This window comes from Triticum urartu, chromosome 3 (genome assembly GCF_003073215.2).
Source record: "Triticum urartu cultivar G1812 chromosome 3, Tu2.1, whole genome shotgun sequence".
In the NCBI taxonomy this organism is placed as follows: Eukaryota; Viridiplantae; Streptophyta; class Magnoliopsida; order Poales; family Poaceae; genus Triticum; species Triticum urartu.
In genome coordinates, this window is record NC_053024.1 from 616,988,175 (window position 1) to 617,060,263 (window position 72,089).

Genomic DNA, 72,089 nt, shown 5'->3' on the forward strand with positions numbered 1-72,089 from the left:
GCGCGTACATAACTACGCTCTAGAAATACCATGGGCACAGGGGGAGGGGCACCATCACGGCATGCCTGAAACGCGGCTTAAACCGCACTAGGGGCTGCCGGTTTCTTAATTTTCTCTTATTTTTAGGACTCCATTCTTCGGAAGGCTTGTCCGGCAGTACAATTGTCGCACAAACGATACAACCAGGGAAGCAGAAAGCTACGCCGCACTACGGAACTCTAAGGTGGTCTCTATAATGAGCAGTATACCTGTTTCGCATAATATTCCGCAGCTCGCCCCTGGAAAGGACATATTTGATAGTCCCATCTTTTGCTTATCGCACTATTTGTATCGTTCTGCTTTGATTGCAGCTTTTTTAAATAAACAATGCATAGCTTCCGTCTATTATTGCATTACCTCTTTTTTACGAATATATGTTCATTAATGACATGTTGCACCCGTACACTTTGGTACGGCCAATACGCCAGGGGCTTAAGTACCCCACAACATGGTGTGAGAAGTCCGAACACTTTCACAAGTGCGGCACCCCGAACTTATAGCATTATATGCATCGGCTCCGAATCATGTCTTGGGTCAATAGTTGGGTTTGCCCGGCTCCTATGTTTTGGTACCTTACGTTCCGTCATATCGGCTAAGGTAGCACTAGGAGAACTACTGCGATTGTGCCCCAGTTGAGCTGGGCTAAGCACCTCAGTAGCGAAAGCTAAAACTGACCATCATGATGAGGCGAGAGCTGGTCGCTGTTCCAGAGATTTTCAAGTCCCTAAAGACTTATGCCACTTAGAGCGAGGAGTCGACTTTGTCCGGCCTAGGCGTGGATAGCGCCCCGAACTCGGTCTTCCGAACACTAGGGGCTTCACCGAAATTTAAAATTAAAGAATTCTATGGCTAAGTGAGAGTGTTCAAGCACTATAGTCCGATTGCCTTGTTCGTTGTGTTGAGCTCCTCCCTCAAAGGACCCAAGAATGGGAAAAAGAGCGCTCATGTTTATCCCGAACACCCCAGCACTCGTGCCATGGGGGCAGAAGACGACGACTCGCCATCTCTCAAAATTGATAAACGGCTGCACAGAAGGTAATATTTTAAATTCAAAAAGCATTGCTTAGCGCACATGAACAGGTTTTCAGCGCACAGGACAAAACGAGCGAGTTCACTGAAAAATTACATTCATGGAACATTCATCCGCCACAAGGCGGGCACCCTTCAGAACGCCCTCATAATAAATCTCGGGCTTGCGATGCTCCTTGCCCGGTGGTGGCCCGTCCTTCACAAGCTTCTCAGCATCCAGCTTGCCCCAGTGCACCTTCGCACGGGCAAGCGCCGTACGGGCACCCTCGATGCATACGGAGCGCTTGATGACTTCGAGCCTTGGATAGGCCTCCACCAGCCGCCTCACCAGCCTGAAGTAGCTCCCAGGCATGGCCTCTCCAGGCCACAGCCGGACTATGAGGCCCTTCATGGCCTGTTCGGCCACCTTATGGAGCTCGACCAGCTGTTTCAGCTGGTCGCTTAAGGGCACCGGGTGTTCGGCCTCAGCATACTGAGACCAGAACACCTTCTCCGTCGAGCTTCCCTCCTCGGCGCGGTAGAAGGCGGCGGCATCCGACACGCTATGGGGCAAGTCTGCGAATGCTCCTGGAGAGCTCCGGATTCAGGTAAGTGACAAGTAATTCACTTTTACGTGCTTGCTTTGCATAAAGAATGCCTTACCCGCTGCTATATTTTTTATTTCCTCAACCTCCTGGAGGGCCTTCTGGGCTTCGGCCTTGGCAGACTTGGCATCTTCAATGGCCGTCGCGAGCTCAGACTCTCGCGTTTTCGAGTCAAGCTCCAAACTCTCATGTTTTTTCATGAGAGCCTGGAGCTCTTGCCGCACCTCGCCAACCTGCGTCTCATGCTTCTCCCGCTCGGTGCGCTCCGTGGCCGCCCTCTTTTCGGCCTCGGATAGCGCTTGCTTAAGGGTCGCCACCTCAGTTGTGGCCCCTATAATAGCCACGTTAATCGTGTCACTTTTTGCAATTGCACCTTTCACATATTTCAATAAGGTATTTCTTACCTTCCTTCTCCTCGAGCTGTTGCTTGGCTAGGCCGAGCTCTTGCTCGGACCGCTCGAGGTTCTGCTTCAGCATATCCACCTCCGCAATCAGTGCGGCGGAGGCCAGCAGCGAAGCCTGCATACGCATATTGACTTGATTATGTTAGACTCCTACGATTATTAGATCCTCTATTTGGCTTTTCTTTCCGAACGCCGAACAGAGCATCAGGGGCTACTGTCTATGCGGTAATATTTTTACATATTCTTTACTTACCTCAAAGCCTGTTAGAAGGCTGGCACAGGCTTCAGTCAGTCCGCTCTTGGCGGACCGAACCTTCTGGATCACCACACTCATAACAGTACGGTGCTCCTCGTCGATGGAGGCGCCGTTAAGCATCTCCAGCAAATTGTCCGGTGCCTCCGGTTGGATGGAGGTCACCGGCTCGGTAGGCTTGCTCCTCTTGAAAGGAGGCTGCCTACCGGAGTCCAGAACAGTTGAAGGTTCTGGCGCGGTGTCCGGCTCAAGGCCGGACTTGGAGCCCTTGGGGGTTCTATCCCCTTTACGCCTGGAGTCCGAGAGGTTGCCTTGCGGTGCCTCCAGGACCACCTCCTCCTGGCTTGGAACCTATTGGGACACCACCTCGGCGCCGTCCGTAGGGTGGGGGGAGGAATCCGTCGGAAGCGAATTCACATCCGACGAGTCCAGGGAGCCGCTCGACGACTCGTCGAGCCCGGCCTTGGGTGGACTGCACAATCATGTTCGACGTAAGGAAAAGCTGTGCAATGGGGGAATACTATGAATCACTCTGGTATCCGGATACTTACGATTTCGCCAGGGGCTTGGCCCTGTGCGGCCACTCCTCTTCGCCGTCGTCGGCGTTGGTGGAGTAGTCCGGAGGAGGGGTCTTCCCCATCTTGGACCCTTCGGCCTCCCCGGTTGGGGCGGCCTTCCTTTTCTTCCCTCCCCCCCCGTTGGGGGGAGAGAGGTCTCTTCTTCCTCCTCTTTGTCTTCATGGGAGGAACACACGTTGGAGTCGTCAGATGGTGAATCCGACACCTCCTGGCGCCGGGCACTCTTTCGAGTCCCCGTGGCCTTCTTCTTGGCCTTCTTCTCCGGCACCACGTAAGGTGCCGGAACCAGCAGCTTCGCCAAGCGAGCGTCCGCTGGGCCTTCGGGCAAAGGAGCCGGACAGTTGATCTGTCCGAACGTCTCCTGCCAATCATGTCAAAGGTAAGGGAACTTAGATCCCGCATGGAGTCAAACTATGAAAAACTAATACCCTGTAAAAGGTGAAAACAGCTTACCGCATGAGCGTGACGCTGCGTGCTGAATCTGCGATCCTCGGTAGCGGATGCGGGGGCCTCGGCGCCCTTGAAAAGCACCTTCCAGGCATCTTCGTACGTCGTGTCGAAGAGCCTTCTTAGAGTTTAGTGCCGCGCTGGGTCGAACTCTCACAGGTTGAAAGCCCGTTGTTGACACGGGAGGATCCGACGGATGAGCATAACCTGGACTATGTTGACAAGTTTGAGATTCCTATCCACCAGGGTTTGGACGCATGTTTGAATCCGGTCAGCTCTCCTTTTTTACCCCACGTCAGGCCCATCTCTTTCCAGGAGGCGAGCCGCATAGGGGGTTCGGATCGAAACTCGGGGGCTGCGACCCATTCAGGGTCGCGCGGCTCGGTGATGTAAAACCACCCCGACTGCCACCCCTTTAGGGACTCCACGAAGGAGCCCTCGAACCATAGGACATTGGGCATCTTGCCCACCATGGCGCCTCCGCACTCCGCTTGGGTGTCGCGCACCACCTTCGGCTTGACATTGAAAGTCTTGAGCCATAGGCCGAAATGGGGGCGGATGCGGAAAAAAGCCTCGCACACGATGATAAACGCCGAGATGTTGAGGACAAAATTTGGGGCCAGATCATGGAAATCCAGGCCATAGTAGAACATGAGCCCCCGGACAAATGGGTGGAGAGGGAAGCCCAGTCCACGGAGGAAATGGGGGAGGAACACCACCCTCTCATGGGGCCTAGGGGTGGGGATGAGTTGCCCCTCTTCAGGAAGCCGGTGCGCAATGTCATTAGACAAGTGTCCGGCCTTCCTCAGTCTTTTGATGTGTCCCTCTGTGACGGAGGAGACCATCCACTTGCCTCCCGCTCCGGACATGGCTGGAGAAGGTTGAGGTGGGGTGTGCGGACTTGGGCGCTGGAGCTCGAGTGCGCGGAAATGGATAGGCAAAGGAGGAAGAAGGCGTGGATGAAAAGGTGGATCCTTATCCCCTTATATGGGCGGGCGCGACTATGCGCCCCCACCAGCCTGGTAAAACTCGCTCATCTCCCAAGCGCCGTAGTCAATGGCGCGGTTGGGTTACCCACACCCGTATTGATGATAATCCCGGAATAAGGGGACACGATCTCTGCTTTAACAAGAGGTGCCAAGGAAACCGCCTCGCTAAACGCGCTGAGGTGGGACGATAAAACGATTCGAATAAAGACTTGGTCGTGGTGTGATGTCACGCTACGGAATACGCCAGCAGATTAGATTTGTGTAAATATTATTCTCTCTATGGCAATATGTGGAAACTTATTTTGCAGAGCCGGACACTACCTTTGTGTTCAAAATCTTCTGTGAAGTACTTGAGGAGGAACCCGCCTTGCAATGCCGAAGACAATCTACGCGTCGGACCCGTCGTCATTGAAGCCTGGTTCAGGGGCTACTGAGGGAGTCCTGGATTAGGGGGTGTCCGGATGGCCGGACTATACCTTCGGTCGGACTCCTGGACTATGAAGATACAAGATTGAAGACTTTGTCCCGTGTCCGGAAGGGACTTTCCTTGGCGTGGAAGGCAAGCTTGGCGATACGGATATGTAGATCTCCTACCATTGTAACCGACTCTGTGTAACCCTAGCCCTCTCCGGTGTCTATATAAACCGGAGAGTTTTAGTCCGTAGGACGAACAACAATCATACCATAGGCTAGCTTCTAGGGTTTAGCCTCTTTGATCTCGTGGTAGATCTACTCTTGTACTACCCATATCATCAATATTAATCAAGCAGGACGTAGGGTTTTATCTCCATCAAGAGGGCCCGAACCTGGGTAAAACATCGTGTCCCCTGCCTCCTGTTACCATCCGGCCTAGACGCATAGTTCGGGACCCCCTACCCGAGATTCACCGGTTTTGACACCGACACCACCAGAGAAGGAACCTGGACCTTCTTGAATTTCTTCGGTGGAGGTGCAGACCAGTCAAAATTTTCTTTGAGACCCATGTTCTTCAGATCTTCTTCACCATACAGATGTGACAGGATTGCCCAGGTGCGACCGAAGACTTGATGGAGGTAGTAGTGGTTTTTCTTCACTTCATTGTGTGTGGCAGTCATGTTGTGAAGAAGTGAACCAAACTGACGCTTAACCCATTTGTGATTTCAATCCACCTTCCGGTGAAGACTAAGTAGAAGTTCATGGTCAGTCATCACGCGTGGAGCAGTGGCTTGAGGAGTGGACTTGGGTGCATTGCTAGAGTCATGTGTGGCAGAGTCATCATTGGTGGAATAAGATGCAGCTTTGCGAAACTGACCATCCAATGGATGAATGCCTTCATCTATTACAGCTGGTGCTTTGCCCTTTCCATCAACTGAGGAATATGTCTGCTTGAGGACTTCAATTGGGGGCAAGTAGCTGAGGTGATTCTAGAAATCATCTTTATAGTTGAGTGAAGACCTTGTCCTGAGGAATCTCATAATCCAAGGTGCATAAGGCTTCAGCTCAAACAGAGACAGTGCAACATTTGCCGTAGTCCTCATGAAGAAATTGTGATAATTGACAGGAATGCCATGAACGATGTTGAATACCAGATTCTTCATGATGCCAACAATTTCCTCATCAGATGAGTCGTGGCCTTTGATGGGACTGATTGTCCTCGGAAGAATACGATAGACAGTTCTGGGCACGTACAGCAATTCCTTCACGAGGAATTTGGTTCTTGGTGCTTGACCTGCCTTCAAAGGTTTCATCAGCACCTGCATGTAATGATGTGTGAGCTCAGGTTCACTGTAGATGCAGCGAGCTTCTTCAAGGGGAGGACTGAGTGGTAGAGCACGAAGCAATTCAGAGGCTGGTGCAGTGTAGTGAGTGTTTTCAGACATCCAGTCCAGCACCCATGAATTCACATCTTCAGCATCTCCGGTGATGTGCAGCGTTGCATAAAATTGAAGAATTAGTTCTTCATTCCAATCGCAGATGTCAGAGCAAAAGTTGAGCAGTCCAGCATCGTGAAGAACACTGAGGACTGGTGCGAAGCACGGCAGAGATTCCATATCCACGTGAGGAATATGCTCATGGTAGAAGATCTTCTCCTTGTTGAACAGCACTGAGGAATAGAAATTGGCTTGACTAGCAGTCCAGAAACGCCTCTTCCTAATGTGGGCAGAGTCATATGGGTTGTAATCTTCGAAGAATACGTGCTCACCGGAGAAATTATCAGCCTTGAACTTTTGCTTGCGTGAGAATGGATCCTTTGGCTTCGGCAGAGGAGTGTCAGTGAGTTGCATCACGACCTCAGGAATCTCAATCGCAGGTTCTTCAGGCTGAGGAATTTCTGGTTCCTCCTCAGTGGCAGTCTGCGTCGTTGGTTGTTCAGCAGCAGCAGTTTCTTCAGCGCTAGTGGCTGGAATTTCCTCATGGACAGATGCAGTGGGATGAGTTTCTTCAGAGCCCGTGTGAATAGTTTGTGTGGGGGACTGAGGAATTTGCTGTAGAGGGGAACATTGGAGAGTTTGGATGCTGACTTTCCCAGAATTCATCACTGACTATGGGTGTGGAGCAGCCAATGTCCACATATTCATCTTCCATTTCTTCAACGCCAGCCTCTTTAGCTGTGAACTGAGGCATAGGCGAGGAGATGATAGGTGTTGAAGGGATCACATCCACTTCAATTTCTTCATCCAACGGTTGAGACGAAGAAGCAGAAGGAGTTTCTTCATCAGATCCGCTGGGGATCACATATTCTTCATCAAAAGGAACAAGGTCCTTTGATGGCCTGGTTGAGATGGGAACAACATCAATTGGATTTGCAAATGAGCTTGTCATAGGCTTCATTTTCTTCGGAGCTGAAGAATCTGAAGCAGCTGATGCTTTCCTTTTCTTTACTACAGCATGCTCTGCAGCCTTGGTCTTCTTCACATCTGATGCAGATGGAAGGATTAGAGTTGAAGTTGGTGCAGGAGCAGCTGAGGAATCTGGTTGATTTTCTTCAGGCACAACTGATGCAGTTGCCCTGAGTTCTTCAGTTTCTTCAGGCACACCACTAGTGGGTGCCCTGGCAATTTCTTCAGCGGCTGGAATGCAGTCATCAGCCCTGGAACTCACATTATCTTCAGCAGCCTGATTGTCATCAGCGGTGCTGGCATTTTCTTTAGTAGGCTGAGCAGATGCTTCAGCCTGAGGAATTTCCTGTTGCTTTGGGGCTGCAAAATTGGAAGTGAAGTTATCTGCAAGTTTCACAAAACGAACCTTGGCTCCAAGCCAATCAGCATGATATGCTTCAAAGTCATCACTGAGTTTCTTCATCTCAGTCTGAATAGTGACAAGTTCTTCAGTTGTCATAGAGACAACATTTTTCTTCAGATAGCGCTCTTTCTTGTACTGCGCTTTCTTGATCTGCCTGGCCTTCTCAAATTTCCACTTTTCTTCTTGAATGAAGTGGGTCAGCATGTGACTCTGGCCAGGAGTCAGCTTGAAGTCAGGCAAGGGAGTGTTGGGGTCCTTGTGCCAATCATCAATGTAGTCGAGGATCGGCTTGGGATCCAAAAGCAGTGGCACCTCTGATCCCTTGGCTCTAGCGGCCCTGACTTGCCTGTCTCTGATGATTTCTGCAAGTTCATCATCATCAGCTTCGTCTTCATCAGACGGCACTTGGAAAGCGACTTGCTTCTTTTGAGGACTTGGGCGAGGACCTCGTCCAGCAGTGGCCTTTGTCTTCAGCAGTGAGGGGCCAGCTGAGGAACTTGGTGCAGCTGAGGAACTAGCTGAGACACCTGAGGCAATGGAGATGCCGGCAGTCCTTTGGCACGAGGCGAGATGCACAGGTGCTGAGGATTTGGTCGGAACAGCTGAAGGCTTTGGCGGAGGAGCTGAGGACTTTGGAGGAACAGGAGCAGCATGAGGAATTTTCCGTGAGGGCTTTGATGATTCTGGCCGTGAGGGCATTGCTGAGGAGCTTGGCCTTGAGGGCATTGTTGGTGAAGCACTTGGCTTGCGCGCAGGCTTCTTAGACATAGCCTTCTTTGGCTTGACAGCAGAGGCAGCAGCAGCAGAGTCTTCATTGAATTTCCTCGCTGCTTCTCTGGCTTGTTTAGCCAGCTTGGCTTGGCGCTTGGCCCATTCATCAGGATAGTCCTCACCGCGCTTGAGGCTGGTGGGATCTGCTATTTGGCCAGGTGCCAATGGAGCTCTTGGGCATGGAGGATTGAGTGCGAATTTTTTCATGTACTTAGGAGTGACATATCTGTACTCCCTCCATTCTCTTTCCAATCTCCTCTCTATCCTCTGTTTGCGCACTTTGCGCTCATTCTTGGTTTCCTCGGTAGGTGTGCAGTACCCGGCATATATGTCATCAGGGATTTCAAACACTGTATTTACCTCAGGCCTCTTTCCTCCCTTCTGTGGCCTTTTACCATCAGCCATTTTCTTCAGTTGAGGAATTTGAACAATCGAATTCTCTGAAGAAGTATGCAACTTTTCTTCGAGGAACGCTGCAAATGAGTTAAGTTGATGAGAACCTAGTGATTCAGCAGCTGACATGTGTACCTATGAACAGAGTATAGTTGCGAGGAATTTGGAGAGGTCATATGTGTTCTCAGAAGGTTTTTCAAAAAGAACAAGTTTGAGGAATTTGACCAGATGAGTCTTGAAGATTTTCACTAAGCGTTCTTTGTCTTAGGTTCCAGAGTTGTATAGATCAAAGATCCACACAACTGAGGAATCTTAAAGAAAAATGATACTTAGAGAAACGAATCAAGAACATATGACTTGTGAGGTGTTTAGTGTGTGAAGATATGAAGAAAAACACTTTTGAAGATTTTGTAGATAATCATTCGAATCAACGAGGGTAGTAAAAGTAACTTTTAATTACCCTGGATGAAGAACACGACGAACTGGAGTGAGGAGATGTGAAGTTCGTCTGTGTAGATCTTCCACGCCCTAACTTGGCGGAGGAAGACGGCTACGGTGGCGGCGGAGTGAAGATGTCCGCGGTCGGCGCGAGTACGTCGGCGACGAGGTCGAGGCAGTGAAACTCTTCCTCACCGGCGGCGATGAAGTAGCGGCGGCGCTAGGGTTTGAGAAGCTCGAGCTGGAGAGAGAGGTCGAGCGGAGTAAAAGAAGTGAGGAAGGGAAGGAGGGGTATTTATAGCCACGGTGAAAAACTGCTCGCCTAAAGAAATTGGACGAACGTGCCCCTGACCCTTCTCATTCGCATGACATGTGTCACCCACATAGTGAGAGGTGGAGATCGTGTTAGATCATGGGTGAGTGGATAAGTGTATCGTGGGATGCGGAACGGTTTGAGCGGCAAAGCCGAAAATTTTGAAAAGATAGGTTTTAAAGTTCCGTTCGCAATTTCTTCAGCTGACTAGGACACAGTGAAGATTTTGAACGAGTTTCAAATAGAACGCACATGAAGAATTTGTGAACAGATTGGTTGAGTATAGCATAGAGGGGAAGGGTCCGATCACATTCACTTAGCAGAAAACCAACTTGAAGAAATAGCAATAAGTGAATGTTGTAGAGGACATAAACTCATATATATATATATAGCCAATGAAGAAAAACGTCGGAACCAGTGAAGACTATGCAAAGTTGAAAAATATGAATAATTTGAGGAATTTCAACTTTCGGTGGTGGCGTGACCCACCGTATAAGAATGCTGATTTCAGACACCGCGTACAATTATCGTAGGTTCTGAGAATCAAATTCTTCATTAATTTCTTCACACTAAGAGTGTTATTCTTCATTGAATGAAGAAAAACGTTTCTTCATGTGTTGCACATCTAAGTCATCAATTTTGCATAAGTGTTAGGATGAGTGTCCTTTTCAAAGAACATTTGAAGATTCCAGGATATTTAGCTCACACCGCAACTTGCTAAATCTCTTCTCATCCAAGGGCTTTGTGAAGATATCGGCTAGCTATTCTTCAGTCTTCACATGCTCAATAGAAATGTCGCCCTTCAACACATGATCACGAAGAAAATGATGACGAATCTGAATGTGCTTTTGTCTTTGAGTGCTGAACTGGGTTGTGAGCAATCTTGATGGCACTCTCATTGTCACAGAAGAGAGGCACATTCTTCATGTTGACGCCGTAGTCCTTGAGAGTTTGCTTCATCCATAGCAATTGGGCACAGCAAGAACCAGCGGCAATGTACTCAGCTTCAGCAGTAGATAGTGATACACAGTTCTGTTTCTTCAAGGACCAACAGACCAAAGATCGTCCGAGGAAATGACATGTACCAGATGTTGACTTGCGATCCACACGATCACCAGCATAGTCAGAGTCAGAATATCCAACAAGATCAAAAGCCGAGCCCTTGGGGTACCATAATCCAAGTGTTGGTGTGTGAGCTAGATATCAAAGAATATGCTTCACAGCCTTATGGTGTGATTCCTTCGGTGCAGCTTGAAATCGGGCACACATGCAAACACTAAGCATTATATCTGGCCTAGATGCACATAAGTACAATAAGGAACCTATCATGGAGCGGTATACCTTATGATCGAAGTCAATACCATTTTCATCAGTGCACAGATGGCCATTTGTGGGCATAGGAATTTTGACGCCTTTGGAATCTTGCATGCTGAATTTCCTCAGTACATCCTTGAGGTATTTCTCCTGAGATATGAATATGCCATTGCATTGTTGACGAATTTGAAGACCTAAGAAGAATTTCAACTCTCCCATCCTAGACATTTGATATTCTTCACTCATCATATAGGCAAATTCATCACTATAACGTTGGTCAGTACAGCCAAAGATAATATCATCAACATATATTTGGCACACAAACAATTCACCATCATAAGATTTAGTGAAAAGAGTAGGGTCGAGTGAACCGGGTTTGAAGCCTTTCTTCATGAGGAGTTCCTTCAAGGTATCATACCAAGCCCGTGGGGCCTGCTTGAGGCCATAGAGGGCCTTGTTGATTCTGAAGAGTTTGTCAGGATTCTTTGGATCTTCAAAACCTGGGGGTTGAGCAACATGTACTTCTTCCTCAAGCTTACCATTGAGGAATGCACTCTTCACATCCATTTGATATAAAGTGATATCATGATGGTTAGCATAAGCAAGTAATATGCGAATAGCCTCAAGTCTAGCAACAGGTGCAAAAGTTTCATCGAAATCAATTCCTTCCACCTGTGTGTAGCCTTGAGCTACAAGCCGTGCCTTATTCCTCACCACAAGGCCATTTTCATCTTGCTTGTTGCGGTAGATCCACTTTGTGCTGATGATATTGTGCTTGCGAGGATCTGGACGTTTGACCAGTTCCCAGACATTGTTGAGCTCGAACTGATGTAATTCTTCTTGCATGGCCTGAATCCACTCAGGCTCCAGAAATGCTTCATCTACCTTAGTGGGCTCTGTAATAGAGACAAAAGCATAGTGCCCACAAAAGTTAGACAAATGTGAAGCTTTTGAGCGTGTGAGAGGACCTGGCGCTTTGATGTCATTGATGATCTTTTCAACTTGCACTTCTTTTGCAATGCGAGGATGAGCTGGTTGCCGTTGAAGAATTTGATCAGCGTTTTCTTTAGCACCATTTTCTTTAGGTGCATTAGCTCGACGTTCTTCATGTTCCGGAATGAATTCTTCAGCAGATTCTTTAGTAGGAATAACATCCTCAGTAGCCTTGAACTTGATAGTTTCCTCAGGTGCTGGTTCATCTATCACAGTAGGTAGGTGCTCTCTTTGCGAGCCATTAGTTTCATCGAATCGCACATCTATAGTTTCAACAACTTTGTGAAGAACGTTGTTGAAGACTCTGTAGGTGTGCGAGTCCTTTCTGTAACCAAGCATAAAACCTTCATGTGCTTTTGGTGCAAATTTTGAGTTGTGATGAGGATCTCTAATCCAACATTTAGCACCGAAGACTTTGAAATAACTTACATTGGGTTTCTTATCAGTGAGGAGTTCATAGGCAGTCTTTTTGAAGAATTTGTGAAGATATACGCTGTTGATGATGTGGCACGTAGTATCAATTGCCTCAGTCCAGAAACGACGAGGCGTTTTGTATTCATCAAGCATAGTGCGAGCCATCTCAGCAAGAGTCCTGTTCTTGCGCTCCACAACGCCATTCTGCTGAGGAGTGTAGGGAGCAGATAACTCATGAGTAATACCAAGTTCATCAAGATAGTCATCGAGACCAGAATTCTTGAACTCAGTGCCATTGTCACTTCTGATGTGCTTGATCTTCACACCAAAGTTGGTTGAAGCCCTCGAGGAAAATCGTTTGAAGACTTCCTGCACTTCATGTTTGTAAGTAACAAGGTGTACCCATGTATAGCGAGAATAATCATCAACAATAACAAAGCCATATTGAGATGCTTCATTTGAAATAGCAGAATAATGATTAGGACCAAAGAGATCCATGTGAAGCAATTCAAACGGGCGAGTGGTGGTCATGATAGTCTTTGCTGGATGCTTGGCCTTCGTCATCTTCCCAGCTTCACAGGCTCCGCATAGGTGATCCTTGAGGAATTTGACATTCTCGATGCCAATGACATGCTTCTTCTTCGCAAGCGTGTGCAAATTCCTCATGCCTGCATGACCAAGTCGTCGATGCCAGAGCTAGCCTTCTGAAGCTTTTGCAAGTAAGCACACGGCTGGTTGTGGTCCTGTAGAGAAATCAACAATATATAGGTCTCCTCTCCTAAAGCCTTCGAAGACTTTGGAATTGTCAGCTTCCATAACCACAACACAACGATACTTGCCAGAGACAACAACCATATCAAGATCACAAAGCATTGAGACAGACATAAGGTTGTATCCTAAGGACTCAACAAGCATGACTTTGTCCATATGTCGATCCTTTGTAATCGCAACCTTACCTAGACCCAATACCTGACTTCTGCCTTTGTCAGCAAAGATGATATGCTTCAGATGCGATGGAGATAATGGAGCATCCATCAATAGATTCTTGTCACCAGTCATGTGGTTTGTACATCCACTATCGAGGACCCACTCAGTGGCTTTAGGTTGATCATCCTGCAGACGAATTAGTGCAGCTTACAAACTCATATACTTCATCAGTGAAGAATATGACATCAATTCATCAGATCAATTTCATCAAGCAAAAGAATTGATAAAGCAGTATGAGGACGTGAGAAATGAAAGTTCATTTCTTCATGATTAGCCTGTGTCCTATCAGGCATGCTCAGGTCTCCAGCAAATTCTTCAGACGATTACGTGTGTCTGGAGACCTGACCCTGCAGAAGAGATTAGTTTTTTTTCTTCACCACCCACATCTGAAGGGGTGGCAAAGAGTTCATCATTCTGCGAGCTCCATACGAAAAGGATGGCATAGAAGCCAGTCCATTTCATTTCACATAAGAGGGGTTAGAATAAGCATAAGAGTAAGCAGAGAAATTCTTCGAGGACTTATGGACATAATGATTTGAAGAATAATGCACATATCCATAATCCTTAGATCTTCCCTGCGAAACAGACGGGTTAGCACGATGATGTTCATATGAGGACTTTGATCCTTTTGAGGAATTTGATCCATGTGAGGAGTTTGGTCCGTATGAGGACTTGGATCCATATGAAGAATTTGGTCCATATGAAGAATTTGATCTGGGGTTCCTATTCTTCACAGGTGGCGTCATGATGACATTCACCTGAAGATTTTCAAGGCATCTTTTGGGAACCCAGATTTTCTTCATAGGGGAGCTGTTCCTGCAGTTAGTGCCAACATATCTAGCAAATACTTCACCATTCTGATTTTTGAACAGTTTATAGTTGGAGTCAATTGACTCATCATCAGAATGAGGAGTTTCACATGCAAATCCAGATAAGTTAGATGGATCAACTGGAGGTCCCTTTGCAGCAACCCATGTAGTTTTGGGGTACTGCTCAGGCTTCCAATATGTACCATCAGCATTGAGTTTCCTCTCAAAGGCGATACCCTCTTTCCTAGGGTTCCTGTTGAGGATCTGCTTTTTAAGCACATCACAAAGAGCCTGATGCCCTTTGAGGCTTTTGTACATGCCTGTTGTGTACAATTCCTTCAGCCCTGCATCGTCAGTGATACTAGCAATGTCCTCAGATGAGGAATTAGTGATAGCAGAGGCATGTGAAGAATTTGAAACATTAGCAGCATTTGAACATTCAGGTGAAGAATTAGCAGATTCACGTTCAATGCACTTCAAGCATGAAGGAACAAATTCTTCCTGAGATGCGCTGATTTGTTGAGCAAGTAATGAATCGCGCTCCTTCTGAAGATCTTCATAACTCACTCTTAGCTTCTCAAGGTCTTGCTTTCTTTGAAGAAATTCAGAAGAAAGCTTCTCTTGGTCAGATAAGAGAGTGTTATGTTGATCTTGAAGGGTGTCATACTTAGTATGAGGTCTCTGAAGACTTTCGGCCAAAGCTTTTGACTGATCCATTTCTTCACCCAACATATCATCGCTCTTGTTTAGCAAATAGTGAACTTTTTCCAAAGCTCTTTGTTGTTTAGTGGCAAGGGAAGCAAGTTTGACATAGCTGGGTCCAAATTCATCACCAGATTCATCATCACTAGACTCGGATAGGTAGCATTCAGTTACCTCAGCATCTTTTACCATAAGGCATGATGCAGAAGATGATGATTCTGGTTCGAGTGTCATCGCATTGAGAGATTCCTTGAAGTCCTCAAACCAAGGATCATGACAGGTTTGATGACCTTCATAGACCTCAGAGAGACGGTCCCAGATGAGCTTCGCATGATCAAGATGCATGATATTCCTGAACTGATTTTGTGACAGACTAGAGCAGATGACATCCTTCGCCGTGAGGTTTAGAAGAGTGTACTTGCGAATGTCATCAGCTTCCGCCATCTTGCACAGATCGGTCAGACCAATCTCAGTGACGGTCCACAGCTCATTGTTCATCGCCATGAGGCGTTTCTTCATCATGGCCTTCCACTTGGGATACTCGTGACCGTCAAAGATGGGGCATGTCACTTTCGTCATACCTGCGGTTGACATAACTAAAACTCCAGGCGGTTAAACCAAAATCACACAGAACAAGGGAGTACCTTGCTCTGATACCAATTGAAAGTGCGTTATATCGACTAGAGGGGGGTGAATAGGCGATTTTTATGAAATTCTTCACTGAGGAATTTGCCGGTGAGGAAATTCCTTAGCGAAGAACTACTAGCAGCGGAATAAGTACTCAAAAGTAAACATAACAGAATACAAGCATAGTCATCATGATGAAATGAAGACAGGCACAGAGTACAGGAAGCGTAATCACAGGATAACACAGGATGAAGATAGACAGACTGAAGAATTTGAACTGAGGAAATTGAGAAAGTCTTCAGTCAAAGTCTTCAAACACAGATATGAACAAACACACAACACATTTATGAGGAAATGAACGAGTTGAGGAAATAGAACCAGTAAGCTTGGTGAAGACAATGATTTGGTAGACCAGTTCCAACTGCTGTCTCAGTTGTACGTCTGGTTGGAGCGGCTGAGTATTTAAACTCAAGGACACACAGTCCCGGACACCCAGTCCTGAACACGCAGCTCAGGACACCCAGTCCTCACCGTATTCTCCTTGAACTAAGGTCACACAAACCTCGTCCAATCACTCGTGGTAAGTCTTCAGGCGACTTCCAAACCTTCACAAACTTGGTCACTCGATGATCCACAATTCCTCTTGGATGCTCTAGACCATGACGCCTAACCATCTGGAAGAAGCACAGTCTTCAAAGGTAACAAGCGTCGGATCCACGCAGGATCAATCTCTTCAGTGATGCTCAATCACTTGGGGTTTGTAGGTGTTTGGGTTTTTGGTTTTTGGTTTTTCCTCACTTGATGATTTTCGCTCAAAGTCCTCAGAGGATGGGTTTCTCTCAAATGACAAGTGTCAGTTTCTCTCGGAGCAGCCAACCAGCTAGTGGTTGTAGGGGGCGGCTATTTATAGCCTAGGGAGCAGCCCGACATGATAAGACATAAATGCCCTTCAATGATATGACCGTTAGGTGGATAGATATTTTGGGACAGCTGGCGCATAGCACAGCAACGATCGGAATTTTGAGTAGTAAAATCCTCAGGGCTATCATGTTCCTCACTGTGTAGGCAATCCGCACTGGCGAATTTCTAACTCCTCAGTCAGGACAAATTCCTCAGAGACCAGAAGAACTTCGTCTCTGTCACTGAAGAAATTGGCTGAACTGTATGAGATTTCCAATGGCTTCACTCGAAGGGATTGGTAGGTGTAGGATTTTGAGTTGAGCATCACATGGAAATTTTTCCTTAGTATTTCCTCGACCCCCTTTAACAGTACGGTGTTTCCTATGACTCAAGAAAGAGAGAAACAAAACTATGAAAACGAAAGTCTTCAAGCTTCATATTCCTCGCATGAATATCAAGTCTTCACGGACACACCAATTTCTTCACGTTCAAAGTCTTCATGAAAGTCTTCAGAGATACCAAAATCTTCAGTTGAAGATATTCATTTTTAGGGGTCGACTTTTCTTGTAAATATCAAGCTCCTCATAGACTTATAGACCTGTGTACACTCACAAACGCATTAGTCCCTTAACCTATAAGTCTTCAATACACCAAAATCACTAAGGGGCACTAGATGCACTTACAATAATCCGAAGAGGAAGAAGACGACGATGACTTTGACACCGTTTTAGGCATGGTTTTCAATGATGATGTTCGGCGGCTGATGTCTACTACACAACCTTCTTCTTGTAGACGTTGTAGGGCCTCCAAGTGCAGAGGTTTGTAGGACAGTAGCAAATTTCCCTCAAGTGGATGACCTAAGGTTTATCAATCCATGGGAGGCGTAGGATGAAGATGGTCTCTCTCAAACAACCCTGCAACCAAATAGCAAAGAGTCTCTTGTGTCCCCAACACACCCAATACAATGGTAAATTGTATAGGTGCACTAGTTCGGCGAAGAGATGGTGATACAAGTTCTATTGGAAAAGGCAGTGCCTAGGAGGCGCTTAGGCACGCCTAGGCACTAGGCAATGGCCAAATGCCTCGCCTAGGGCATAAGCAGAAGTCTAGGCAGAGCAAGTAAGAAATTGTCTACCCAAGCGAGAAATCATGCCATACTGCACTGATATGCCAAAAGGGCCATATTCCAATCGTAGTAGCTGGTAGTTAACATACTTATATGCCCTAAATTAATAAAGTACACATATAATAACCACATATACACCCTGATAGTAAAAAATATATAAGCGCCTAGGTTGTGCCTAGGGCGCTTAAGCACCGCCTAGGCACTAGGCGAAGGCCAACCGCCTCGCTTACGCCTACCGCTTTTTCCAACCCATACAAGTGCAATATGGATGGTAGATAAAGGTTTTTGTAATCTGAAAATATAAAAACAGCAAGGTAACTAATGATAAAAATGAGCACAAATAGTATTGCAATGCTAGGAAACAAGGCCTAGGGTTCATACTTTCACTAGTGCAAGTTCTCTCAACAATAATAACATAATTGGATCATATAACTATCCCTCAACATGCAACAAAGAGTCACTCCAAAGTCACTAATAGCGGAGAACAAACGAAGGATTATTGTAGGATACGAAACCACCTCAAAATTATCCTTTCCGATCGATCTATTCAAGAGTTCGGAGTAAAATAACACGAAGCTATTCTTTCTGTTCAATCTATCCTAGAGTTCGTACTAGAATAACACCTTAAGACACAAATCAACCAAAACTCCAATGTCACCTAGATACTCCAATGTCACCTCAAGTATCCGTGGGTATGATTATACGATATGCATCACACAATCTCAGATTCATCTATTCAACCAACACAAAGAACTTCAAAGAGTGCCCCAAAGTTTCTACTGGAGAGTCAAGACGAAAACGTGTGCCAACCCCTATGCATAAGTTCACCAGGTCATGGAACCCGCAAGTTGATCACCAAAACATACATCAAGTAGATCACGTGAATATCCCATTGTCACCACAGATAAACACATGTAAGACATACATCAAGTGTTCTCAAATCCTTAAAGACTCAATCCGATGAGATAACTTCAAAGGGAAAACTCAATTCATCACAAGGAGATAGAGGGGGAGAAACATCATAAGATCCAACTATAATAGCAAAGCTCGCGATACATCAAGATCGTTCCGAATCAAGAACGAGAGAGAGAGAGATCAAACACATAGCTACTGGTACATACCCTCAACCCCGAGGGTGAACTACTCCCTCCTCGTCATGGAGAGCGTCGGGATGATGAAGATGGCCACCGAAGAGGGGTTCCCCCCTCCAGCAGGGTGCCGAAACGGGTCTAGATTGGTTTTCGATGGCTATGGAGGCTTGCGGCAGCGAAACTCCCGATCTAGGTTATGTTCTGGAAGTTTGGGTATATATAAGAGGTTTTGGCGTCGGGAACAAGCCAGGGTGGTCACCGAGGCGCCCACGAGGTAGGGGGCGCGCCCAAGGGGTAGGGTGCCCCCCACCCTCGTGGGTGCCTCGGGACTCTTCTGGCCCATCTTCGATACTCCGTGGGCTTCTTCTGGTCCAAAAATAATCTCCGTGAAATTTCAGGTCAATTGGACTCCGTTTGGTTTTCCTTTTCTGCGATACTCAAAAACAAGGAAAAACAGAAACTGGCACTGGGCTCTAGGTTAATAGGTTAGTCCCAAAAATCATATAAAATAACATATGAATGCATATAAAACATCCTAGATGGATAATATAATAGCATGGAACAATCAAAAATTATAGATACGTTGGAAATGTATCAGCGGCCGAGGAGAGGATCACAGTTTGGCCGCATACACATCAACCATGATAGAGCGGAGGGTCATGCGAAGATCATGAGAGACTACTTTGACCCAAAGCCAACCTATCCAGAGAAGTATTTTTGCCGGCGCTTTCGGAGGCTATGCAATCAATGACTATGTCTGCATTGGTGAAGACACAATCTTGGAGGCTATTCGAAGGTTCACTAAAGTAGTGATCACTGTCTTTCGCCTGGAGTACTTGAGAGAACCAACCGAGGAAGACATCCAGAGGCTGATGACTGAGGGTGAAGTAAGAGAATGGCCTGGGATGCTTGGATCACTTGACTGTATGCATTGGACATGGAAGAATTGCCCTGCAGGGTGGATAGGGTCAGTACAAAGGCCACTGCAACGATCCAACGATCCTTCTTGAGGCAGTTGCATCGAAGGATCTTTGGATATGACATTCATTCTTTGGTTTTCCTGGCTCTCACGTTGACTTGAATGTGCTGTCGAGATCACTGTTGTTTTTTAGGCTTATTAAAGGTGAAGCTCCTGCTTGCAACTACTGGGTCAACGGGCACAACTACTCGATGGGTTACTACCTTACGGATGGCATCTATCCACCATGGGCCACCTTGGTCAAAACAATTATGCGTCCAAAAGGTAACAAAAACATTCACTTTGCCCAATGTCAAGAAGTTGCTAGGAAAGATGTTGAGAGAGCCTTCGGTGTGCTTCAGAAGCATTTTGCAATTGTTCGTGACCCTGCTGAGTACTGAAAATGCAAGGTTCTATGGCGTATCATGATTTGAATAATTCGGTTTGTAAGCTTTGAACTCGGTTTGTAAACTATATTCGTGATTTTCTTGAACATTCAAATTTATGTTTAGTTTCTATATATGTGTTAATATGTAGTTGCAATATCTACTAGAATTGTAAATTGCAAAGTTTAGAAAATACAAAAATTTACTCTGTTATATATAGGAAATCGGCTAGGTCCGGCCAAAATTTATTGAAATATCCGCATAGTGGAAGAAGAAGACGATGACTTCACTAAGGGTTTACTTCACCGGATACTCCACTTTTTTGGGATATATTAGTAATGTCCTTATAGAGGTATGATATACGTGTGTGCGTTTATAGGAACGAGTATTGCGAGCATCTCCGACTGTGCTGTGTTATTGAAAAAGTCAAAACGTCACAATGTGTTTTTTTTGAGACAACCTCGCGAAGCTTTTTATTATGCCATCAAAATGTTTACAGGGATGAAAGAAAGGTCACCCGGATTGCCTAACCACACACGGTGGCCAATCCCAAGTGAAAAAGCATGCTTCGCTAAGTTGTGAGCCTCGAAATTCGAACTCCTAAATTCGTGATTGAAAGAACACAAAGTAAAAGTTTTAGAGTGGTCTATAATCTCACGAATAACAACACCATAAGTAGCTGCGCTGCCCTTGTTGATATCCTCGATAACCACCTTGCAATCAGAAGATACAAAAATCCTGCGCTCATAAAGATCTTCAGCCAATGCTAGCGACTCCCGGACTGCAATTGCCTCCAGAGTTGTAGGGTCCTCAATTCCCGTTAGAGTAAAAACGGATGCACCCAAAAACAAGCCCTGATGATCCCTGCAAACTGCTGCAACTGCTCCTGCAGCATGTCTTCTGTTAATCGCCGCATCTACATTGATCTTAACCATGTTCTCTGGAGGGGGGATCCAGTGATTCAGTCGGGTCTGCACCTCTCATGGTTCACTTGTTGGCTTCTGTAGCACCTGAAGATCGCTTATAAAAGAGTTTACAAAAGCATTTGTGGCAAAAGGAGTCTGATGTATATCCTCGTGAATCACTTTCCTTCTAGCGTACCAAATTGCCCAAAGTGTAATGCCCATCCTTGTAAATTCCTCATGAGATAGAAGATTTTACATGTTGAACAACCAGCTTCTAGCACTTGTGTTTGCATCCCTGCTCATCTGCTCCACTATGGAATCCGGCGCCAATGCCCATACTGACCGCGCCATGGAACACTCGAGCAGCCCGTGTCGCCAAGAGTCCGCCGAGCCGCACAACCGGCACGTCGACGTAGTGGCCATATTGCGGTGGTGAAGGAGATCACTAGTAGGGATTGATTCCCTGGCCAGGCGCCAGAGAAAGACACGGATCTTGTTTGGTACTTGCGTGCTCCACAGCATGGTCCATCCGTTGCTCTCATCGACGCTGGATGGTCCTCCCGTCTGATATAACCAATCCTCTCTGGTGAGCTTAGTTTTCAGAATCATTCTGTATGCAGAGCGCACAGAGAAATTGCCCCGAATTTCCTTGCTCCAGGCCCAAAAATCATCAACATGTCTCGTACACAGCGGTATTTTAAGTATTGCCTCTGCATCTATGGGTATGAAAACAGACCGGACCAGCTCCTCCTTCCACGATGAGGTAGTGTGCTCAATCAGCTCGTGCACATACGTTGGCGGATCGGCTACCAGAGATGTCATAGGCCGCATTATATCCCCTCTGGGGATCCAGTTGTGTTCCCATATGAGAGTATCTTCTCCAGTCCCAATCCTACGTATGACACCTTGCTTCATTATATCTCTGCCGTCCAGTATCGCACGCCATATTTGAGATGGATGTGAGCCCAACTCAGCATGTAGAATATCACAGTGAGGAAAATATGCAGCCTTAAGTATGAGCGAGCTGAGAGTATTAGGAGTTTGAAGAAGCCTCCATGCCTGTCTCGCTAGCAACGCGAGGTTAAAAAGCTCGAAGTCACGGAAGCCCAATCCTCCCATGTGTTTAGGCCTTGTCATAATATCCCATGCCACCCAGGATGGATTGCGTTTACCTTGTTTACTGCCCCACCAGAACTACCTAATTATCGAAGTGACATTCTCACACAGGCCCCGGGGAAGTCTGAAGCATGCCATTGAGTAGACAGGAATTGCTTGAGCAACTGATTTAATAAGAATCTCCTTCCCCGCTGCTGAAAGAAGCTTCTCCATCCACCCTTTAATCTTCTCCCACACACGGTCACACAAATATTTGAAGGTACCATTCTTTGAGTGTCCCACATCCGTTGGCATACCCAAATATTTATCACTCAATGATTCCTTATGGACTCCCACCGCTTGTTTAACATTATCACGCACCACCTGCGGGCAACCTCGACTGAAGAAAATAGATGATTTCTCATTGTTCACCCTCTGACCCGATGCTCCACAGTAAGCATTCAGCAGGTTTGATACCGCATGTGCCCCCTCTGCACTTGCCTTGAAAAACAGCAGGCTATCATCTGCAAACAAAAGGTGGTTAATAGAAGGAGCTGTGGGTGCCGGCCTTGATTCCGCCAAGTACTGATGACTGAGAACTGGATTTTAAAAGGAACGAAAGGCCCTCTGCTGCAATCAAAAACAAGTAAGGGGAGATGGGATCTCCCTGTCGAATACCTCTCGAAGGTTTAAACTGATCTAGCTTCTCTCCATTAAAAAGAACTGAGAAGGATACCGAAGTCACCATGTTCATTACTATGTTCACCCAAGACTGAGAAAATCCTAACTTGGTCATGATAGCCTTCAAATATTGCCACTCCACCCGATCATAGGCCTTCATCATGTCAAGTTTGAGAGCACAGGAACTATTCGATTTTGCTCTAGACCTTTTCATGAAATGCAAGCACTCATAGGCACATATGATGTTATCAATTATGAGTCTCCTTGGGACAAAGGCTGATTGCTCCTCAGAGATGATGTCCGGAAGAATCTGCTTGAGCCTGTTTGCAACCACCTTCGAAGCAATCTTGTATAGCACATTGCATAAACTGATAGGTCTAAACTGAGGGAGTAGTGTTGGATTCATTACCTTTGGTATTAGAACCAAAACAGTATCATTTATGCTCTCAGCACTCTCCTCCCCTCTTACAATTCTGAGGACGGCTCTAGTGACCTCCTCCCCACATAAAGACCAATGTCTTTGGTAGAAATGTGCTGGGAAACCATCAGGACCCGGCGCCTTTGTTGGTGCCATCTGAAACAGGGTTGTTTTCACCTCGTCGCTGGTATATGGTGCGCATAAAATATCATTCATCCTTGATGTTACCTTCTGCGGTACATGCATCAACACCTCGTCCATGCCCGTCACTCCTTCCGATGTGTACAGGTTCTGGTAAAACTCATTGACCATCTCCCTTAGGTCTCCAGGATCATCAATAAGCACGCCAAGTGAGTTAGCCAGCGCCTTAATCATATTCTTCTTTCTCCGGATGCTTGCTCTCAAATGGAAAAATTTTGTGTTTTTATCCCCTGCGGCCAGCCACTCTATCCTGGATCTTTGACGCCACATCAACTCCTCCCGATGGTAGAGCTCCACCAACTTATCATTGATCTTGATCTCCGCATGTGACGGTCCAGTCCTCCCCGGATTCCCTCTCAAGCGCTCAAGTTCAGCTTTAAGAGATTTTATCTCCTTTCGGACGTTGCCGAAAGTGTCAATGTTCCACCTAGATAGGTCTGTAGCAAGATCAGACATCTTCCTCCTAATCTCCTCAACTGTATGGCCCGGGTGTTTTGAGTTCCACCTCTCCAGAATGGTGTCCCTCCACTGCTCGTGGGTCTCCCACATGGTCTCGTACCTGAAAGAACGTTTACATGTAGGCCTCTGATGCTCATTAATCTCCAATAGAATAGGACAATGGTCCGAAGTTGCAGCAGTGAGGTGTGATAGGCTTGCAAGAGGGAACTGAGCGCTCCACTCAGCCGATCCAAGAGCCCTATCCAGCCTCACACGGGTAAAAGTTCCTCCAGCAACCTTCTTCTCAAAAGTCCAAAAGCGTTCCTTATAGCCCAGGTCCATCAACATGCAAACATCAACAATGTCTCGAAAAGCCTGAATTTGGGCATTGCTGTGCTGTCCAATACCCACATGTTCGTCCGGACGTAGAACCTCGTTGAAATCACCAATACAGAGCCAAGGGAGTGCACTCAAAGTACTTATATTTTTTAACATTGTCCAAGTTTGGTGTCAGAGATGCGTTTGTGCCTCTCCATATACACAAGTAAGCCTCCATGGATCCTTGCCAGGATCAACAACCGAGCAATCAATATGATAACACGAGTAACCCAAAATATCAAATTTTATTGGATTGTTCTAGAAAACTCCAATTCCTCCACTCCTCCCTTGACTATCTATAGTATAACAATTATCATAACCCAATGTTCCAGCAAGAGCTTCTACCCTACCTCTCTCTACTTGAGTTTCTACGATACAGAGGATAGGGGGGCAAACTTCTTCGCTAGATCGCGAAGCTCATTAACTGTCGCGGCGTTGCCCGCGCCACGACAGTTCCAGCATAAGGTATTCATTGCCCCCGGCGTTCCTCCGAGGTGGAGGACGCCGATTTGGGATCTAGGGTTGTAACAATCTTTTGTAACCTTCTCTGTTGACATCTTGGTCCGCTTCGGCTCTTGCTTGGAGCTTGGACTGACTGGAGGGGGGGCACCGGTAGCATCAGCGGGGTCTTCCCTGCTAAAATATTGGCGTCTGCAGGTGCCACCTGCGCTGGAGGGTTTGCCACCAACAGCTTTGCCTTCATATCATCTTGGGTACGCTTCTGGTTCTCATCGGCCTCTTTCATCGCCGTGTCATGCTCATCTTCTGCTTCGGAGTAGAACTCTGTTGTTGCTCCTCTCCCAGCAGTTTGTCCCGTCCTTCCTGCACCTCTTCCACGACCTCCACGAACACCTCTTCCCCCATTGGGATTCTGCCCCGGTCCCGGTCCAGCACCTCTGAACCACCCCGCGCGCAGTTCTTTAAACACTAAAGCAGATTTGGCATGGATGCCGTCGCCGTGCTCTTTGTACTGATGTCCCAAGTGGCCGCATACCGCGCACCAGTCCGGTAACCTCTCATATTTAACCTTGAAGATCTGCCGCTTCCCCTCATGAACCAGACTGACAGCATTCTTAAGAGGCTTGTGTACATCAATGCGGATTCTCACTCTGTAGAAATTACCCTCGAAATCTTGTGACTTAGGTTCAGCATATATATATTCTCCCACCTTCCTTGCAAGGGGTTTGATGAGAGGGTAGAAGCCATCAGGTAGATCATGTATCTGCAGCCATATCTCCAGGGAATCAAGCTTGACCAGCGACGGCTTTGTGAACCCACCATATTCAGCAAGAATCACCGCATTGCCTTTGTAGTTCCAGGGCCCCTCATCCATAGCTCTCGCCTAAGCATGCAAATTGCAGAGTGTAGAGGTTCTCCTCGAGGGGTCGAAACTGCACTGGTTGGCGAGATCCCATGCTGCCCTTATTGTCTTGAAGAAACCATATTGACTGTATTTCTTTTCCGTATGGACTCGCGCTATGGCCATCCATCGAGTTTCCGTCGGCGGCATCGGATGTTCCTTCTCCACCACCACATCATCCATGTCCTCCTCTTGGAATCCCAATTCACTCATCAGCGCCTCCAGGTCCGTCGCAGCGTTGGAGCTCGACGCCTCAGACGCCATCTTCTTTCCCTGACCCGAAAAGAGAATCGATCGGGTACTTTGTGACCTAACCCTAGCAACCCCCAACGCCAGAACCCGAGCGCCAAGACTGCGCAGCGCTCCAAAGAGCACCCCCTTGATCAGTCCGAACGCTACCGGCCGGCGAGAACGGAGGGAGGGGAGACGAACCCTACAGTGGCGATCAAATCGCCGCCGAGGGGAAGAGAAACCCTAACAGGAGGGGACGCGTGCGAGAGAAAGCAGCGCACTGTCACAATGTGTTTGTGGACCGCAGTAAAAAACTGGATATTTTTATGTCCAAAACGAAGCCCAAGTTGCTACGTTTTTTTTTTCCGGCACGGTCTGCCTGGTCCCGCGAGCACGTTGCCAGCTTCCAGTCGGCCAGGAGTCCATTGACTCCCCCACGCCAGCGGAAACGGCATCTGGACGGGCTCCACCCGCCCGTCGTCGCTCCCGCACCAAACGCCAGCGAGTCCACCTCCACCTCACCCTTCTCGGCAGCGAGCCGGCAGCCTCGTAGCTGCACGTCCCTCTCCGCTCCCCCACCTCGCGCCGCGCCCATACTCCCCAAGGGCCTCGAAGCTCCCGCCTCCACGCGGCGCGGCCAATGCGAACGCGGCGTCGCGGGCGCCAGTAGCAGTAGCACAGCATCTCCCCCGGCCGGCCCGGTCAACCCCGTCCTCGCCTTCCACGAGGGGGGCATGGGGTGCAACAGCGAAACGTCGGTGGCCGGAGAGGGGACCGGGAGCGGCGACCTTCGGAGGAGGAGAGCGGGGCGGGACGGGGCGGGCGCCTCGTCGTCCTCCTCCTCCTTCGCCGAGGGGACGAGGGAGTTCGTGCTGAGCTCCATGGACGAGCGGTTCTCCGGATCGGTCGACGCCGATGGGTTCCCCTCCTCGCGCCGGGAAGGTCTGCTTCGAGATTTTGTTTTCTGTTCTATGCTCAGTGGGGCGTGTGATTTGTTAGGATTCAGCATACATCAGGGGTTTACAGTCAGAAAGTCAAACCTTGCCTTGTGTCTCCAAGTTCAGTATCACTGACAATGTAAATGTCTGGCGGATTGGGTGCTTTACGTTTTGATGAAAAAAGGGGGCTGCCTTTATGCTTTAGTCAAGGTAACCTCCAAATGTTGAAGGGCAGTTCGAGCCAAGGTGTAAACTGTAGTGTTCAGTGTAGCAGGTTGCTGCTTTCGGTTTTCCAATTTCGCTCCTACTGTAGAGAACCAGTGGACTGGTTATCATTTGTTTTTATTTTGATTTCTGCGGTTTACTAGCCATGTTCTCTATTTATAATTGGGTTTGTCTAGGACACATCTAGATGTGACACCTGATGTCCACTATGTTTGTGGTCTATTTCTTTTATCCCAGCTTTTTTTTTGTTCCTTGTTGCTGCCTTATTTGTTGGAGCTTAGATGTGACATCCTTAGAAAACATCTAGATGTGAATTAGACAAGCTGTTTATAATTGGGTGTGTCTAGGGCACATCTAGATGTGCTCTAGTTATTGCACATCTAAGTGAGTGAATCAAGTATAGAGAGGAAAAGAAAAAAGAAAAAAAAATATCCACATGAATCTCAACGTAAGATCAATGACATAGGACTTAGATGTGCAATACTTATGGCACATCTAGATGTGCAATACTTATGGCACATCTAGATGTGCTTTAGCAAAACTGTTTATAATTAGTATGTGCATCAATCTATTGCACTTTCAGTTCCCCTTAAGGAACAACAACGTTTTCAATGGAACTGTGCGGAACACCATGTAGAAATCATCTGTCTCAGACTCTCAATATTAAAAAAGGGCAGCCCCAGTGCATGTAGCTCCTGCTTGCGCAGGGTCTGGGGAAGGGTCCGATGTTAGAAAACGTGAGGAAGAGAGAATGACCGAACAGTTTTCTGTATTGAGGAGGAGAGAGATATATACAAGGTTACATGGGCCTGGGCCTCACTCTAGACTATGGGCCTGGGCCTGTACAAGACAAACACAACATATATACTTAACACCCCCCTTCAAACTTAAGGTGGGTCAGGAGCATCTGATACACCAAGTTTGAGAGTGTGAAACCTATGCTGATCTCTAGTTTGTGCCTTGGTGAAGAAATCTGCGACTTGAAGCTCTGATGGGACATATTGTAGCTTGACAGTGGATTGTTGACAATGAGATCGAGTGAAAAAGGCATCCACACCAATGTGTTTGGTCAACTCATGCTTGACTGGATCATTAGCAATCTGAATAGCAGCAGTGTTGTCACAAAGAAGAGGTGTTGGTGTATGACATAAGACACCAAGATCATCCAATAGCCAGCGAAGCCATACAATCTCTGCTGTAGTAGTAGAGAGAGCCCTAAGCTCTGCCTCGGCGATGGAGCGAGACACAGCAGTTTGCTTCTTTGATTTCCATGCAATGAGAGATGTACCAAGAAATATGCAATAGCCAGTGACCGAGCGACGATCAATAGGATCACTCGCCCAAGTGGAATCAGAGTAAGCATGAAGCTGGAGCTGACTGGAATTAGCATAGAACAAGCGGCGAGATGTAGTTCCCCTTAAATACCTAAGGACTCGGAATAGGTGACCATGATGAACTGAGGTGGGAGCACAGACAAATTGACTGAGAATATGGACTGCATGTGCGATGTCAGGTCTGGTCACTATGAGGTACACTAGACTGCCGACAATGTGACGATAGCGAGAGGGATCCTCAAGAGGAGTGCCATCAGTAGGACGCAACTGCAGATGAAGCTCCATAGGTGTAGCAGCAATGCGCATTTCAATGAGACCTGAGCGAAGAATCAAATCCTGAGTGTACTTTTGCTGGGAGATATAGTAACCACCATCAGTATGCTCGACCTCAATCCCGAGAAAATAGCTGAGAGACCCCAAATCTGACATCTGGAATTGTTCACTCAATTTTTTCTTAACAAAATCAATATACCCAACATCATCTCCAGTGATCAACATGTCATCTACATAAAGTAGAAGCAATGTACGGCCATGCTCAGATGTATGAATGAAGAGTGCAGAGTCATGTTCACAAGGAGAAAAACCGGCAGCTTGAATCACAGAACTAAACCGCTCAAACCAGGCACGAGGGGCTTAGGCTTGCTAGGCTTGCTTAAGCCCATAAAGAGCCTTTCGAAGACGACAAACATGACCTGATGGAACCTTGATACCTGGAGGTGGCTGCATATATACTTCCTCATGTAAATCACCATGAAGGAAGGCATTCTTCACATCCATGTGGGAAATTTTCCATGACCGAGTACCAGCCACAGCAATTTGAGTTCGAACTGAAGTCATGTGAGCAACAGGAGCAAATGTCTCATCATAATCTTTCCCATGAGACTGCTGAAAACCTCTTGCAACAAGGCGAGCCTTGTAGCGTTCCACAAAACCATTTGACTTGGTTTTAACCTTATACACCCATTTGCAAGTGATAGGGACTGAACGAGGAGGTAATGGTACCAAATCCCATGTACCAGTACGCTCTAAGGCTGCAAGCTCCTCAGACATAGCCAGTTGCCACTCAGGTGACACAACTGCCTCCTGATAGGTACTAGGCTCAGAAACAGCCCCTGCATATAAGTCCTTTTTGTATCGCGTTGCTAGAGAAGAGCCGTCAGTGCAAGGATTAGTAGTACTGGCTGGAGGAGTAGAAGACAAAGGCATAGATGACTGCGTGTCACATGGAACTTTAGAACGACGAGTGTAATGGAAAGTATTGACTGGAGGAGTAGAATAACGACGAGTGTAATGGAAAGGAAGACTATCTAGAGGTGGAGCTAGTGGAAGAGAGAAAGGAGCTGGTGAGGAAGGAGATGAAATATGTGGTGGAGATGGTTCTGATGTTAGGACAGAGGAAGGTTGTTCAGCTATGGACTCATCTAAAAAGATAGGTGGAAGTGAAAGAAACGAGGTAGACTCTAAAGAAGTTGAGGATGATGGTTTAGTGGAAGGGGAATAGAAGAAGGGTTGATCCTCAACAAAAGTGACATCACGAGAAAAGCGAATGTGGCGAGCAGAAGAATCATAGCAACGGTAGCCCTTATGTTCAAGACTATATCCAAGGAAGACACACTGAGCAGACTGAGCAGTCAACTTGGTACGCTCACGAGGTGCTAAAAGAACATAACAAGTACAACCAAAGACACGGAGGTGGTCATACGTGGGAGGAGAACCAAACAAAACCTCACCAGGACACTTGCCTTCAAGGCGAGTAGAAGGTTGGAGATTGATAAGATAAACAGCAGTTGAGATAGCTTCACCCCAAAAATGAGTGGGGACAAAGGAAGAAATCAGAAGGGTACGAGCTGTCTCAACAATATGGCGATGCTTACGCTCAGCAACGCCATTCTGAGCATGGGCACCAGGGCATGAAAGCTGAGGGAGAGTACCCTCAGATGAGAGAAACTCGCGAAAAGCAGTAGATAGATACTCCCCCCGGAGTCAGAACGAAAAACACGAACAACACTGGAAAACTGAGTATGGACCATATGTACAAAAGCCTTATATATAGAAAACAACTCAGAACGATGCTTCATAAAATAGACCCAAGTATGTCGAGAGTGATCATCAACAAATATGACATAATGTTTGTGGCTACCTTTTGAAACAAAGGGGGAAGGACCCCATGCATCAGAGTGCACTAAATCAAAAGGATGACTAGAATGAGTAGTGCTGGAAGAGTATGGAAGCTGTATTTGTTTCCCTAGCTTACAACCCTTACAGTGAAAACCAGCATCTATGGAAACATGACCCAAAACACCTTGTCGAACAAGGGTAGATAAACGAGAACCACACAAGTGACCTAAGCGATGGTGCCACTGGGCAAAAGAAAACGACGAAGTGGATCTTGATGTTGATGCAGCCATCTGGAACGCGGATGTGGTGGAAGCTGAAGGAAGGTGTAAGGTGTCAAGGATGTAGAGGGATGTGGATCCTCTACGGCGATGGCCAGTTCCAATGACCCTCTTGCTCTGACGGTCCTGCACATAACAAAATGAGTCATCAAAACCAACAAAGTAGTTCATATCAGCAAGCTGGCCAACAGACATAAGATTCATGGACAGCTCTGGAGCAAAGGAGATGGCAGGAACAGAAAACTTGGATGTGCAAAGAGAACCCTGATGAGTAATAGAACAAGGTGTACCATCAGCAGTCTGAACAGAGGCACCATCCCGCACTGGCTGGCAAGACACAAGCTGAGAGTGATCAGAGGTCACACGGAAAGAAGCTCCAGAGTCCAGAACCCAAGGCTGGGTTGCAGCAACAGCGGGCTGAGAGAGAACAAATGTAGAAGCACCCCTCGCTTGCTGCTGATAAGGAGCCTGGGGTGCACGACGCTGCTGATTGAGGGCCCGTCTAGCCTGAAACTCAGCTAACAGCTCTGGATGAAGCTTGAAACAACCATCTCTGTGGTGTCCTGCCTTCTTGCAGAACGAGCAGACGACAGTTGAAGGTGTGGCCTTGGAGGCACCTGGCCGCTGAGGAAAAGCCAGAACACTAGTGTGTAGAGTCTGCGCAGAAGTAGCCCCAAGAGAACGGAGACGAGTCTCCTCAGCGATCAAGCTAGCAAGTGCCTCTGTCAAGGTGGGAGGAGTCGTACGACCAAGCAATTGAGTGCGAATGTTCTCAAAGTCTGGCTTGAGACCCATCACAAACTGAAACATGAGAGTCTGATGGTCATACTTTTCCTTTGCTGCACATGACTCACAACCAGAATTACCCTTTGGAACCATGGAACCTAGCTGCCCAGTGATGCGAGTGAAAGCTCCATAGTACTCTTCTATGGACATGTCTTCTGGCTGCCGAGTGTTGTGTAAATTCTGCAACAAGGAGAAATGAAGTGCACTGCTGGGCTGAAGGTAGCGCTGCTCAAAGTACTTCCATATCTCTTTAGCTGAAGTGTGATGCTCAAGACTCATTCGGAGTGAGGGTTCAACACCCAGAATTAAAACTCCCATCACACGATCATCGATCCTTTGCCAAGACTTCCTTGCTGCATCATCATTTGGACTAGGTGGATCATCTGTCAGATGAGAAACAAAACCAGCCGTCCTCAAGACAGTCCGGGCAGAAAATGCCCATTCCCTGTAGTTTGAACCATCAAGCTTGATATCTACGATCAAAGAACCAAATCCGAAATCATTTCTTGCCATAGTGGTGAGCGGTCAGCAGCTGGAAACACCCAATCTGATAGCAGCTGCAGGCAGCAACAAGAGAAGAGCAGCAGACAGCCACAAACAGAAGCTGGATCTGGATCTCACTGGATAGAAGGTGGAGCTTGTTGGATCTTGCTGGATAGAAGGGGAACGCCTGGAGCTTGCTGTAGAGCAGGGAAGGCACCAAGAGCTTGCTGGAGATGGCTGCTGGAGAGCAGGGGAAGTATTCTCACAGAGTAGCTGTGAGGACACACAGAGGAGGAGCAGCTCCTACAGGTTGATGACGAAGATGGGATGGGGCAGCGATGTGGATGTCTCCTCACCAGACAGATCCGCCTGAATCACCTCACCGGCGGCGATTTCATGGGTGGCGGCTGGAAGAGGGACTAGGGTTTGGTCCTGGTCTGATACCATGTTAGAAAACGTGAGGAAGAGAGAATGACCGAACAGTTTTCTGTATTGAGGAGGAGAGAGATATATACAAGGTTACATGGGCCTGGGCCTCACTCTAGACTATGGGCCTGGGCCTGTACAAGACAAACACAACATATATACACTTTGGGTCTATTGTACGCAGCCTTTCCCTACATTAGTGTTGAGAGTCTCAATATTAGTGTTGCAAAATTTAGTTCCCAATTGTATCAGGTAGTCCGACTGATGACGCCACTTTGCACTCTATTCAGAATTAAGTCATTTTCTCTTGTTAAACAATATCTGGAAAATCGCCTAATAGAACAACAGAAATGTCATCGTGCATAGTAGAATTGGCTTATTCTGTACATGTGTATTTTTAGCTCTGAAACATCATTGTTCACAGCTGTTCTGGTTTTCTACAGGATTCGGTCATAGTAAATCCACAACTGCAACTTCTAGTCGTTTTAGAGGGCAAGATCACGATTTTGTAAGGTCATACTCTGATAGGTTGCTTAAGTGTGACCTCACTTTGGATATGCTATCAGAAAATGAGAAGGTAAGCCTGCTAGCACTTACTTTGATTGATACCTTTGCACATTTAGTATAACATGTGTCATTTTTCCTCAAAAACTGTTAACACACTGTGAAATTGTTAGTCAGTCTGTACTTATACCAGTGATGTAGTAGTTTTGTTGACCTTCTAATATTAAGAGTTGGTGCTAGTGCATACTAGTCTCCTCCAGTGGAGCAATATATAGCCGCAGTTATGACTCTGTCTGCTTGGTTATGCTGGTCCCGAAAATAGATTGATGTTTGGTCTGCTGTTTACCACAATCTTGGCGGACTAGAGCTTGGTTTTAGTTGAGAAGAATTTGTGAACATCCAGTTTCGTCATACTACTTGTTATAACTATTCTTTGTTGTTTGGTATTTCAGATGAAGATAATTGAGAAATTGGTAAAGATCCAGAAAGATGGTACACTGGAGGTAGATGTGACCCGTAGTGCCCTTGTCGCATCAGAGCTCTCAGAGATTGATGCTTTTGGTTCTGTGCCACGTGACGTTGAAGAAGTTAAATCTGGATTTAGCAAGTCTGTCCCGAAGTTGAAGATTGCTATACTTGTCGTTGGAACACGAGGGGATGTTCAGCCGTTTATAGCATTAGCTAAAAGACTTCAGGCAAGTGAACCTGCAACTGCCCATTAGATATCCCAAATAACAAACGGGCATTCTTGAAAAAATATATGATATTTCTGTACTTTATTGGTATGCACTCAAATAAATAGGAGTTAACTTCACATAATTTCTCTGGAATTTCTGGATGATGGGATTGTTACTGCCTGTCCCACGGTTGACATTATCAGCGAGCTGATGCCTGTTTCGCTATTCTTTGAAATCACAACTATGTTGATTGTTTACTTATCTGCAGCACTACCCAAAATTTGATATATCCAACATTTGAGTAGCACTAGTTTTACATGCATAAGGTGGCTTCGTCATCGACCGTTAATTAAAGGAAGAATAACTCAGCAAGTGTCTACCTTGGAGGTGCTTCCGTGCTTGAACCCCCTCGAACTTTTCACAGAAAAGAAAGACATCTGCATTGCTGTTTAAGTTTTCAAGTAATCATGATGTCCTACAGCATCTTCGGTCTTCGCAAAGACGAAAAAATATATCTTACAATGTTGTTCAAGTTTCACGTGTAACTGTCAGAAACTAACATACTGATTTTAGCCTACCTTATATGTACATATATATGTTCTTCCTCTTAACAGAAATAATGGTATTTTCTGCAGGAATTTGGTCACCATGTTAGATTGGCATCTCATGTCAACTTCCGTACTTTTGTGAAGTCAGCTGGTGTTGACTTCTACCCATTGGGTGGTGATCCACGAATTATGGCCCAGTGTATGTTTTGCCGTCTATTGCCCTTATATATGCATTTGGCTATCTTTTGTTGACTAGATTGTTCTACTTTTGAGAATGTTTTGCATGTGATAGTCAACTTTTTTTTTATAATTATAAGACATCACAACTTTTACATTGTTCTCTAAGAAGCAGATGACTTCTACTCCCTCTGTCCCAGAATGTAAGACGTTTAACGTCTTACATGTTGGCACGGAGGGAGTAATTCTTAAGCAAATTAAATGTGTAAATGTGCACAGTCACACTCGATTAGTAAGGTATGCACTTTCAACTGCAGACATGACAAAAAACAAAGGGTTTTTAATGGCCGCGCCCACAGAGATTTCTGTTCAAAGAAAGCAGGTGAAGGAAATCATTTTCTCTCTTCTACCTGCATGCACAGAACCTGATTTGGATACTGGAATACCTTTCAGAGCTCAGGCAATAATAGCAAATCCTCCTGCTTTAGGTTTGTCTATCAATCACTATACTTCTCCTTAGCCTCATGTTATAAGATTTTTGCAACCTTTGTTGATTTAATTAACATGTTTCTGACTTCTTGTACCAAATCACATGTATATCCTCTGTAATTGTGTGGCTAGTTGCCACAGTAAATACCTTTAACCTGAGAATGGTTTGAAAACTGCACCATACCTCAACCATACCGCACGAATAAACTTGGGAACCCAGCCTCAACTAAACCCATTTGACAATTCCGTCAGTCCAACCAAAACCAAACCAATTCGATATTTCCACCCAAACTGAAGTGAACCGAGGGCCAATCTGGATTGAAACCGTTTGCTGACATTGGTTGAGAACCATTCGCTCAAATGGGTTGAAGCCTATACATTGCTGGGCTGTGCTCTGTCAGCTGCACTAGCTCTCACGGGTTTCGAACTGAGGATAGACACAGAAATTCAGAGAACAAGTTAGTTAAATACATATATTGACTAGAAGCTACAGCTAAGCTAGTGCACTGCTGAAATGCGTGTAGGACTAGGTACTTGCTAAGCACAATATTATCTTGCGTGTAGGATTAGGTACATGCTATCTCAAAGTTGTTGCTGTTCTACTACATCTTCATGGCAGCACGAGCACTGACCGCCGCGGCCTCTATCGCCAGTTGCCTGGTGGCAAGCCAGACCAGGTTGCCAGAGTGCGCCAGCCACGGCGGCGGATGACCGCTATGGGTAGCCGTGGGACCTCAGCTTGCCGCTATCGGTGCTGTCGCGGAGGTGGGGCCAGCGAGCCATGAGCAGCTGCGGCCGAGCGGGAAGAAGAGGCCAGCAGTCAACCAATCTCACCCACCGGGTGTGACCTATGGGTCTAAACTGTTTGGAACTGGAACAGTTAAAACCCATACCTAACCACACCCAGTTATTTTCTACACAAAACCAAACTAAATCAACCTGTAGTCAGACTCAACCTGTCAATAACCAAACTATACAAGCACAACAGGGGAAGCTGACCCAAAACACCCGGTTAAAGAAAAACCGTTCTCAGGTTTACCTTTATATATGTGGCCTAAGCCTCATATCGAATCTTAATCTCTACTTTATCTTTTCCATTTCACTGAAGACTGAACTAATTTTAGCTTCAAAGTTCTACCAACCTGAAGAGTAACTCAAACTTTGAAGATATAAGTGGTTCATTGACCCAATATCATAGTGTAACCGATTACCTTTCTCCCATGTGTTGTCTTGTGCATTCATACAACATTTCCATAGTGTGTCTCTTAATAGTATTATAGTGTTGTGTCCTCCTAACAAAAAATTGTATAATTCCAGGACATCTTCATATTGCCGAGGCACTTGGGGTACCTCTGCACATCTTCTTTACTTTTCCATGGACGTAAGTCTGTACTGTTCACTGCCAGCTTGAAAACATTTCACAATTTTAAATATGTCGTCATGTTTATCCTGTGAAGACAACAGATCACTTTTTTTTCTGTGTCTCTTAGTTACTGTTGATTGCATTAGAATATTATGTCTTGTATAGAATCCCTCTGGAACTGCTCACTATAATACTGCACAAAGAACAACGGAACTTATACTCTTCATACTGTTTACTCACCTAATAGAGAATATTTTGCCCATTCCTTAAGAGTACTTCCAACAGCTATCAGCCTATGACAGATTCACAGTTGACTCCCAGGGAAGGTCCAGTGAGTAGTGAGGACTATCCTTTGTAAAGTATAACGCTAGTCAAGAACCTGAATGAGTTGTTATACCTTAAATTTGCACCTTTTAATCTAAATATCTTAACTTGTAGTGAAAAGCCCCAAATGTGCTAACCTTTAGCTTTGTATAGGATGTTAGGCATTTCTCATGCATGCTAGCTTATCTCTTTTGGCTACAGTGCTAACAGGGTCATGAAACATGTAATCTTTTGAAATTGTAGCGACGCAATGATACTGTAAAAAATAGAACAACATTCTGCTTACTAATAAATATTTGTGATGTACTACTATTTAAGTGAGGTTGCTATATATATTTCCTAATTGTTAATGTTTGTAGGCAGGCCAACTAATGAGTTCCCTCATCCATTGGCTCGAACGCCTCAGAGTGCAACCTACAGGGTACATCCTTAACATTTTCACTATTGTGCACATGCCTTTTAAACATGTGAATTAGTCCATTTCTGTATATATTGCGAAATTGTTCTGTCTCAGTTTTCCTCCAAAATGTGGACATTCCGATTCTGACATCTTTACCCCTTGGCTTCAGCTATCCTATCTTATTGTGGATTTAATAATTTGGTGGGGCACAAGAGGATTCATAAATGATTTCAGAAAGAAGTTAAACTTGCCCCCTATTGCTTACTTCAGCACGTACCATGGATCCATATCACACTTACCTACAGGATACATGTGGAGTCCTCACCTTATGCCAAAGCCAAAGGGTATCCTGATATTACTTCAGTTAATTTTGCGATCTTCAGTATTTATCAGTTAATAAATTTGAAATTGTTTATCACATCTGTATCCATTATGAAACAAGCTTCCACATGCATACGGCATAATATCTATTCTTTCCTATGGATCCTCACTTTTTTTGGGTTTATGTTGAGTGTAAGCACATGCCTATACTATCTTTATTCCGATAGATTCCTTTCTGGTTTATAAACTTTGGTTAGCTGTATCTTATCAATGAACTTTTCGAGGAGACACAAGTTGAAACTTTATGTTGGGTCTAGGAAAGGTTAATTATCCAAGGTTTCACTGAATAAGCATCATTTGGAAGATTATTACGAACTGAACTGCAATGGCTCAACGCTAGAATGCCCAAGCAGATGACTGAACTCCGTCTAATTGGATAGATTAATTGCATCAAATGAAGGTTTATTTTGTATGCACTTTGTGTAGGAAGAGGAGGATTAGTTGGTTGTGTTTTAAGAACAAACTTCATACAAAGTTTATCCTGTTTCTTAGCCAGGCCAGATTGACTTGCCATGTGTTTGTAGCTTTTTCTTTGGATCCTTGGCTCTTACTGTCGTACATTATTAGTAATATATTTCTGTAGGGCCCTACCCTTCCATTTACATGAAAATAAAAGTTCTTTTAGATTAGTCATTTGTTAAGTTTTAGCTGATAGAAACCTCATGTTGTTGCAAAGTTTATGCTTTAATAATTGGATTTATGTTGCCCGCACTAACTATATTCTTGTCTGCAGATTGGGGTTCTCTTGTGGATGTCGTGGGTTATTGCTTCTTAAATCTTGGCACAAAGTATCAACCGCCGCTAGAGTTCTCACAGTGGCTTCAAGAAGGTTCCAAACCGATATACATCGGTTTTGGTAGCATGGTATGAACTTTATGTGAAAAGGTCTTATGATGATTATAAAGGACTTCCTTTGCTTTATCTGTACATATAATTTATGAGAAAATTTATAAAAATGCACTGTAGAAACAGGGTAAAAAAAAGTAATTCTGACTGTAATGCATCTCTTTTTTGCTACATGTAGTTACACCTCTGTTTCTTTGGTTCCTTGAACTGTAATTATCTTTCATGAGCATGATTTCACCATTCTTGATCACAATCCATATATATTTTATCTTTTCCCCCATGATGAATGTACTAGCTATGAAATTTTTTTCTAATCTTTTACTTAGATTCTTTTATCTTGGAAGTAAGACCTGGGAATCATGCCAACGGTGGTCATTACTTGATATACTAATCATGTCATGAACTTATTATGATGTTAATGTCTCTGTTGCTACTTAATAATGTATAACCTACATAGATTGTAAGATCACATGTCTTCAGATTTAATACGGAAGTAGTGGAATTGTTGATTCATCCCGTCATGCGCAATTCGATCTGTATCTTTTAGTTCCATATATTATTAGGATTCTCTTTACTTTGCAAGTTAGCCAAGATTATCTGATAAATATAGGGAGATAGATTGCACGAGGAAATCATAAGTCATAGACCATAAAAGTTGCCAACTCAGAGTTCCACTCAGGGTCTTACGCACCATACTGGGTAGGAAGTCCACCGTGCGCACTTGGTCGAGCCATGCCTCCATCTTCATCTCCCCCTTCAGTGGAGGAGCCAGGATCCGAGGAAAGGTATCAGAAGTCGAAACCAGTTACAACTAAAAAATGTGTCTAAGCACCCCAGTGCTGGATTTTTTCTCAAGAGTTGGAACATCTGGCTACCTTTTTTTATCTACTTTCAATCTAAATTTGTTTTCATCTAAAAACCTGCTATAATAACTAGAATGTACCAAAAACTGAGCTATCAATGTTTTGTTTGGAGTCAAACGAGATGAGTTCGCCAAAAGTTTCTGCAAGGCATAAAAAGAAGAAGCAACAACACTATGCAGTAGAATTTACCTAAAACTAAAATGGGTTAGAATATTAGCATATGATTTTCCTCTGCTTTTGTTTTGTTGATACAAGAGTAACTATCTAATTCTTATCATGTGCTGTATTTTATGTTTGAAGCCTCTTGATGATGAAAAAAAGGTCACTGCTATCATTTTGGATGCACTAAGAGAAACGGGACAGAGAGGAATCATTAGCCGTGGTTGGGGAGATCTTGGAAGCTGTAAGTTACCTATTCATCATTTTTAAATTATGGGGCCAACCAGCGGAGAGGGGAAACCCTCTTAGATAGGGCGATAGCCCGGTTGTTCTTAAATATTCTGTCCAGTGCTTGTCCTGTATTGAGGAATCTTTATATTGTACTCGAACATGTCGGCACTCTTCTATAGCATTGTTGTCGCAGACTGATGTTTCGTTCATCTTGTAGAAACTTACACAGGTAGTTAGAAAGGATTTATCATTAGTACTCCCCCCGTTCCAAGAATTATGGAATGGAGGGAGTACATAGTTTGCCCCTCTGCCTTGTTATTTATCTATGCAACATGCATCTGCAGTTTCAGAAGTTCCAGCTGACGTCTTCATTTTGGAGGATTGTCCTCATGACTGGTTGTTTCCTCGCTGTACGGCAGTAGTGAGTTTACTATTTCAACACCACTATTTGTTGACTTCAGTAATTTTCATAAAGTGGTTCAGCATGATGATAATGAATTTTGTGCACTTTTGTAATGTCAAACAAAAATTAGAAAGTTGTGGAAGAAATTTTCTCTAACTGTCAGAGGTCATTAATATCATGTCAGCAGCTTACTCATTTAAGCATGTCAAAAATGAATTTCTTCATGGCTCTGTCTTGATTACAATAGTTTTGGGCTGCTGGGGAGTGTCTAATAGATGAAAGCATGAAGTAAAATGGGAAGTTGTCTTCTTCTCTATAACAATTACCGTTCTGCTCCCATTATGTGCTATACTTTCATGGCACCGACTTCTATAAAAAAGCGTACTAAAATTATTTAATACAAACCTCCAATTAGCAGCAATATATTAGTTGAACAGGTACTTTCAGTTAAAATCTTGCTTCGGACTGATCTTGTAACACACCCAGTAGTAATAGTGTAGTGCTTCCGTTTCTGGATACAGTTACTAATCAGGTTGTTTGCTTGTCTATAAGGTGCATCATGGTGGAGCAGGTACCACAGCTGCAGGCCTGATAGCTGGGGTAAGCTACTAGTCTGCACCACTGATAGAAACTGAAAGAGTGAAGTGCACTGTAGATTCCTGAACTGTTTTAGGGGTGTCATGTAGTCCTTGAACTGTGAAAAATTGTCATCCAAGTCCATAAAGTGCAATAAGCGTGTCATGCTAGGCAAAATATAGGTCCTGACTATTCTAGTGATGAACTAGTTTGGACCTGGATGGCACACTTATTGCACCTCGAGAACCTAGATGACGATTTTCATAGTTCGAGGGTCTACATGACGCCCCTGAAATAGTTCAGGGACCTAGTTCACTTCACCCAAACTGAATGAACATAAGATCTCTTTGGACATGATGATACCTTCAAACTTTTTTACACAAAACATGGCACTCACCAGCCACCACTGGAACAAAACCATATGAAAGGTTCAGCTGACAATATTATCTGCAATGTTTGTAAAATAAAGAAACTCATTATCTCATGCTTGTTATGCATGACATCCTCGATGTATAAGACCTCTTGTAGTTAGTCTCGAGAAACCTACATTTGTTTATCATTTACTATCACCATTCTTTTGTGAATGTACTTGACTGCTCTTTGTGCTGTTAACAGTGTCCAACCACCGTAGTGCCTTTTTTTGGCGATCAGTTCTTCTGGGGTGAGATAGTTCATGCGCGTGGTGTGGGTCCTGCACCTATCCGTGTAACAGAGCTTACTACTGAGGCACTCTCAAATGCAATCAGATTCATGCTTGATCCTGAGGTAGCACTACTTTTCTTGCTCATTTTATAATCTGTGTTTCTAGACATTTATGATGTGCTCATTGCCATCTTCACTACATAGGGAAGTATGCTGTTAATCTTATGATGGTTAAACACATTCCTTGGTAATGAGCAGATGCAATGTTGTGCTAACTGATCCTGCTACTTTGCTGAAGGTAAAATCACGATCATTGGAACTGGCAATAGCAATAGGGAACGAAGATGGCGTCGCAGCTGCTGTAGACTCGTTTCACCGACACCTGCCTGCAGAACTCCCACTTACTCCACCACCCACCCCTGTAGAAGAAGAGCGACTAGACCTGCTTCAATTGCTTTCTCGATATCTTGAGAAGTGTTGTCTCCCGTTCAATTCTTAGTTGTCCATAGCGTAGATATGGGTCCAATTTATTTATTTATTTATGTGGTTAGGAAACAGAAATGGGTGTCTTGTAAAATTTGAGGGAGTGAAACAAACTGTAGTTCATCATCCAGGCCAATCGTCCAATTTCCCTTTCCCAGTGTGAATATCGGTAATAAGGGCGTGTTGTAGCTTTGGCGAATTTTTTGGTGTATCGCAAATAAGCAGCTTTCTTGTACATGAAATTTCGGATCGCGAAGAATTGTTGTACACATTCACCTTTCCCACCTTTGTTTATCTTGGGGAGTCAAGTACATCTTTGACATTGGTACCTCCAAAAAATGCAAGTCGGAGGTAAAGATCCTATACTTTCCGACCCTGTTCTATTTACACCCCCCCCCCCCTTTTTTTTCTCTCTTAATAATAGCAAGGGCATATGTTTCCTCTTATTTTGACAAATACATCCTCCCTTGGAAGCATGGCTATATTTGCTTCATTCCTGGCAATCCACTTTTGTTGCAATCAATCAATCATTAAGAATTTCTTATCTTTGAGGTTTGATTTGTTTGTTAGCTTAGCACAGATAACCACCTAATCTCAAGCCCTTCTCCTATCCTTTAATCTCCAATATATAAGGCACTGAACTTTTGGGCACCAAGCCCTTTCCCTAGAAGATTTACCGTTCGTCTAATTGGCCGAACACCTTGTGTGGAGGAGCTCCTAGCAGTGGCGGCCGATGATGGAGCTTAGGTGGCGATCGTGTGACACACCTTGTGTGTGGAGGAGCTCCTAGCAGTTCCTAGCAGTGGCGGCCGATGATGGAGCTTGGATGGCGACCGTGCGACATGGAGGTACGGGAGTCTCCTAGTAGCCTGCAACACCGATTCCCTCGCCGGTGATGAACACGAGCCAGAGGAAGCGATGGCGAGCTCGATGATGGCGGTGATGAACTCGGCTGCTTCCGGCGCCGGTGGCTCGCGTGGGTTTATGCTCGGGGTAGCCTACGACATTATGATGCTTTTGACAGTTTCATTCCTAGCGAATTGGGGCTTCGTGACAGCAATGACAACGAAAATCACGTATTCGGCAGATTTCGACTTCGGCGAGGATAGAGACAATGGGGAGGGAGGCAGAGATGGGGAGGGGACTGAGATAGACGGCGTGGAAGAGCGAAGTTTGCTGAGAGTTGCTCTTTTCAAAGCAAGTTTAGTTGGGAGGGGATAAGTTTTCAGGGATCAAAAACTATATTTTTGAGGGAGTAGTTTGCAAAACAGCTCAAGGCCGTCATCCAAAGAGGTATCATATCTCACCATGCATGGTGCTCAGTAGAGGAGTTAGTACTGATCCGGTGTGCGGGATATCGGTCGGAATAGCAGCAGGGAGCAATCTTGGCTTCTCCGCAATAACAGCGAGGAGGCACCGAACAATGAGGCGGTCGTTCATGGTCGGCGTGCTCGGCTCAAGCTGGTACGGGAAGCGGTGTTGAGGGTTGGCACAGTCAAACGTGCGCGTCATCTTCTGCGTCTCGAAGTTCACCACCCCCTCAACCTCAAAGCTGAACTCCGCCGTCGTCAGCGCCTCATCGGCGCCAGTGTGGACGAGGCACAGGAACGTGAACATACGGCGCACATGGGGATTAAGGCATAACTTGAAGAACCATCTGCTCTCTCCTACGGAGAAGTGTGTGGAGTGGGCGCACTCGACGCTCCGGAGTGCCGCCTTAAGCTCGGAGAAGCTGCCGATGGCGAGCTTGTGGGACCCGGCCATGGCGACGGCCTCCGGCTTGCTGGACGGAGTGGATGTTCAGATTCCTTTGGAATATGCACGTTAGAGCTTCAATTCCTATGGTTTTGTTGCAACCTTTGTACCGCCTCTAAAGGAAAAAAAAAACCACAGAAAGAAAACCTCCACATTTTCTGTGAAATTCCTTCATCCCGAATACAGCCTGACCCTTAGTTTGCCGAGTTTTCATTTTTTGCACTCGGCAAAGATTCGACTCGACATACTTGCCTTTGCCGACTAGTGGTCAGTCGAGTCATGTTTGCCGAGTGTGGAAGATCCGATGTGGTAAATTAAACAAAGACGATGCAAATATTCTGGGTACCATCACAATATCTAAAACTACATGAAACCTCTTGAAATTTTGTTGAATTTTGCCATGCTTAATATCAGTGAAAGGATCAAGTGTTAGAACCAGTTTGACCATGTATAAACCGTGAACAGTTCAAGGTTACAATGCGACTATGTAAGGTTTACTCGTTCCCAAGAACATGTCATTCGAGCATTAAGTTTTGTTTTTAAATACATGGCATTCTGCCATTTGGAGGTAGTTTGCACTTTTGTATAAAGAAAATATCTTCACAAAGTCACACGCATTCCGCTTGCTATTTTTAGCCTCTTTTATTCTCTTTGGGGAGAAAAAGAGACCGTGAGAAGAATTTGATGCCTTTTTCTATGCGGGTAGGTTGCTTTTCTACGCAAAGCGTGTAGAGAAAATATAAAACTGGGGGACGGGATTTGTTAAATTTTCAATGATCTTGCTAGCTGTGTGTAGGCGTATGTAGGCCAGCGTGTGGAAGCAATCTTCTAGGCATATCCAACACAGCAGCGACATTTCACTTGCTCTGCCTTCTGGCAATGAACTCGTTCGTTAAAAAATTGCTTGATCGTTACGCTTATACGAGTACTTAGTTATAATGACATTTTATATTGACGGAGGCAGTACCATGAATTGATTCATGGCAGGGGTTAAGATATCGTCAATTTTTTTTGTCATGCTAACTTTGTCTCAACTCGCTGGCGCACACAGCACGACTGATCATTAGCAGACGCATGCACAGTGCACTCGCTCACAGCGACGCATGGGGCCTACTGATAAATTCAGATTTCAGATTGGACACATGCATAGTCCCTTTGTTCGTTCCTAGTGCACTAGTGTTGTTAGTACTCCTACATGGAAAATCATAACGGAACCGGCTCCTTTTCCAGTTGTCGTTGATGGTAATAACATTCTCGATTTTTTTTTTGCAAAAATATCAGATCTATTATGAAGACTTACCAGTAGTACAAAACACTCCAAACATAATAAAAATTACATCGACGTCCATGAACAACCGAACGACCATTGCCGCCGCTAAAACGACCGCAGACGCGCCGCTGTCGCCGCTCCCATACTGGAGCCGGCCTATATAAGTCGAGGCACCAGGAATACCCTCCCCCGCCACCGACCGTCAGAGCGGCAGGCGGAGGGGACGCGAATCCACGGGCTCGCCGGCGAAGATCGAAGAGAAGAAGGCTTTCCTTAGCCGCCTTGCGAGAGGGGAAAGAATACTATGTGCGTACGCACCAACTGAGGTAATTTATGGTTTTGCTAACTCAGGTCCGTAATTTTCTTTTCTGGCGTCGGTCGATTTCAGATCAAAGCTAAAGGCGGGTTTGATCTAAAGGCGGGGACGACATGAGGAACGACAACAATGAGTGTCGGCCACGACGAGGCTGATCCAGTACCTCGTCGGAGATGGGGCTGCAAGCGGGAAAGAGCTGTGACATTGTTGGGTGCAGGTGTGGGTGCCGCTCATCGAAAAATTGGAAAGCTTGGTAGTTGCTGCGAGGGTAGTATGCAGTAGTACAACCGCTTGTATTCTTCTTGTTTTTCTATTGCTTGTATGCGTCTCATCTTTGTATCGTTGTTATTATGAAAATACAAGTAATGCATGCCTATGAGTGTACATCTTCAAAAAAAATTTGTTGCATGCATCACTTTATTATTCCAAATACAGAACATTATAACAACATTGCTTTGCAGTCACACATGTACTACCCCATATACACAAAGAATTACGTAGCTCGGAGAGAATTGGACAAAGAAATAACCAAAGGAAAAAACGACAATTAAGAAAAAGAGCGCAGTGAAAGAATTGCCAAATTTTACAATAACATGAACTCGCTTGCAGGTTAGAGCAAAGAATGAATCGAGATTGAGTGATCTTTCACCATGCATGCACACGTACGTACGTGCGCAGCTGTACCACTCCACTTAGTAGTAGTTGATTGCGCGGCAGTTCTTCCTGATCTGGCCCTGGTAGCCGGTCTTGACCTCGATGCCGGCCATCTTCACCATGGCCTTCTCGAACCTGTCCTCCCACCACCCGGGGATGTTGGCGTTGTCCACCACCATTCTCGCCGTCTCCGCCGACGTCATGAGCGCCGCGTCGGAGGTGAAGAGCACGGTGTGCGACAGCACGTTCTTGTAGTACTGCCTGTCCAGCTTGTTGGGCGTCACCACGTCCTGCATCACCGTCGGGTCGTTGCCGCCCGAGGTCGCGTCGGCCGGGCACTGCCTCCTCAGGAACGCGGCGAGGCCGCCGTTGATGTCGGAGGGGGCGTTGAGGCGGTCGGGGACGAAGGAGGAGCAGTGGGAGCGGCCGATGGTGTGCGCACCGGAGAGGATGACCAGGTCCTCCGCGTTGAGGCCCTTGACGACGAAGCTCTCGATGAGTTCGCCGAGGTTGGACGCCGGTGGGACCAGGAACTTGAGCGGCTCGGAGGCGTTGGAGAAGGTGCCGTCGCGGCGGCCGGACGGCATTTCGAAGTTCACCTTGCCCCTGCTGAGGATGCAGGAGGCGTCACGGGCCGCGAAGGCGACGATGTCGGCGCAGGAGACGACGCCCGGACAGGCCGCCTCGACGGCGTCCTTGATCGCGTCAATCAGCTCGAAGCCCCGCAGGGAAGGGTCGTTCGGCGGGCTGAGCTTCTCCGGCGTCGGGCTGAACGGGGTTGGGTCGAGTAGGACGGAAGCATCACATCCCTATTCATCAACAACTCAACAAAATTAACCAAGCCTGACTAATCGGCTGCAGATATATATATGTTTGCAAATTCGTTTCTTGCAGTACCTCGACGAAGCAGTCGTGGAAGAGCATGCGGATCATGGCGGCGCCATTGCCGGGGTTCTGGGAGATGGCCTTCTCCATGACGCCCTTGACAACGGCCTCCGCTTGGGGGCACTTGTCGTGGTAGAACCCGATCTGCAGTGGCCAGAAAGGGCTGGCCTGGCACCCCACAGCGAGGAGCAGCAATGCACAAGCCATCAGAACGTGCAGCTTTGCAGCAACAGCCGCCATATTTTCGAAGCTAGCTTGCTTGCTCGACTAAGATTGGATGGGAAGAGAGAAGTGTAAGTGGTCAATCGGTGGAGAATGCGTGTTGCCATAGTTCCAGCATGAAGCTACTTATATAGGTAGGCATTCGAAATTCGAAGACCTAGCCTTGGCCAAGAATGCATATGTTGCCGCGTGCTTAAAATTAACAATGTATTTTGGCTTCGTTGGAACGTTACTATACACCGGTGGTTGCCACCAATCTTAAGCGTCATTGAATTCGCCCAATGTGCTCTTTTTCTTCCCAGTGGCTCCGAAAATTAATCAAAGGGCGTTGGTAGTGATATGATACAGAAATAGTGGTAACAAACATTAGCCTGATGGTTACATACAGTTGACTCGACTGATATGTGAACCGGTCATGAACATAAGCTGGAGAGCAATAGCTAGATCGAGCAGCTGATTGGTGTGACCAGCTCCGTGTCTCTTTCCTTCCGGTTCTGCATACGATATGATCCGCCAGTGGCAGATGGGGACGCTTGTTTTTCCGGTTGTTGAGAGGTGAGGTTAATTAAGAACGTTTCTTTTGTGCTTCGTCTCCTTCAAATCTGTTGAGGCTTCTAGCTAGAACTCGAATAAATTAAATATACATGCATGCAGTGCGAGAAATTTCTGGTGAGGCCAGTTTGTTTAGGGGCCGGCAAGCGGGAGTCAACTAATACTAATTGGGTGTGTCTAGGACTCATTTAGATATAAGATAACTATGTCACATCTAAGTTGATTTTTTAGCACTTGTTTGTTGCCTTTTCTTTGTTTGTTGTTGTTTTGTCTGTCAATCCCAGCGTCATTTTTTTTTTTTGAGAATCAGCCAGCATGAGTAAACCAGGGCCACCCAGAGCGTGCTCGCATGGGCCAGGCCTAGTGCTTCTCCTTGATCGCTACCTCCTTTTCTTTTGTTTTCTTTGTATTTCACGCAATAGTACACTTTTTGCTCAAAAGAAAAGGCAGTACTGCACTCTGTATTTTTTTTATAATTTCTTTCTTTTTCTCTTTCAGGTTTAGTGTTTCTTCTGGCTTCCTTCCAGTTTTTTTCTTTTTTATATTTTTTGTATTATATTTTTTCTAATATGTGTTGAATATTTTTTCAAATATAGACTAAACATTTTATCATATACAGTGAACATTATTTCTTCGAATACACACTGAACAATAATTTAATATATGATTTAACTTTTTTTAATATACATTGACTTTCTTTCCTTTGTACGGTGAACTTTGTTTAATATATCTGGGGTAAACCTTTTACCATCACACACTAAAAATTTCAAAATGCACATTGAAAATTTATGAAATAAATAAATAAATGTAAGGGGAAAATAACAAACCCGTTAGAAAACCCGGAAAATGTTCACATATTCAAGAAATGTTTGTGGTTTTAAAAATGTTCACGTATTCAAGCTATGAGCTAGTTGCGATAAAAGGTAGACTTGCAACTAGGATTAAAAACAAAACACATGCTTTAGTTGTGGGTAGAGGATGGTCTTGCAACTTGGACAAGTTGTGAGTCGAGGGGGACTTGCACCTAGGACAACTATGAAACTACGAGCCAGTTGCGAGTCAAGGGTCGACTTGCAACTGGGACGAAACAAGCTATGCGCCCAGTTGCGAGTCAAGGGTGAACATGCAATTGGGATGAAAAACAAATGCACCTGCTCCAGTTGCAGGTCGAGGGTGGGCTTGCAAGTCTGACAACTACGAGCCCAGTTGCGAGTCATTGATCGACTTGCAACTAGGATGAGACAAACTACACGCCTAGTTGCGTGTCAATGATGGACCTGCAATTGGGATGAAAAACAAAAATTCATTCTCCGTTTGCGAGTCGAGGGTAGGCTTGCAACTCGGACAACTACGAAACTACGAGCCCAGTTGCGAGTCATTGATCGACTTGCAACTAGGATGAGACAAACTACATGCCCAGTTGCATGTCAATGATGGACCTGCAACTGGGATGAAAAAAACACATTCTTCGGTTGCGAGTCGAGGGTGGGCTTACAACTCGGACAATTATGAGTCCAGTTGCGAGTCAAAGGTGGACTTGTACCTGGGACAACTACGAAACTACGAGCCCAGTAGCAAGTGAAGTGTCGACTTGCAACTAGGATGAGACAACTTACACGCCTAGTTGCGTGTCAATGATGGACCCTACAACTAGGATGAAAAATAAAAACACATGCTCCGGTTGTAAGTCGAGGGTGCGCTTGCAACTCGGACAACTATGAGTCCAGTTGCGAGTCAAGGGTGGACTTGCAACCGGGAAAATTATGGAACTACGAGTCCAGTTGCGAGTTAAGGGTCGACTTGCAACTAGGATGAAATAAACTACATGCTCACTTGCGTGCCAATGATGGACCTACAACTAGAATGAAAAACAAAAACACATTCTCCGGTTGCGAGTCGAGGGTGGGTTTGCAACTCGGACAACTATGAGCCTAGTTACGAGTCAAGGATGGACTTGCACCTGGGACAACCATGAAACTACAAACCCAGTTGCAAGAGGATGAGACAAACTACACGCCAAGTTGCACATCAACGATGGACCTGCAACTTGGACGAAAAACAAAAAACACATACTCCGGATAGGAGTCGAGGGTGGGCTTGCAACTCGGACAACAATGAGCCCAGTTGCAAGTCAAGGATGGACTTGCACCTGAGACAACTACGAAACTACGAGCCTAGTTGCAAGTCAAGGATCAACTTGCAACTAGGACGAGACAACATACATGCCCAGGTGCGCATCAATGATGGACCTGCAACTGGGATAAAAAATAAAAACACATGCTTTGGTTGCGAGTCGAGGGTGCACTTGCAATTCGGACACCTATGAGCCCAGTTGCGAGTCAAGGGTGGACTTGGAATCGAGACAACTACAAAACTACGAGACTAGTTGTAAGTTAAGGGTCGACTTGCAACTAGGATGAAACAAACTACATGTCGAGTTGTGTGCCAATGATTGACCTGAAACTGGGATGAAAAACAAAAATACATACTCCAGCTGCGAGTTGAGGGCATACTTGCACCTGGGACAACTACGAAACTATGATCCCAGTTGCGAGTCAATAATTGACTTGTAACTAGGATGAAACAAACTACAGGCCAGTTGCATGTCAATGATGGACCTATAACTGGGATGAAAAATAAAATACAGGCAAAATAATAGGGGTCAAAGGTCGGTCAGTGAGAATATGGGGTCAAAATAATATGGGCCATGTGAAAATAAATGCGACAACACAAAACAAACAGGACAAGAGGACGCGCCACAAAAAAGAACAAGCTGACACGGACATGCATGATCGAGTTTGTGCGAACATGATCAAAATGGGATCAAAGACCGCGCCGCGGAAACACCCAACAAAAGACGCACATGCGAGCAAGTCGACAAGTAGACACCAAACACACTACGCGACACAAAGCACGCGTGATAAAGTAAACTGTAATCAAGATTTACACGACATTTAAGGCGAACATGTGACAAAGTGAAAACAATTTCATGAATTTTAAATGAATAAATGAAGAATAAAAAAATGAAAAAGGTGAAAACTGAAAATATAAATAAAAACAAAAATGATGAATTTAAAATACTACATAATTTAAAACAATAATGAAACAGGAAAAATAAAACAAAAATGAACAAAAAAATGAATACTAGAAGTCAAATGGGAGTTTGAAAAAAACAACAACTAGAACTGAGTGATGGCACATACATGTGAAAAGAAATGGAAAAACGCAGACGACGTCGCACTAGGAACAACCTTCAGGAGAACAGACTTGTGTCAAAAAGAAAAGGAGTACAGACTTGTGAAACCCAACAACGGGCCGACCGTGTACTAGCAATGACCTGGACATAGGCTGCACGCGAGACAACGCGCAGCTAGCAAGCTCAGCAGCTAGACCATCGAGTTTTTGCACGAATATTAAAGATAGACGATCCAATGGCCCTGCATTTAGATGTGAGTTCACATCTAGATGTGAAATAGCAAATCCAATACTAATTCCATGGTAGGAGCGCATCCTCAACATGAGGTCAATAGCAAAGTTTCTCACCACCCCACGATCTTGGGGACAAGACAAGTAGACACACAATTGAACAAGAACTCATACTTGCGCTTCAGGCCAGAGGCCGTGTTGGGGGTTCCACCAACGGAAACCCTAGCTACCACCAATGAAGAGTGGCAAGAGAGCATTGGGGCTCATCGACTCATTGGGAGGATGGCTATGAATCTTGAAATGAGGGCATGCATTTCGAGGCAACCCTAGCGAAAAGATTTTCTAGCGTAACCGGTTTCTACCGGGTACTGCATGGTCGCCCGATGGCGCTGCGATTGGTGCGTAGACGGCGTGAGGAGTACCGTAGTCAAACTTCAAACAGTGGACGCTCGATTTTCTTATTGCGCGAGGAGTAGCAGTTAGCGACCTCAGCATCTCCTCCTATGCTTCGCTGCTATCTTGCCGCTCCGTCCTGCCACACCTGCCCCCTCCCCCCTCACTGTGGATCCATTCGTGAGAAGATCAGGTAACAAATTCGATGCGCCCAAGCTTTTTCTATCGCTGGATTTGTCAGCTGAGCTTCTAAAATCAGATCTATGCCCCCTATTTATTTGCGGTGGCACAATTCCAAGGGTCAGTAGTCCCGCTCTGATGACGCATGCTGGATTGATGAAACAAATGCCACGTTGTCGATTCAGATGTTCAGTACAGATCTTATTGGAAGGGCATATTTTTACAGGAGTTGTCATAGTTGTATTTGCCCCACCTGATACACAATTGTTTATGAAGGAAATATGCCCTAGAGGCAATAATAAAGTTATTATTTATTTCCTTATTTCATGATAAATGTTTATTATTCATGCTAGAATTGTATTAACCGGAAACATAATACATGTGTGAATACATAGACAAACATAGTGTCACTAGTATGCCTCTACTTGACTAGCTTATTGATCAAAGATGGTTAAGTTTTCTAACCATAGACATGAGTTGTATTTGATCAACGGGATCACATCATTAGGAGAATGATGTGATTGACTTCACCCATTTCATTAGCTTAGCACTTGAGCGTTTAAGTTTACTGCTATTGCTTTCTTCATGACTTATATATGTTCCTATGACTATGAGATTATGCAACTCCCGAATACTGGAGGAACACTTTGTGTGCTACCAAACTTCACAACGTAACTGAGTGATTATAAAGGTGCTCTACAGGTGTCTCCGATGGTGTTCGTGGAGTTGGCATAGATCAAGAATAGGATTTGTCACTCCGATTGTCGAAGAGGTATCTATGGGCCCTCTCGGTAATACACATCACTATAAGCCTTGCAAGCAATGTGACTAATGAGTTAGTTACGGGATATTGCATTGCAGAATGAGTAAAGAGACCTGCTGGTAACGAGATTGAGCTAGGTATTGGGATACCGACGACCGAATCTCGGGCAAGTAACATACCGATGACAAAGGGAACAATGTATATTGTTATGCGGTTTGACCGATAAAGATCTTCATAGAATATGTAGGAACCAATATGAGCATCCAGATTCCGCTATTGGTTATTGACCGGAGACATGTCTCGGTCATGTCTACATAGTTCTCGAACCCGTAGGGTCCGCACTCTTAAAGTTCTGTGACGATCGGTATTATGAGTTTATATGTTTTGATGTACCGAAGGTAGTTCAGAGTCCCGGATATGATCAAGGACATGACGAGAAGTCTCAAAATGGCCGAGACATAAAGATTGATATATTGGAAGCCTACATTTGGACATCAGAAGAGTTCCGAGTGAAATCGGGATTTTACCGGAGTGCCGGAGGGGTTACCGGAACCCCCCGGGGGTTAATGGGCCTTGTTGGGCCCTAGTGGAGAGAGAGAGGGGCCGGCCAGGGCAGGCCGCGCGCCCCTTCCCCCTCTGGTCCGAATTGGACTAGGAGAGGGGGGGCGGCGCCCCCTTTCCTTCTCCTTCTCCCCTTCCTTTCCCCCTCCTAGTAGGAGTAGGAAAGAGGGGAATCCTACTCCTACTAGGAGGATGATTCCTCCTCCTGGCACGCCCTCTAGGGCCGGCCGGCCTCCCCCCTTGCTCCTTTATATACGGGGTCAGGGGGCACCTCTAGACAGACAAGTTGATCATTGATCTCTCCCAGTCGTGTGCGGTGCCCCCCTCCACCATAACTGCTACCTCTTGAGCACTTGCATTGGTTTTCCCTTAAAGAGGAAAGGGTGATGCAGCAGAGTAGCGTAAGTATTTCCCTCAGTTTTTGAGAACCAAGGTATCAATCCAGTAGGAGGCCACACACGAGTCCCTCGTACCTACACAAACAAATAAATCCTCGCAACCAACGCGATAAGGGGTTGTCAATCCCTACACGGTCACTTACAAGAGTGAGATCTGATAGATATGATAAGATAAGATTTTTGGTATTTTTATGATAAAGATGCAAAGTAAAATAAAAGGCAAAGGAAATAACTAAGTATTGGAAGATTAATATGATGGAAGATAGACCCGGGGGCCATAGGTTTCACTAGTGGCTTCTCTCGAGAGCATAAGTATTCACGGCGGGTAAACAAATTACTGTTGAGAAATTGACAGAATTGAGCATAGTTATGAGAATATCTAGGTATGATCATGTATATAGGCATCACGTCCGAGACAAGTAGACCGACTCCTGCCTGCATCTACTACTATTACTCCACACATCGACCGCTATCCAGCATGCATCTAGAGTATTAAGTTCAAGAGAACAGAGTAACACTTTAAGCAAGATGACATGATGTAGAGGGATAAACTCATGCAATATGAAATAAACCCCATCTTGTTATCCTCGATGGCAATAATACAATACGTGCCTTGCTGCCCCTACTGTCACTGGGAAAGGACGCCGCAAGATTGAACCCAAAGCTAAGCACTTCTCCCATTGCAAGAAAGATCAATCTAGTAGGCCAAACCAAACTGATAATTCGAAGAGACTTGCAAAGATAACCAATCATACATGAAAGAATTCAGAGAAGATTCAAATATTGTTTATAGATAAACTTGATCATAAACCCGCAATTCATCGGTCTCAACAAACACACCGCAAAAGAACATTACATCGAATAGATCTCCACAAGAGAGGGGGAGAACTTTGTATTGAGATCCAAAAATAGAGAATAAGACATCTAGCTAATAACTATGGACCCGTAGGTCTGAGGTAAACTACTCACACTTCATCGGAAGGGCTATGGTTTTCATGTAGAAGCCCTCCGTGTTCGATGCCCCCTCCGGCGGAGCTCCGGAACAGGCCCCAAGATGGGATCTCGTGGATACAGAAAGTTACGGTGGTGGAATTAGGGTTTTGGCTCCGTATCTGGTAGTTTGAGGGTACGTAGGTATATATAGGAGGAAGGAGTACATCGGTGGAGCAACAGGAGGCCCACGAGGGTGGAGGGCGCGCCGAGGGGGGGTAGGCACGCCCCCTACCTTGTGGCCTCTTAGTTGATGTCTTAACGTAGGGTCCAAGTCCTCTGGATCATGTTCGTTCCTAAAATCACGTTCCCGAAGGTTTCATTCCGTTTGGACTCCGTTTGATATTCTTTTTCTGCGAAACCCTAAAATAGGCAAAAAAAACAGTAATTCTGGGCTGGGCCTCCGGTTAATAGGTTAGTCCCAAAAAATAATATAAAAGTGTATAATAAATCCCAATAATGTCCAAAACATAATATAATATAGCATGGAACAATCAAAAATTATAGATACGTTGGAGACGTATCAATAACCCACCTCGGTCATACTGTAGCGGTGCTCAGGCGAAGCCCTGCAACGGTAGCTTCATCAACATCGTCACCACGCCGTCGTGCTGACGAAACTCTTCCCTGAGCTCTACTGGATCGTTAGTTCGCGGGACGTCATCGAGCTGAACGTGTGTTGAACGCGGAGGTGCCATACGTTCGGTACTGAGAATCGGTCGATCGTGAAGACGTACGGCTACATCAACCGCGTTGTCATAACGCTTCTGCTTAACAGTCTACGAGGGTACGTGGACAACACTCTCCCCTCTCGTTGCTATGCATCACCATGATCTTGCGTGTGCGTAGGTAACTTTTTGAAATTACTACGTTCCCCAACAGTGGCATCCGAGTCAGGTTATTGCGTAGATGTTATATGCACGAGTAGAACACAGGTGAGTTGTGGGCGATACAAGTCATAATGCTTACCAGCATGTCATACTTTGGTTCGGCGGTATTGTTGGATGAAGCGGCCCGGACCGACATGACGCGTACGCTTACGTGAGACTGGTTCTACCGACATGCTTTGCACACAGGTGGCTGGCAGGTGTCAGTTTCTCCAACTTTAGTTGAACCGAGTGTGGCTACGCCCAGTCCTTGAGAAGGTTAAAACATCACTAACTTGACGAACTATCATTATGGTTTTGATGCGTAGGTAAGAATGGTTCTTGCTCAGCCCGTAGCAGCCACGTAAAACTTGCAACAACAAAGTAGAGGACGTCTAACTTGTTTTTGCAGGGCATGTTGTGATGTGATATGGTCAAGACATGATGCTATATTTATTGTATGAGATGATCATGTTTTGTAACAGAGTTATCAGCAACTGGCGGGAGCCATATGGTTGTCGCTTTATTGTATGTATGCAATGCAATCACCCTGTAATTGCTTTACTTTATCACTAAGCGGTAGCGATAGTCGTAGAAGCAATAGTTGGCGAGACGACAACGATGCTACGATGCTACGATGGAGATCAAGGTGTTGCGCCGGTGACGATGGTGATCATGACGATGCTTTGGAGATGGAGATCAAAGGCACAAGATGATGATGGCCATATCATATCACTTATATTGATTGCATGTGATGTTTATGCTTTATGCATCTTTTTATTCTACTTTGTTTGACGGTAGCATTATAAGATGATCTCTCACTAAATTTCAAGGTAAAAGTGTTCTCCCTGAGTATGCACCATTGCCAAAGTTCGTCGTGCCGAGACACCACGTGATGATCGGGTGTGATAAGCTCAACGTTCATCTACAACGGGTGTAAGACAGTTTTACACACGCAGAATACTCGGGTTAAACTTGATGAGCCTAGCATATGCAGATATGGCCTCCGAAAACTGAGACCGAAAGGTCGAGCGTGAATCATATAGTAGATATGATCAACATAGTGATGTTCACCATTGAAAACTACTCCATTTCACGTGATGATCGGTTATGGTTTAGTTGATATGGATCACGTGATCACTTAGATGATTAGAGGGATGTCTATCTAAGTGGGAGTTCTTAAGTAATATGATTAACTGAACTTAAATTTATCATTAACTTAGTACCTAATAGTATTTTGCTTGTCTATGTTATTGTAGATAGATGGCGTGTGATGTTGTTCCGTTGAATTTTAGTGTGTTCCTTGAGAAAGCAAAGTTGAAAGATGATGGTAGCAATTACACGGACTGGGTCCGTAACTTGAGGATTATCCTCATTGCTGCACAGAAGAATTACGTCCTGGAAGCACCACTGGGTATCAAACCCAGTGCAGGAGTAACGCCAGATGTTATGAACATCTGGCAGAGCAAAGCTGATGACTACTCAATAGTTCAGTGTGTCATGCTTTACGGCTTAGAACCGGGACTTCAACGACGTTTTGAACGTCATGGAGCATATGAGATGTTCCAGGAGTTGAAGTTAATATTTCAAGCAAATGCCCGGATTAAGAGATATAAAGTCTCCAATAAGTTCTACAGCTGCAAGATGGAGGAGAATAGTTATATCAGTGAACATATACTCAGAATGTCTGGGTACCATAATCACTTGACTCAGCTGGGAGTTAATCTTCCGATTGATAGTGTCATTGACAGAGTTCTTCAATCACTGCCACCAAGCTACAAGAGCTTCATGATGAACCATAATATGCAAGGGATGGATAAGACGATTCCCGAGCTCTTTGCAATGCTAAAGGATGCGGAGGTAGAAATCAAGAAGGAGCATCAAGTGTTGATGGTCAACAAGACCACCAGTTTCATGAAAAAGGGTAAAGGGAAGAAGAAAGGGAACTTCAAGAAGAACGACAAACAAGTTGCTGCTCAAGAGAAGAAACCCAAGTCTGTACCTAAACCTGAGACTGAGTGCTTCTACTGCAAAGGGATTGGTCACTGGAAGCGGAACTGCCCCAAGTATTTGGCGGATAAGAAGGATGACAAGGTGAACAAAGGTATATGTGATATACATTTTATTGATGTGTACTTTACTAGAGCTCGCAGTAGCACTGGGGTATTTGATACTAGTTCTGTTGCTAATATTTGCAACTCGAAACAGGAACTACGGATTAAGCGAAGACTGGCTAAGGACGAGGTGACGATGCGCGTGGGAAATGGTTCCAAAGTCGATGTGATCGCCGTCAGCACACTACCTCTACATCTACCTTTGGGAATAGTTTTAGACCTGAATAATTGTTATTTGGTACCAACGTTAAGCATGAACATTATATCTGGATCTTGTTTGATGCGAGACGGTTATCCATTTAAATCTGAGAATAATGGTTGTTCTATTTATATGAGTAATATCTTTTATGGTCATGCACCCTTGAAGAGTGGTCTATTTGTGTTGAATCTCGATAGTAATGATACGCATATTCATAATGTTGAAGCCAAAAGATGCAGAGTTGATAATGATAGTGCAACTTATTTGTGGCACTGCCGTTTGGGTCATATTGGTGTAAAGCGCATGAAGAAACTCCATACTGATGGACTTCTAGAATCACTTGATTATGAATCACTTGGTACTTGCGAACCATGCCTCATGGGCAAGATGACTAAAACGTCATTCTCCGGAACAATGGAGCGAGCAAAAGATTTGTTGGAAATCATACATACTGATGTATGTGGTCCGATGAATGTTGAGGCTCGCGGCGGGTATCGTTATTTTCTCACCTTCACAGATGATTTGAGCAGATATGGGTATATCTACTTAATGAAACATAAGTCTGAAACATTTGAAAAGTTCAAAGAATTTCAGAGTGAAGTGGAAAAACATTGTAACAAGAAATAAAGTTTCTACGATCTGATCGTGGAGGAGAATATTTGACTTACGAGTTTGGTTTACATTTGAAACAATGTGGAATAGTTTCGCAACTCACGCCGCCCGGAACACCACAGAGTAATGGTGTGTCCGAACGTCGTAATCATACTTTACTAGATATGGTGCAATCTATGATGTCTCTTACTGATTTACCGCTATCGTTTTGGGGTTATGCTTTAGAGACAGCTGCATTCACGTTAAATATGGCACCATCGAAATCCGTTGAGACGACGCCTTATGAACCGTGGTTTGGCAAGAAACTAAAGTTGTCGTTTCTTAAAGGTTGGGGCTGCGATGCTTATGTGAAAAGGCTTCAACCTGGTAAACTCAAACCCAAATCGGAGAAATGTGTCTTAATAGGATACCCAAAGGAAACTGTTGGGTACACCTTCTATGATAGATCCGAAGGCAAGACATTCGTTGCTAAGAATGGATACTTTATAGAGAAGGAGTTTCTCTCGAAAGAAGTGAGTGGGAGGAAAGTAGAACTTGATGAGGTAACTGTACCTGCTCCCTTATTGGAGAGTAGTTCATCACAAAAACCAGTTCCTGTGACACCTACACCAATTAGTGAGGAAGATAATGATGATGATCATGAAACTTTAGATCAAGTTACTACTGAGCCTCGTAGGTCAGCCAGAGTAAGATCCACACCAGAGTGGTACGGTAATCCTGTTCTGGAGATCATGTTACTCGACCATGACGAACCTACGAACTATGAGGAAGCGATGATGAGCCCAGATTCCGCAAAATGGCTTGAAGCCATGAAATCTGAGATGTGATCCATGTATGAGAACAAAGTGTGGACTTTGGTAGGCTTGCCCGATGATCGGCAAGCCATCGAGAATAAATGGATCTTCAAAAAGAAGACTGACGCTGACGGTAATGTTACTGTCTACAAAGCTCGACTTGTTGCAAAAGGTTTTGAACAAGTTCAAGGAGTTGACTACGATGAGACCTTCTCACCCATAGCAATGCTTAAGTTCGTCTGAATCATGTTAGCAACTGCCGCATTTTATGATTATGAAATTTGGCAAATGGATGTAAAAACAGCATTCCTGAATGGATTTCTGGAAGAAGAGTTTTATATGATGCAACCTGAAGGTTTTATCGATCCAAAGGGTACTAACAAAGTGTGCAAGCTCCAGTGATCCATTTATGGACTGGTGCAAGCCTCTTGGAGTTGGAATAAACGTTTTGATAGTGTGATCAAAGCATATGGTTTTATACAGACTTTTGGATAAGCCTGTATTTATAAGAAAGTGAGTGGGAGCTCTGTAGCATTTCTAATATTATATGTGGATGACATATTATTGATTGGAAATGATATAGAATTTATGGATAGCATAAAAGGATACTTGAATAAGGGTTTTTCAATGAAAGACCTCGGTGAAGCTGCTTATATATTAGGCATCAAGATTTATAGAGATAGGTCAAGACGCTTAATTGGACTTTCACAAAGCACATACCTTGATAAAGTTTTGAAGAAGTTCAAAATGGATCAAGCTAAGAAAGGGTTCTTGCCTGTGTTACAAGGTGTGAAGTTGAGTATGACTCAATGTCCGACCACTGCAGAAGATAGAGAGAAAATGAAAAGTGTTCCCTATGCTTCAACCATAGGCTCTATCATGTATGCAATGCTGTGTACCAGACCTGATGTGTGCCTTGCTATTAGTTTAGTAGGGAGGTGCCAAAGTAATCCAGGAGTGGATCACTGGACAGCGGTCAAGAACATCCTGAAATACCTGAAAAGGACTAAGGATATGTTTCTCGTTTATGGAGGTGACAAAGAGCACGTCGTAAATGGTTACGTCAATGCAAGCTTTGACACTGATCTGGATGATTCTAAATTGCAAATCGGATACGTGTTTATATTGAACGGTGGAGCTGTCAGTTGGAGCAGTTCTAAACAAAGCGTCGTGGCGGGATCTATGTATGAAGCGGAGTACATAGCTGCTTCGGAAGCAGCAAATGAAGGAGTTCATATCCGATCTAGGTGTCATACCTAGTGCATCGGGTCCAATGAAAATCTTTTGTGACAATACTGGTGCAATTGCCTTGGCAAAGGAATCCAGATTTCACAAGAGAACCAAGCACATCAAGAGACGCTTCAATTCCATCCGGGATCAAGTCCAGGTGGGAGACATAGAGATATGCAAGATACATACGGATATGAATGTTGCAGACCCGCTGACTAAGCCTCTTCCACGAGCAAAACATGATCATCACCAAGACTCCATGGGTGTTAGAATCATTACTTTGTAATCTAGATTATTGGGTCTAGTGCAAGTGGGAGACTGAAGGAAATATGCCCTAGAGGCAATAATAAAGTTATTATTTATTTCCTTATTTCATGATAAATTTTTATTATTCATGCTAGAATTGTATTAACCGGAAACATAATACATGTGTGAATACATAGACAAACATAGTGTCACTAGTATGCCTCTACTTGACTAGCTCATTGATCAAAGATGGTTAAGTTTCCTAACCATAGACATGAGTTTTTATTTGATCAAAGGGATCATATCATTAGGAGAATGATGTGATTGACTTGACCCATTTCGTTAGCTTAGTACTTGATCGTTTAAGTTTACTGCTATTGCTTTCTTCATGACTTATATATGTTCCTATGACTATGAGATTATGCAACTCCTGAATACTGGAGGAACACTTTGTGTGCTGCCAAACGTCACAACTTAACTGGGTGATTATAAAGGTGCTCTACAGGTGTCTCTGATGGTGTTTGTGGAGTTGGCATAGATCAAGAATAGGATTTGTCACTCCGATTGTCGGAGAGGTATCTCTGGGCGCTCTCGGTAATACACATCACTATAAGCCTTGCAAGAAAATGTGACTAATGAGTTAGTTGCGGGTTGTTGCATTACGGAACGAGTAAAGAGACTTGCCGGTAACGATATTGAGCTAGGTATTGGGATACCGACGATCGAATCTCGGGCAAGTAACATACCGATGACAAAGGGAACAACGTATATTGTTATGCAGTTTGACCGATAAAGATCTTCGTAGAATATGTAGGAACCAATATGAGCATCCAGGTTCCGCTATTGTTTATTGACCGAAGACATGTCTCGGTCATGTCTACATAGTTCTCGAACCCGTAGGGTCCGCACGCTTAAAGTTCTGTGATGATCGGTATTATGAGTTTATATGTTTTGATGTACCGAAGGTAGTTAGGAGTCCAGGATATGATCACGGACATGACGAGGAGTCTCGAAATGGTTGAGACATAAAGATTGATATATTGGAAGCCTACATTTGGACATCGAAAGAGTTTCGGGTAAAATCGGGATTTTACCGGAGTGCCAGAGGGGTTACCGGAACCCCCCGGGGGTTAATGGGCCTTGTTGGGCCCTAGTGGAGAGAGAGGGGGGCCGGCCAGGGCAGGCCGCGCGCCCCTCCCCCTCTCGTCCGAATTGGACTAGGAGAGGGGGGGTGACGCCCCCCTTTCCTTCTCCTTCTCCCCCTTCCTTTCCCCCTCCTGGAGTAGGAAAGAGGGGAATCCTACTCCTACTAGGAGGAGGATTCCTCCTCCTGGCGCGCCCTCTAGGTCCGGCCGGCCTCCCCCTTGCTCCTTTATATACAGGGGCAGGGGGGCACCTCTAGACACACAAGTTGATCATTGATCTCTCCCAGCCGTGTGCGGTGCCCCCCTCCACCATAATCCACCTCGGTCATACTGTAGCGGTTCTTAGGCGAAGCCTTGCAATGGTAGCTTCATCAACATCGTCACCACGCCGTCGTGCTGACGAAACTCTTCCCCGAGCTCTACTGGATCTTGAGTTCGCGCGACGTCACCGAGCTGAACGTGTGCTGAATGCGGAGGTGCCGTACATTTGGTACTAAGGATCGGTCGATCGTGAAGACGTACGACTACATCAACCGCGTTGTCATAACGCTTCCGCTTAACGGTCTACGAGGGTACGTGGATGACACTCTCCCCTATCGTTGCTATGCATCACCATGATCTTGCGTGTGCGTAGGAATTTTTTTTGAAATTACTACGTTCCCTAACAGTTTAGGGCAACTCCAACCGACCGGCCCAAACAGACACGGAATTTGTCCATTTTTTGTCTGTTTGGGTCACTAGGAGGGGCGACATCCGCCCCCTGTTAGCGCTTTTCTGGGCAGTGCGCCCAACAGGGCGACCCATTTGGTATGCCCCGTCTGTTTTTCCCATCAAACATAGCAAGTAGATTTAGCAAAATAAATCTAGCATTTTTTTGCATTGTACCGTATGTCATGTCGACATACAACATTGCACCAAAATAAAATCGCACGAGCCCCGCAAGTGCCACGACTATAGTTCATGCATCTCTGCCATGATTACGCATCTCAATCCATCATGAACTTTTGTTTCCTCTCAAACCAAACCCACTTTTTGGGGGGCATGTTGCTCAAGTTGGCCACCATGATCTCCACTTCCTTGAAGATTAGTGCGAGCTCCACCTGCTTTTGCTTCACCTTCACTTCCTTGGCTCTTGGCCGAGCATTAGCGTCATCGATCTCGAGCTTCTTCTTTTATAGGTCAAATAAGTTCTTCATGGCCTCCTCTTTCTCTTGGAACTTCCTCTCTTCCCCCTTCTCACTTGACACCTCCTTTTGGGCTATGAACCACTTCAAAGTTTCTTGCAAGGAAGGTCTCGAAGCATCACACTTTGTATCCACCTTGGAGTTGGTCTTCTCGCTCGTCTCTTCTCACTTGGGTCGATGACCAATGACCCCCCACCTTTTTTGGGCCACATATTGGTCCTTCCACTTTGGGCATTCGTTGATTTTCATCCAACAATGGGTCAAGGTAAATGGTTTGACCCCATGTTCACCCATTAAGGTTTTCAAAGCTTGAAACACCTACATATATAGATGAAACCAACAAGATATATTTTATGCATAGGAGGACGGTATGTGCTCATATGAAGAGGGGAACGAATAATATACCAAGTCCTTGATGCCAATGCCACTCATGGACCACGCAACGACATGATCATCGGAGCCACAAAAATTGTTGCACTCCAACTGGATGAAGCCCCGCCTCTTTTTAAGTGACACGTCACTCCGGTCATTCTCAAATTTGCATGGCTCAAACTTCCTATGTTCATGAAAGAAATCATGGACCCTCTTCCAAAATGTTGAACCATTTTGCTTGGCGCCGGTTTTGGGATATTGTCCAATTTCCATCCAAGCCTCGCAAAACAACTTGTCCTCATCCTCCATGTATGCTCCAGTCCTCATGTTTTGCCGCCTCTTTTGTGACCAGGCTTGATGAGATAGCTCCTCCTTAAATAATGGCTCTTCCTCGAAGTCGACACTCTCTTGGCCTTCGGTCTCTTGGCCTTGAGTGTCTTTGCCACCATCCCCTTGGTCACTCTCATTGATCATCTCCTACATGAGATCATCAAAGTAGTTCGGGTCATTCGGCATTGGGGTCGGCATTCCATCAAACAAGTTGCTGGCATTGGGTAAGTTGGTCGGGAAGCACGGGCGCTTCCTCTGCGTCCCGATGGACAGGCCGGCCAATGGTGTGGCATTGAGATCAATGCAAGTAACCACATAGCCGACCGACACGGAATCATCTATTTCCGGTGAGCCATTCCGAGGTGAGGTGGAGAAGCGTCCCTAAAAACCCTAATTATATCGAAGTTCTTCCATTTCCATTGCCAAACCTCACTGTTCCATGATGATCCCATCTGGAGCCTTTTCCGGTACTCTGCCAGAGGGAGAAATCATCACGGTGTCCATCTCCATCAACTTGAAGCTCATCATGCTCACTCATGAGTAGTTTCCTTTTGACTAATAGCTTGTTGGTTTTTCTCCCATGTTTCTCAATACAAAGGTCGCATGAGCTACCCTACATGATTGCGATCCATCTAATGCAACTTGTTGGTGTGTTTGTAGGGATATGATGAATTGTCACTTTATGATCGAATTTATCCATTTATTCTTGTGAAATCTACTTGGCTTCTTTGCAGCATAATTATTATTCGTATATATGCTCTTCGATCTATTCTTCTTTCTCTGGACAAGTATCGGGTTTGATCTTCAAGAGGGAGTTGTATATGATAATTGGGTTCAATCTTGCAAGTAATCTACCGCAGTGATAGAAAGTGGAAAAGACTTGCATTGTGTTGTTGCCACTAGGGATAAAATGATGGTTGTGTAGTTGTCCTTTGAACACATGGTGAAGACAATATAGCATTCACTTCATGTCATCATACTTAATGCAATACTCTGTTTTTTACTTAATACTATGAGATGCATACTAGATGGCAGTCTTGGGGTGGAGTATTAGCTATAGATGTCGTTGGATAACGGTTTACATATATTGATACGTGACTCTCATATGTTTATTATGCCATGTATATTCATACTCATAATATTGCAATTTTATCGAAGTTCAACTGTATTTTGTTCGCCATACCATGCTATCTTTTGGATAGAAATCACTAGTTAACCTATGGATCGCGGTCCATCTTCTTATTATAATTTTTCCATCGCAGTTTACTCTTTACTTTACTTTCTTTTTGCAATCAACTTCCATACACTTGTACTTTTAATTCCTTATAACTAGCAAAGAGAGTGAGATTGACAACGTCACTAGTTTCATTGGGGGCCAATGTAGTATTCTATCTGCGTGTGCAGATGCTGGTCATTAGTTGTGTACTCAAACTCCTATTGGTTCGATCAATCTTGAGGTCACTAGAGGAAAATTGATGCTTGTTGCAAACCCTTGCACTTGCGGGTGCAACACCTTCCTAGTCGAGAGGTAACACTCATCAGTAGAGGAGATCATGGTGGAGTGGGGGCGCCCGTAGATGGCAGCGGGTCTTCACTAACCTTCCTCTATTTCTGCTGATCAAAAGGTGGCCAACCCTATTCCTCCCGTCATGTCCCACCAAATGGAGGAATATTGAGCGTTTGTTTGGAGGCCATGGCGTGCAAGTGCTACAGCCCTGGTGACTTTTTTGCCCCAAGTGGTTCCTCCAGGGTGATGACGAGGTTTAATCCAGGTAGACGCTGACAAGGACCCGATTGTGTTTCTATCTTTTTGTTTGGGACCCTCCGTGTAAGAATCAATGAGTTGTCTTAATTTCATGTTTCCTTTGGGTTCTGTTGTAAGCTATATCGCCCCACCACTTTGTTAGTGGAGGGGCTTTCCAGGACCTAATGGTACAAAAATGTACCAAGAAAAATCGAAGATTAAGTTCAGGTGGCTCCGTGGCCGGGAAGGGTCGGTGCGCTCCAGCCAAGCCAACACATGCGCAAGGCCATCCATCATGATACCTGTCGTGGGTTTGTCACGGCAGATGTCCTTGTGAAAGGACTTAATCGTGGAGCCATCGTGTAACGCCCTCGATGCGGCTATATCTCCTACGTGTCGAAGCACGACTTAGAGGCATAACCGCATTGAAAGCAATGTCGCAAGTGAGGTAATCTTCACACAACCCATGTAATACATAAGGGAAAGAGATACATAGTTGGCTTACAATCGCCACTTCACACAAATACATGAATAAAGCATTACAACATCCAGATACAATCAAGGTCCGACTACGGAACCCAAAATAAAAGAAGAAACCCCAAATGCGACAAGGTCCCCGGTCGACCCCAACTGGGCTCCACTACTGAACAACTAGAACGAAACAACACAAAGGACAAGATCTTCATCGAGCCCCTCCTTGAGCTTGGTTGCGTCATCTGCACGGTTCAACGGCACCTGCAAGCTGGTTTTGGAAGTATCTGTGAGCCAAGGGGACTCAGCAATCTCGCACCCTCGCGATCAAGACTATTTAAGCTTATGGGTAAGGTAAAGGTATGAGGTGGAACTGTAGCAAGCGACTAGCATATATGGTGGCTAACATACGCAAATGAGAGCGAGAAGAGAAGGCAAAGCACGATCGAGAAACTATGATCAAGAAGTGATCCTAGAACAACCTACGTCAAGCATAACTCCAACACCGTGTTCACTTCCCGGACACCGCCGGAAAGAGACTGTAAGTGCATCTAGTGCCACCCCTAGTTGGTTTCGGAGTATTGACGGCAAACCTAGTTGAGGGACTAATGTGTTTGTGAGAATTGCAGGAAAACACAGGTAGAAGTCCCTCATTGATTCGGTTTTACTACCAGAGATGACCCCTAAAAATGTATGAAGACATTGAAGACAAAGGTGGTATATGAAGATATTCACATTGAAGACTATGACAAAAGAAGACACGTTATGAAGCCTATGGAGCTCGAAGACTTAGATCTTTCGTAGTTCCTTTTATTTTGTGTTGAGTCATAGGAACCACCGTACTGTTAAGTGGGGTCCAGGAGAACCAGTCAGAATGACTGAAGTGATGCCTAAATCAAAAACCTATGTCTTCGAGTGAAGACAATGAGAGCGAATCTTGTCCAGAGCCGGACAAGTCAGCTTTGCTTGTAGCCCAAGTAAAGTTGCCATGAGAGTTCGAAATCTGACCGTTGAGACATGTGTCAGTTCCTTAGTGACCCAGGGTCATTTCGGACAAATCAGGTCGGGTTGCCAAGTGGCTATAAATAGCCCACCCCCACAACCATAAACGGTTGGCTGCTCAGATTTCAGTGCACGGCTTTTGTCGTTTGAGAGCAACCCACCTCGAAGCCTTTGATAGAAAATTTCCAGTGAGGAGAAAAGCCCTAACCACCCAGAGCCAGAGTAAATTGGGCATCACTTAAGTCTTCGTGTCTGTGTGATCTGAAGACTTATTACACTTGGGGACTGTGAATCCTCCAGACGGTTAGGCGTCGCGTTCAGAGCATCCAAGAGACATTGTGGATTGCCATTGAACGAAGTCTGTTGAAGGTTTGGGAGTCTACCTTGAAGACTTACCAGAGTGATTGAGCGAGGACTAAGTGACCTTAGCTCAAGGAGAATACGGTGAGGACTTGGTGTCCTGAACTGTGTGTTCAGGACTGGGTGTCCGGAACTGTGTGTCCTAAGGTTTAAATACCTAGCCGCTCCAACCAGACGTACAGTTGTCACAGCAACTGGAACTGGTCCAACATATCATTGTCTTCAACGAGTCACTGGTTTCATCTTCACTTCCTCTTCTTATTGTTACACATTGTGAAGCCATTGCATGCTTGCTTTATCTTTAGTCTTCACAACGTGAATGTATGAACTGTTTGGCTTCATAACTTCTTCCAACCTGATCCTTATTACACTGCAGTAGTTTGTGATTGTGCTTTCACTCTACTAAATACATGACCATGGCTGGCCCAGTGTAATCTAACTTCCGCTGCATAGTAATAGGCATAATCTTCGCTGTTTGTCTTCATAACTCTCACGTTTTGAAGACTTTCGTAAAAATCGCCTATTCACCCCCCCTCTAGTCGATATAACGCACTTTCAATTGGTATCAGAGAAAGGTGCTCCCTTGTTCTGTGTGATTCGGTTTAACCACCTGGATTTTTAGCTATGTCGACTGCAGGGATAATCAAAGTCTCCGCTGCGTGCCCCGTCTTCGATGGAACTGAATATCCCTACTGGAAGAATAAGATGCGTATGCATCTTGAAGCCATTGACGTCGACCTATGGTATGTCGTCGAGAACGGCGTTCCCAAGGCTGGAGAAGGTGTCACTGCTGCTGATGTCAAGAAATTCGTTCAACTGGACTCTACTGCCAAGAACATCATCTGTGGTCATCTGACCAAAGGACAGTATGGCCGTGTGAGTGCTTTGAAGACATCCAAGCTGGTTTGGGACTGGCTCTCCAAGGTCAATGAAGGCATCTCAACTCAGAGAGATCAAAGAATCAGTGTCCTTCGCAATCTCTTCAACCGCTTCAAGCGAAATGACAATGAGAATGTCCAGCACACATTTGACCGGCTCACTGACATCACAAATGAGCTTCAAGCCCTCGGCGCCACTGAGATCACCAAACATGAAATTTTCAAGACGCTGCTGAGATCACTTGATAGTTCGTTTGACATCCTGGCCCTAATGATTCAAGAACGTCCTGATTTCAAAACACTCGATCCATCTGACATACTTGAGAGGCTCAACACACATGAGTTTTAGCTTTCTGAGAAAAGAGATATCTACGGTCCAAACTATGGGCGAACTCGTGCCTTGAAGGCAAAAGCTGTTTCCTCATTTGAAGAAGAATCTGACAGCAGTTCTGATGATCCTGAAGACATTGGAAGGGAACTTGCAATGCTAGTGAAGAAGTTCCAAAAATTCACCAAGAAGAAAGGCTTCAGAAAATCTTCACGATCAAGCTCAAGGAATGATGAAGCTTCTGCTCATGACTACAAGAAGAAAACATGTCACAAGTGCAAGAAAACTGGACACTTCATCTCTGAATGTCCACAGTGGGACAATGAGAACAGAAGGAAGAAGAAGAGCAAGGAATATGATTCTGACGACAAGAAGAAGAAGAAATACTCAAAGTCTTCTTCCAAGTCTTCATCAAAGTCTTCATCACACAAGACGAGCTCATCTGCCAAGGCACGTGCGTTTGTTGGAAAGGAGATGGATTCAGAGGAGGAGTCCGCATCTGAGGAGGCAGAGGTGGAGTCTGAGGAGGAGTCTAATTCTGGCATTGCGAGTCTGGCTACAGCATACGTCGCCAAGTCCATCTTCAACACTGAAGACAATGACTGCATCACCGACACCGACGCAAATGACAAGAACGACTCCACTCCTACCTACTGCTTCATGGCACGCGGTGCCAAGGTAAACACACGCACTACTCGCTATCAAACATCTAGTGACGATGACTCTGACTGTGATTCAAAACCCAGCTACAAAACACTTGCTAAAATTGCAACTGAACAACAGAAAGCTATGGAACATATTCAAAAACTGTTAGACAAAAGCGATGATCTGTTGGGTGCTGAAATGACTCGATCTGAATCCTTAATTGAAGACATAAAAAACCTTCACGTTAAGTATCAAGAACTTGAAGATCGTCCTGATACTCTCTCAACAACTCATGAAAAGCTTTCCTATGATTATCTTCAAAGGAAGCAAGAACTTGAGAAATTGAGAGCGGCTCATGAAGATCTTCAAAAGGAAAACGAGTCACTTCGCGCCGAACAGATCAGTCCTGCTCAGGAAGGATTTGAACCACCATGTCTTAAATGCATTGAGCGTGATAATGCTACTTCTGTTGCTGAATGTTCCACTGCCACTACTATTGCAATATCCTCAATTGTTGATGTGGTAACTAACCCCTCTGCTGAGGATACCACTGCTATTGCTGATGAGAATGCTAGGTTGAAGACATTGCTTGAAACAGGGATGTACAAAAGTCTTAAAGGGCATCAGACACTATGTGATGTCCTCAAAAAGCAGATTCTGAACCGAAACCCGAGGAAAGAGGGTGTTGGGTTCGTAAGGAAAATGAATGCTGATGGCTCTTACTGGAAACCTGAGCAGTACCCCAAAACCAGGTGGGTTGCTGCAAAGGAACCTTCAGCAGACCCATCCAATCTATCTGGCTTCACCTGTGCTAACCCCATTATCATTGATGAATCCTTCGATGCAAACTATATACTGTTTAAGAATCAGAATGGTGAAGTGTTTGCCAGGTACATTGGTACTAACTGCAGGAATGGACCGCCTATGAAGAAGATCTGGGTTCCGAAAAGGTGTCTGGAGAATCTTCCTGTGAATGTCTTCATGACACCTCACTTGAAGAAGACAAACCTCAGACCAAAGGCTTCATACGGTCCAAAGGCTTCATACAAACAGAGGACTCATCTGAGTCACACTAACGCAAATGTTTTGCAGGGAAACCATACTCAGACATATGAATATGAGAGCGGTTCATCAAACCGTCATGTCCATATGACCAAAAATTATTATGCTTATTCCTATGAGTATTGCTGTCCACCTGATAGACTGTTTGCTAAGGCTTCAAAGCCAAAATTCTCAAATGCTGCACTTAGAATTATTGCTTCTAAGCCACCCTTGAAGATGTGGGTGGTTAAGAAAGCTTAACTCTCTTTTGCAGGGGAAGGTCTCCAGTAGAAAAGCAAAATCTTCTGATGCTATTGCTGGGGACCTTAAAAATCTTGTAGGGCGCAAGATAAAATGCCTGAATGGCATCATTATGTACTTCGTTCCTGAATCGCATGCTACTCTCCCTATTAATCCTAATCTGGATCTAAGTTTTCATAACCCACTGGTTCGTCAAATGTTTATGCTTCACAATACCCTTCGTGAAGCCTAACCCCTAACTACACTGTAGGGTACGACACCAGTGACTTCAAAGTCTTCAGAATGGATTATTGACAGTGGGTGTACAAATCACATGACTGGCAAAAGAAGCCTTCTTATGGACTCAACATTACGTCCATCCGACAAGAGCCACATCACATTTGCTGACACTGGTAAAAGTAAGGTATTCGGTCTAGGTAGAGTTGCAATCTCAAAGGATCAACACATGGATAAAGTCATGCTTGTTGAATCCCTTGGCTTCAACTTAATGTCTGTCTCAATGCTTTGCGATTTGAATATGATCGTAATGTTTGGAAAATATCGTTGCTTGGTACTAATGGAATCTGACAAATCTCTAGTGTTTGAAGGGTATCGGAAAGGTGATTTGTACGTGGTAGATTTCTCAGCAGGACCACAACTTGCAGTATGTCTTCTTGCAAAAGCTTCAGAATGCTGGCTTTGGCATCGGAGGCTTGGGCATGCTGGCATGAGGAACCTCCACACCCTTGCGAAGAAGAAGCATGTCATAGGCATCGAAGGCGTCAAGTTCAAGAAAGACCACTTATGCGGTGCCTGTGAAGCAGGGAAGATGACGAGGGCCAAACATCAGGCTTGGGCATGCTGGCATGAGGAACCTCCACACCCTTGTGAAGAAGAAGCATGTCATAGGCATCGAAGGCGTCAAGTTCAAGAAAGATCACTTATGCGGTGCCTGTGAAGCAGGAAAGATGACAAGGGCAAAACATCCTTCGAAGACAATCATGACTACTACACAACCCTTCGAACTGCTCCACATGGATCTGTTCGGTCCCACTCACTACTCAACTTTCACTACTTCTGCTTGCCTCTATGGCTTCGTCATTGTTGATGATTACTCTAGATACACTTGGGTGCACATAATCCTGTACAAGACTGAAGTGCAGGATGTCTTCAGACGCTTCGCCAATCGAGCTATGAACAATTTTGACGCCAAGATAAAGCACATCAGAAGTGATAATGGCACTGAATTCAAGAACACTGGCCTTGATACATATCTGGATACCTTGGGTATCACACATGAATTCTCAGCTCCATACACGCCACAGCAGAATGGCGTCGTTGAACGCAAGAACAGAACACTCATTGAGATGGCCAGAACAATGCTAGATGAATACAGGACTCCAAGAAAATTCTGGACTGAAGCCATTGATACTGCATGCCATACAATCAATCGTGTTTATCTTCACAAGCTTCTAAACAAGACGTCTTATGAACTCCTAACTGGCAAAAAGCCAAATGTCAGTTACTTCAGAGTATTTGGCTCAAGGTGCGGGATCAAGGACCCACATCACACTTCAAAATTTGCACCTAAAGCACATGAGGGCTTTATGCTAGGATATGGAAAGGATTCACACTCCTACAAAGTCTTCAATCTCTTCCATTACAAAGTAGTTGAAACAGTGGATGTGTGGTTTGATGAGACAAATGGTTCACAAAGAGAGCAACTACCAATGTGCTAGATGAAGTTCCAGCCAGTGAGTCAATCAAGCTTATGGGAACTGGAGAGATTATACCGTCTGAAGCTCATCCTGAAGAAGAACTTATCATCTCAGCACCTGATCAACATGAAGACATTGCTCAACCTGAAGACATTCCTCCCAACAACAATACAGATCAGCAAGAGCAAAGACTTCGCCCTATACATCCTCGTGTTGCAAATGAAGTGCAGATTGACAGAATAATCGACAGCATCAATGCACCTGGTCCACTCACTCGTTCAAGGGCAACTCAGCTAGCAAATTTCTGTGGGCACTTCGCATTCGTATCAATATCAGAACCCAAGAAAGTTGAAGAAGCCTTCATGGAACCTGAATGGATTCAAGCTATGCAAGAAGAACTTCAACAATTTGAGCTGAATAATGTATGGGAACTGGTTAAGCGTCCTGATCCACGGAAGCACAACATAATAGGCACCAAATGGATATACCGCAACAAGCAAGATGAGCATGGTCAAGTTGTCAGAAACAAAGCTCGTCTTGTTGCTCAAGGATATACTCAAGTGGAGGGCATTGACTTCGATGAAATATTTGCTCCTGTGGCAAGGCTTGAAGCTATACGCATACTGCTGGCATATGCAAATCATCATAACATACTTCTATATCAAATGGATGTGAAAAGTGCCTTTCTCAATGGCAAGATTGAAGAAGAAGTGTATGTTGCACAGCCACCTGGCTTTGAAAATCCAAAACATCCTGACATGGTATACAAGCTCAACAAGGCACTATATGGCCTCAAACAAGCTCCTAGGGCCTGGTATGACACACTCAAGTACTTTCTGAAGAGCAAAGGCTTCATACCTGGTTCCCTGGATCCCACTCTTTTCACGAAGACATATGATGGTGAACTGTTTGTGTGCCAAATATATGTGGATGACATTATCTTCGGCTGCACCAATCAGAAGTACAGTGAAGAGTTTGGATATATGATGCAAGAGCAATATCAGATGTCCATGATGGGGGAGCTGAAGTTCTTCCTTGGTCTTCAAATACGCCAACAACGCAATGGCATCTTCATAT

The 72,089-nt window shown here is 45.1% G+C and overlaps 3 protein-coding genes across 3 annotated transcripts; 1 reads left to right on the forward strand and 2 right to left on the reverse strand.

The window, feature by feature from the left end:
- The first annotated feature begins 25,899 nt into the window (after positions 1 to 25,899).
- LOC125545376 (sterol 3-beta-glucosyltransferase UGT80B1) lies at positions 25,900 to 41,412 on the forward strand. Its single transcript, XM_048709296.1, has 14 exons — positions 25,900 to 26,416; positions 32,506 to 32,639; positions 33,019 to 33,261; positions 33,879 to 33,990; positions 34,286 to 34,456; positions 35,775 to 35,838; positions 36,508 to 36,565; positions 36,714 to 36,888; positions 37,659 to 37,789; positions 38,935 to 39,037; positions 39,369 to 39,445; positions 39,980 to 40,027; positions 40,619 to 40,768; positions 40,944 to 41,412. The coding sequence occupies exons 1-14, from the start codon at positions 26,209 to 26,211 to the stop codon at positions 41,142 to 41,144; spliced, it is 1,875 nt and encodes a 624-aa protein (XP_048565253.1). The 5' UTR covers positions 25,900 to 26,208; the 3' UTR covers positions 41,145 to 41,412.
- LOC125545378 lies at positions 30,262 to 32,473 on the reverse strand. Its single transcript, XM_048709298.1, has 2 exons — positions 30,658 to 32,473; positions 30,262 to 30,493 (listed from the first exon to the last, which is right to left on the reverse strand). Exons 1-2 carry the CDS (start codon positions 31,664 to 31,666, stop codon positions 30,450 to 30,452), a joined length of 1,053 nt encoding a protein of 350 aa, XP_048565255.1. The 5' UTR covers positions 31,667 to 32,473; the 3' UTR covers positions 30,262 to 30,449.
- Positions 41,413 to 44,861: 3,449 nt separating the features above from the next.
- Positions 44,862 to 46,338, reverse strand: LOC125548861 (peroxidase 2-like). Its single transcript, XM_048712389.1, has 2 exons — positions 46,021 to 46,338; positions 44,862 to 45,932 (listed from the first exon to the last, which is right to left on the reverse strand). The coding sequence occupies exons 1-2, from the start codon at positions 46,246 to 46,248 to the stop codon at positions 45,162 to 45,164; spliced, it is 999 nt and encodes a 332-aa protein (XP_048568346.1). The 5' UTR covers positions 46,249 to 46,338; the 3' UTR covers positions 44,862 to 45,161.
- Positions 46,339 to 72,089: the final 25,751 nt, after the last annotated feature.

Bases quoted from the DNA above. Each gene is read 5' to 3' on its own strand.
- LOC125545376 (XM_048709296.1), top strand. From the start codon at position 26,209: ATGGGGTGCAACAGCGAAACGTCGGTGGCCGGAGAGGGGACCGGGAGC. The intron at 34,457-35,774 runs GTTTGTCTATCA...GTATAATTCCAG, and splicing joins AGCAAATCCTCCTGCTTTAG to GACATCTTCATATTGCCGAG. The intron at 40,769-40,943 runs GTAGCACTACTT...ACTTTGCTGAAG, and splicing joins GATTCATGCTTGATCCTGAG to GTAAAATCACGATCATTGGA.
- LOC125548861 (XM_048712389.1), bottom strand. From the start codon at position 46,248: ATGGCGGCTGTTGCTGCAAAGCTGCACGTTCTGATGGCTTGTGCATTG. The intron at 45,933-46,020 runs GTACTGCAAGAA...GTTGATGAATAG, and splicing joins TCCACGACTGCTTCGTCGAG to GGATGTGATGCTTCCGTCCT.
- LOC125545378 (XM_048709298.1), bottom strand. From the start codon at position 31,666: ATGGCAAGAAATGATTTCGGATTTGGTTCTTTGATCGTAGATATCAAG. The intron at 30,494-30,657 runs GTACACCTTGTT...TGTTATGTGCAG, and splicing joins CTCTGTTCAGACTGCTGATG to GACCGTCAGAGCAAGAGGGT.